General features: G+C 47.6%; 4 protein-coding genes across 8 annotated transcripts in view; 3 read left to right on the top strand and 1 right to left on the bottom strand.

The window, feature by feature from the left end:
* The first annotated feature begins 2776 nt into the window (after positions 1–2776).
* LOC309400819 (tumor necrosis factor ligand superfamily member 13-like) lies at positions 2777–21732 on the top strand. The gene is made up of 6 exons (XM_081969510.1): positions 2777–3459; positions 6134–6227; positions 13224–13271; positions 15215–15333; positions 17700–17841; positions 20423–21732. Exons 1-6 carry the CDS (start codon positions 2938–2940, stop codon positions 20530–20532), a joined length of 1035 nt encoding a protein of 344 aa, XP_081825636.1. The 5' UTR covers positions 2777–2937; the 3' UTR covers positions 20533–21732.
* A 3301-nt stretch (positions 21733–25033) lies between these two features.
* LOC309400545 (thialysine N-epsilon-acetyltransferase-like) lies at positions 25034–37593 on the bottom strand. 2 transcript variants are annotated; one of them, XR_014176679.1, is made up of 7 exons: positions 37245–37593; positions 35835–35886; positions 34465–34548; positions 28139–28240; positions 26934–26974; positions 26392–26830; positions 25034–26337 (listed from the first exon to the last, which is right to left on the bottom strand). XR_014176679.1 is itself a non-coding variant. In XM_081969114.1 (6 exons), exons 1-6 carry the CDS (start codon positions 37374–37376, stop codon positions 26627–26629), a joined length of 615 nt encoding a protein of 204 aa, XP_081825240.1. In that variant the 5' UTR covers positions 37377–37593; the 3' UTR covers positions 25034–26626. The 2 variants fall into 2 exon arrangements, 1 of the variants encoding a protein (XP_081825240.1); XM_081969114.1 differs by having other exon boundaries at positions 25034–26830.
* A 1482-nt stretch (positions 37594–39075) lies between these two features.
* Positions 39076–54542, top strand: LOC309400362 (telomerase Cajal body protein 1-like). 4 transcript variants are annotated; one of them, XM_081968795.1, is made up of 11 exons: positions 39076–39342; positions 42060–42406; positions 44329–44427; positions 45533–45719; positions 47590–47678; positions 48709–48799; positions 49696–49828; positions 50772–50980; positions 51426–51529; positions 52574–52717; positions 53777–54542. In XM_081968795.1, the coding sequence occupies exons 2-11, from the start codon at positions 42126–42128 to the stop codon at positions 53976–53978; spliced, it is 1539 nt and encodes a 512-aa protein (XP_081824921.1). In that variant the 5' UTR covers positions 39076–39342; positions 42060–42125; the 3' UTR covers positions 53979–54542. The 4 variants fall into 4 exon arrangements, with proteins under 4 accessions (XP_081824921.1, XP_081824920.1, XP_081824922.1 ...); XM_081968794.1 differs by having other exon boundaries at positions 41971–42406; XM_081968796.1 differs by having other exon boundaries at positions 39076–39364.
* A 14028-nt stretch (positions 54543–68570) lies between these two features.
* Positions 68571–68825, top strand: part of LOC309400846 (ephrin-B3-like) — a 54831-nt gene continuing 54576 nt past the window's right edge. Inside the window, exon 1 of the mRNA XM_081969544.1 lies at positions 68571–68825. This exon is cut by the window's right edge and continues 1012 nt beyond it. The gene's annotated coding sequence lies outside the window, so the exon portion shown is untranslated.

Here is a 68825-nt window from a genome sequence, read left to right as displayed (position 1 = left end):
GAAAATCACCCAGCAAAATAATTTCCCTTTTCAGCAAAACGGGGGACTTTTTCAGCCTGGTCCCCAAACTTCTCCTTTTGCATGCCGGATCTTTATTTCTGGCTATAAATATAATATCTACAAAATATATATAAATATATCAACAACAACCTTCCCAACAACGTCTTCAAAACAAATAAAACTCACCATTTTTCCTGGCCCTGCAGCCAAGAATATTTCAAATTTCACAAATGGCTTTTCTCCAATTAGTAAAAACAGACCACAAGAATAGAGAATTTCACTAAGCATCTGCTTCCCTTTGGAAATGGAACACGGGCCGTCCTCAATTTACGACAATTTGCTTAGTGACCGTTCAAAGATGACAGCGGCGCTCAAAGCACTGTTTTTTTCACGCTTACGTCCAGCACCGACTCGTCTTGACGACGGTCGCAGCCTCCACGTGTCCCTATTTGCGACCTTCCGAAGAGCCAAGGAAGCTGGAGTCGCTTAACGACCGTGTGATTGACTTAACAACCGCAGGGATTCACTTAACCACCGTGGCAAGAATGGTCGTAAACTGGAGCAAAACTCCTCAAGGACCGCCTTGCTTAGCAACAAAACGTTTACGCTTCCCTTGTGGCTGTCAGTCGAAATGAAAAAGGAGTCATTTGGGTGGGATCGCAACGCCCATCGTTCCCAACTCGGGACTTGAACCCAGGGCCCTGTCTAACAAAATGAAATTCAGTGGAGAGAAAAGTAACGTTTTTACACTTAGGCTAGGAAAACCCAAAGTATATATACAGATCAGGTGAAACGTAGCTCAATAGTAGTAACGGGGAGAGGGATCTTGGGAGTCCTAGTAGACAACCACTTAAGTGTAAGTCAGGAGTGACAGCCAAAAAAGCCAACCCAATCCTAGCCTGCATTAACAGAGGGATAGAATCAAGATCACGCGAAGTGTTAGTACCACTTTACAAGGCCTTAGTAAGAATTCCCCAGTCAGCCATGCCTGGGTTTTTCCTCTCTTCTACCTCCTAAAGTGGAGAGATTGCAGAGGAAGGGATTAGAAGAGAGTAAGTGAATCACAATAAGGGTACGTATCAAGTCAAGTGTTTTAATACCACTTTATAAAGCCTTGATAAGGCCCCAGAATTCCCCATGTCTGTATTATTTTCCTCCAATCCCCTAGAATGGAGAGATCAAAGAGAGAGGGATTAGAAGAGAGTAAGTGAACCACAATAGGAATACATATCACATGAAATGTTTTAATACCACTTTATAAAGCCTTGATAAGGCCCCAGAATTCCCCATGTCTGTTTTTTTCCCCTCCGATCCTCTAGAATGGAGAGATCGCAGAGGGAGGGATTAGAAGAGAGTAAGTGAATCACAATGGGGAAACGTATCACGTGAAGTGTTTTAATACCACTTTATAAAGTCTTGATAAGGCCCCAGAATTCCCCAGATCTGTTTTTCTTCCCTTCTATCCCCTAGAATGGAAAGATCACAGAGAGGGGGATTAGAAGAGAGTAAGCGAACCACAATAGGGATAGGTATCACCTGAAATGTTTTAATACCACTTTAGATAAGGCCCCCAAATTCCCCATGTCTGTATTTTTTCCCTCCAATCCCCTAGAATGGAGAGATCTCAGAGGGAGGGATTAGAAGAGAGTAAGCGAACCACAATGGGGATACATATCAAGTGTTAATACCACTTTATAACATCTTAGGAACATTATACACATTTGGAAGATTGGGATCCAGTTTTGGTCACTACGATATTTTTTAAAAAGGATGTGGAGACTCTAGAAAGAGTGCAGAGAAGAGCAACAAAGAGGATTAAGGGACCAGAGGATAAAACATACGAACAACGGTTGTAGGAATTGGGGATGTCTAGTTTAACGAAAAGCTGGACAAGGGGGGATCTGATAGCAGCCTTCCGATATCTCAGGGGCTGCCACAAAGAAGAGGGAGTCAAGCTATTCTCCAAGGCACCAGAAGGCAGGACAACAGACTAAAAATAAGACTTGGAAGGGACCTTGTAGGTCATCTAGTCCAACCCCGCACAGGAAGCGACGCTTATCGAGAAACAACCTAGAATTAAAGAGAAATTTCCTAACAGTGAGGACGATTAACCCGCGGAACTGCTTGCCACCAGAAGCGCCAACCCTGGAGGCTTTTAAGAAGAGACTGGGCAGCTGCTTGTCTGAAAGGCTACAGGGTCTCTTGCTTGCACCGGGGGTTGGACTAGACGACCTCCAAGGTCCCTTCCAACTCTGTTAGTCTGTTATTCCACCTCCGCTGCTGCTCCATTGCAGTGACCGCCGTTGGCTTCCCAACCATCCCCTTGGGACGTGCCCACGGGGCAGCGCTCAGAGCGCTCCCCCCTCTCCCCCCCCCCGGCCGAGGGCCTTCTTGGAACCCAAGACCGTTGGGAAATGGCTCGAAAGGGCCGCCAAGGGAAGCGATTCAAGACTTCCTTGGCAGAAGTCCTGGGAATCTGGATTTCCTGAGGTCTGGGTGCCGGGAAGCGGCCACGCCTGGGGCTGCCAACTAGGCCCTTGCCAAGCCTGGAAAGGGGCATGCCAGGATGCGGTGGCCAACTGCCACTCTCGGCGTTTGGCGGCTCGCCAGGCCAAGGGCGGGCATATGCCTGCCCCTCCACTTCACGTCTCCTGCCCAGCTTCCTCAATCCCTTGCACAAGCTAACTTTGGCAACTCGTCCACCGCTGCTCCCCGCAGGAGGGGGGGGGAAAAGCCTAGCCAGGAAGCTTGAGGAGGGGGAAAGTCCTTCAGGGGTGGGCCGGCGAGTGAGGCCCCTTCCCCTTGGAAGCCGCTGCAGTGGGCACAGAGACCCACGCGGGGCAATAACCAGAGCTCTCCAGCCTGCAGCCCGGAAAGTCCCGATGCTTTCAGTTCCTCTTGCAAGGCGGGTGACTTTGGGGTGGGGGGTGAGCGGTCATGTCTGGGGGTCCGGTGCCCTCGGGTGACCCTTGCCATGCAAAGCTTTCTGGCTCGGCGGCAGAGCGTAGCCACAAACTGGGCACCCCCGTTGGCACAGGCTGCGGTAGCAAGACTGGAATGATTTGGGGGAGCAAGTTTGAGGGGACAAGGATCCCCGGGCCTATCCCCCCACTTTGGGGGACTGCGGGGGTCTCGGATTTGGGCTCTGTGGGGCAGGAAGCCCCCAAGGAGATGCCTAGATCTGGGAAGAAACTGGAACGGATGATGCCTCTCAAGGTTCGGAGGGGGGCGTTAAGCCCCTTCCCGGGGCTGGATCCCTGGGGGCTCAGGCAGTGCCCCCCAACCCCCTGGGCTGTCGTGGGGGTCCTGGCAGTGGGTCTTGTGGGCTGCATCTTTGTGCTTTTCAACATCCAAACCAGTCTGGAAAGCTTGAGAGAGGATCTGGCCGCGCTGCGGAGAGAAGGAGTATGCCAGGCCCCCAGGACGGACGACAACCAGGACGCCCCCGACTCACAGCAGGTAGGAGAGGAGGATGGGGGGTCTCTGCGGAAGGCAGGTCGGGCCCCTCGGCCCTTGGGGGGCTCCAGAGGGGCCCCTGACACCTCCCCCCAAACTCCATTTGTGCCATTCTGGATCGGCCTCGAACGCACCTCCGTTTTTTTGCCCCCGAAGGGTGGATTTGCAGAGCTGGGGGTCCATAAGGCACTCCCCGAGAAGAGGATGGCCAACCCGCCCATCATCCCCAGCCGGCTTGGGGAGGTGGGGGTGGTGGGGAAACATGGGTGTTGGAATCTGCTTGGAGGAGTAATAAAAACAAAACAAGATTTCCTCTTTTCGGTCTTTTTGCAGCCAAGCGAACTTGGCTGAGCTGAAAATGAAATTAAAATTTCCCAGAAATTTGGGATGGAGAGATGGGGGCCAAGTGGGGTTGGGGAGGGAAGGGGAGGGGGGGGCTTTTTCTGGATGGGAGGGGGAAAGATCTTAAAGTGAAAAAAAACCACACTTGGGGACTTTGCTTGTTCTCCTGCCGTTTCGCGCACTCTGCAAACCTTTGAAGGAGTTTTTTCCCCCCCTCCGAGGGTTTTATTTCCCGTTCATTTTTTTTCCCCCTTCAAAGAAAAAGGAATTACGATTATTTTTTGCACCATTTATCTCTCCGTTTCTTGACTTGGGGAATGGGTAGATTTTCCATCCCCTTTCTGCATCGTCTCCTGCTTGAGCAGGGGGTTGGACTAGAAGACCTTCAAGGTCCCTTCCCACTCTATTATTCTATGTTCTAAATTCAGCTTCTGAATAAAACCAATTATTTCCTTAGCCCTCTGAGATATATATATATATATCTTTGCTGGGACCGGGCTGGGCCAAATGCCACCATCAGAATGCAGAGCAGGGGTGGGTGGGTGTCTGCCGACGGGCAGAGTAGGGAGGAAAGAAGGATCTCTGAGCATGTGCAAAGTGCAAAGTTGTGGGGAAATGGTGAGGGGGGAGAAAAACCCACTCTGCACATGGGCAGAGGGAAGCTACTGCCTGAGATTCAAGGCTTGGCTCTGTTTTGAGTGTGTGCCAGCCCGGAAGCCTGTGGCACGCTGGCACATGGCCAGGAGAAAATCCAGGAGCTTCTCAAAGCCAACCCGTTCTCTCCTTTCTTATCTCCTTCCGGCTTTTTTCTTTTTCTTTTTCTTTTTGAACGTTCTCCTCTTTGGGGAGAAACAGAATAAAATAAAACAAAAAAACAGATTTCAATCGTGCAACTTCTCTAATTGTCCCCAGGTGCAAAATTTCCCCTTTTTTCCTTCTCCTCTCAAGGGCCAGAAATTAGACACTTCCGCAAAAGAACGGCCAACTTTTCTTGACCTCTTCTGCTCCTCTGTTGTTGTTTATTTCAAAGTTATTTTTTTTTATTAGATAAACATTGGAAACATTCTGGCCTTAACCTTTCCATAGAGTGTTTGGATCTTACAACGATTACATTTTATAGCATTTACGTCGGTATGTGTAGTCGGTCAGATTACCTATCCGTTGATCCTTTCTTTTATATAATTACTAACCCTACAGATACATCTCCAATTCCTTTGTGATGCCAAGTAGAACTAATCCTGGCCTCAACTCCCTCCTTTTTGATTTAGCATCTCTTCCGAATACTTTCTCAGCCGGTGCCAAAAAGCCTGAACTTTCGGGCACTCCCACCACATATGGTAGAAGGTCCCTAGTGCAGCATTGCATTTTCTAACATCCTGGCAATATGTTTTTGTTCGTTTTAAGCTAAATTTGTGGGTGGGATGTGCCACTTGTAGGACACCACAAGGACACACCCACACCCACGTTGGAACTTCGGCTCTGGGTTGTTAAGTCTCTTTTTGTGAAGTCGGTCAAGCTTTCGGGCACTCCCACCACACATGGTAGAAGGTCCCTAGTGCAGCATTGCATTTTCCAACATTGTGGGGATACGTTTTTGTTCATTTTAGCTTGGTTTTTTTTAGCAGTGGTCCTGTAGATACAGCTAGCCCTCGACTTACGACCACAATCGAGGCAACCAACATTCCCGTGGCTAAGCGAGACAGCTGTTAAGTGAGTTCAGCCTCGTTTTGCCACCTTTTTTTGGCCATGGTCCTTAAGGGAATCGCTGCGGGCGTTGAACGTGTCACGCTGTCGTTAAGCAAATCTGGCTTCTCCGTGGACTGGGCTGGTCCGAAGTTCACCCTAGGGGATCACGTGACAACACCGCCCCTCCTGGGGACATTGCGACCGTCATAAATATGAGTCAAGCGGCTGAATTTTAATCAGGTGACCACGAAGATGCTGCAAGGGTCGGTCGTAAGGATGAAAAATGGTCCTAAGTCACTTTTCCCCCCAGTGCCGTTGTAACTCTGAAACGTCACTAAACGAACAGTTTGCACTGCACCAGTGTTTTTTTTTTCCAATGCTGCCTGGGGAATTCTGGGAGTTGAAGTCCGCAACACCGAATTCGCTAATCCACTCTCTTGAAATCCCCCCCCCAAGAGTCAATTAAGGGTTTTAATGCCCCCCCCTCGCCCTCTCTCTGCTTCCGATCCTGGCAATCCTCTTCCTCCCCAAAGCACAGCCAGGCTCCCAGAATGCTTTGCTCTCCCTACCCACAAAATCCCTGCTTTGGAGCTCACCTGGCCAAACAGGTGCGCAGGCGGGAGGACTGAGGTTGCTTTTCTGGTTTCAGAGGGATGTCGGCGGACCGGTGCCCCCTGCGCTGAGGACGAGATGGACGAGGGACGTGGGGAAGACATCCCAAGACCCTCTCGGACGTCCCCGCAGTGAGTAGACCATACTTTGAAGGAACAATGTAGAGAAAATATGGCTTAGCACTGTGTACTTCAAGGGTGTGTGTGTGTGTGCGTGCGTGCGCGCGCACTCCCTGAAGCTTCCTCCCCCCCCACCTTTGTCAATGAGCCATTAAAGCCTGAGCTAATCTACTCTACATAACAAAGGTGGGATTCGCCTTCCGCAGAAACCCGCCACAAGGCACCCGGGGAAAATTACATCAGCCAGCAAGACCACCAAACTTGGGACTCCAAACACAGGCCTAGAGAGTTGCCCCCACGTGGCCCCGTGGGAGTCTGACAACCAATCAGAATGCATTTCATGCACAGGAACAGGAAACAGAGAGGTGGGGTCGAACAGAGAGTATAAAAAAAACCCCCAGGAACTCTCAGCAAGCCCCCTTTTCCCCTCTTTTTCTTCTTCACCCAACATCTGGAAGCCTGTGATTCCCCCGTTTCTGCTCAGGGGCTCAAGCCATGGGATCCTGTCCACCATTAAACCATCTTTCCGAGCAGCCTCCATGTTTCCAGTCTCTTTTTCCCCACTTGGAGCTAAGCCCAGGAGGACGTTTCTTCCAACACCTTTAAGCCCACGCAGGGTCTTTCCCCATGCTAGCGCCCCCAAATCGATCAAATAACCAAACAACAGCGTTAGAAGTGACACTGGAGGTCTTCTAGTCTGACCCCCTGCTCAAGCAGGAGACCCTACACACCATTTCAGACAGATGGCTATCTAATCTCTCCTTCAAAACCTCCAGTGTCGGAGCGTTCACAACTTCTGCTCCACTGAGAAATTAATGGAATAAAAGAGTTGGGTGGGACCTGAGAGGTCATCTAGTCCAACCCCCTGCTCATTCAAAAGGGCTTACCCCATCCCCGATTAAATGGTTGTCCATTTAATCCATTTCTTAACAACTTCCAGTATTGGAGGGCCTACAACATCTGGTGGCAAGCTGGTTAATTGTCCTAAGGAGAAATTTCTCCTTAGTTCTAAGTTGCTTCTCTCCTGTGCGGGGTTGGACTAGATGACCTACAAGGTCCCTTCCAACTCTGTTCTTCTAATTCTGCTGTCCTGCCCTCAGGGGCTTCTTGGGGGCAGCGCCTCAAATATTATGAGATCATGTCGCTCCTGGTCCTTCTTTTCATTAATTATTTGAAGGTATATTATTTGATTCTATTATCAAACCACGGAGCTTGGGCAAATCTGGGCAGTTTATAATGTAATAAAAGCAAACAGATGTGCCCTTAAAAGTAGTCTGGGCAAAAGAACAAAAAACACAAGATTGGCACAAAAGAACCACAGACGACCTTCAAGGTCCCTCAACTCAAGAACTCAATTTCATCTCCAAAGAACCGGAAGGCAGGAGAAGAAGCAATGGGTGGAAACTAATCAAGGACAGAAGCAACCTAGAACTCAAGAGAAATTTCCAGAGAGTGAGAACAGTTCACCAGTGGAACAGCTGGCCACCAGAAGTTGTGGGTGCTTCAACATGGGAGGTTTTGAACAGGAGACTGGATAGCCATTTGTCTGAAATGCCATAGGGTCTCCTGCTGGAGCAAGGGGTTGGACTAGAAGACCTCCAAGGTCCCTTCCAATAAGAGAAGAATAACATATTCTTCTCTTATTCTGTTATTCTATTATTATTCTATTCTTCTGTTATCCTGTTATTCTTCCATTATTCTCTTCGGCTTTCTCCTTATTCTTTTATTCTGCTTTCTTAATCTTGTTATTCTTTTATTCTGTTATTTTCTGTTATTCTGTTATTTTCTTCTTCTTTTATTCTTTTATTCATCTATTAGTCTGTTATTCTTCTGTTATTTTCTTATTCTTTTATTGTTCTGCTTTCTCTTATTGTTCTGTTATTCTCTTATTGTTTTATTCTCTTATTCTTCTCTTGTTCTCATCTTATTCTCCTACTCTTCTCTTTCTGCTTTCTCTTATTGTTCTGTTATTCTGTTATTCTTCTGTTATTTTCTTATTCTTCTTTTATTCTGCTTTCTTATTCTTGTTATTCTTTTATTCCGCTATTCTTCTGTTATTCTTCTGTTATTTTCTTATTCTTTTATTCCTCTGCTTTCTCTTATTCTTCTTTCTTATATTCTGTTATTCTTCTGTTATTCCTCTTACTCTTCTGCTTTCTCTTATTCTTCTGTTATTCTTTTATTCTGTTATTCTCTTATTCTTCTGTTATTCTGCTCTCAACACTCTTGCAGAAGCAGGCTAGGGCAATGCCATGGGATGCCTGACCTCTGTGGGTCCGTCCGTCCCCCAAAACTCTTTTTTAACCAGGAACCCCAACCTCTACCCCCCCCCAACCAGAATCGCACGCTCTCTCCAAGCGACAATTTCATGAGCGTCGCGGTGCAGCGGAGCGGAGCTCAGGAGCCAAAACTCGCAGGGTGAAAAGGGGAAGTGAAAGCCATAGAAAAGGACATTGTGTCCTTTTGTGTGCCTCTAGAGTTGAGACAGAGGGAGACACACACACAGAGAGAGAGAGAGAGAGAGAGAGAGAGAGAGAGAGAGAGAGAGAGGAGAAAGAGACATACAAAGAGAGATAAGAGAGATAAGAGAGACACAGAGAGAGGAGAGAGACAGAGGAAGAGAGAGAAGAGAGAGAGATGAGAGAGAGACAGAGAGAGAAGAGAGAGAGATGAGAGAGGAATGAGAGAGACAGAGACACACACACACAGAGGAGAGACAGAGAGATAGATGAGCAGAGGAGTTTGGGAAATATCTACAGGACAAAGTCGCTCAAATCCGGATGGGATGGGCCCCTTTCAGTGGTCCAGTAGAGACGCCCGTGGCGAGTCTTGAGGGACCGCTTTGGGAGGAGTTTGACTCGGTTGCCATCGAGGATTTGGACAGGTTGCGTGGACGTCTGCGACCCACCACATGTTTATTGGACCCGTGTCCCTCCTGGCTTGTACTGGCATCCTGGGAGGTTACGCGCGACTGGCTCCTGGGCCTAGTGAACGCCTTGTTGGGTGAGGGGTCTCTACCGGCCGCCTTGAAAGAGGCGGTGGTGAGGCCCCTGCTCAAGAAGCCTTCCCTGGACCCAACGGACCTAGCCAATTATCGTCCTGTCTCCAACCTTCCTTTTTTAGCGAAGGTTGTAGAGTATGTGGTGGTACAGCAGTTCCCACGTCACCTGGAGGAAAATGATTATCTAGACCCGTGCCAGTCCGGCTTCCGACCCGGGCACAGCACGGAGACGGCCTTGGTCGCATTGGTTGATGATCTCTGGAGGGCCAGAGATAGGGGTTGTTCCTCTATCCTGGTTCTATTAGATCTCTCGGCGGCGTTCGATACCATCGACCATGGTATCCTGTTGCACCGGCTAGAGGGGTTGGGAGTCAGGGGCACCGTTTTACGGTGGTTTGGCTCCTACCTCTCTGACCGGATGCAACGTGTGTTGGCAGGGGAGCAGAGTTCGACCCGGAGGTCACTCACATGTGGAGTGCCACAGGGATCGGTGCTCTCGCCTCTCCTGTTCAACACATACATGAAACCGCTGGGCGAGATCATCCGTGGCTTTGGGGTGGGATATCATCTGTATGCTGATGATACTCAGCTATACATTTCCACCCCGAACCACCCCAATGAGGCCATCGAAATGATGTCCCGGTGTTTGGAGGCCGTACGGGTCTGGATGGATGGCAACCGACTAAAACTCAACCCTTCCAAGACGGAGTGGCTGTGGCTTCCGGCCCCCCGGTTCAACCAGGTGCTTCCATCTCTGGCCATTGGGGGCGTGCAACTAGCCCCCATGGAACGGGTGCGCAATTTGGGCGTCCTCCTAGATGCCCGGCTGTCCATGGATGACCATGTAACAGCCGTGGCAAGGGGGGCGTTCCATCAGGTCCGCCTGATGCGCCAATTGCGCCCCTTATTGGACCGGGATGCCCTACGCACAGTCACCCATGCGCTAGTGACGTCTCGCCTGGACTACTGCAATGCTCTCTACATGGGGCTTCCCTTGAGATGCACTCGGAGACTACAGTTGGTCCAGAACGCGGCCGCGCGGGTGATTATGGGGAGGTCTAGATACTCCCCTGTAACACCTCTCCTGCGCGAGCTGCACTGGCTTCCTGTAGTCTATCGAGTGCGTTTCAAGGTTTTGATTATGATCTTTAAAGCGCTCCATGGCACAGAACCTAGTTACATGCAGGATCGCATCCTGCCCCACACATCCCTACGACCAATTCGCTCACACAGAGAGGGACTTCTCCGGGTGCCGTCCGCCAAACAGTGTCGGGGGGCGACACCCAGGAGCAGAGCCTTCTCTGTGGTGGGCCCAGCCCTGTGGAATGACCTCCCCCGTGACATCAGGATTACTTCCGATCTCCGCTCCTTCCGTGTACAGCTGAAGACCCACCTCTTTCAATTATCTGGCCTGGCTCAACCGTAATTTTTTCATATTCCTCCTGACTGTCTTTTTTTAAATTTTAAAATTTTATTGTATATTGGGTTTTTATTAAACGGGGCATGTTAATGGTTTTAATTTGTCTAAATGTTTTAATCTATTACCTCCTCCGTGCATGTATGTCTGTGTATATATGTATGTTTATATATGTCTTAGTGTACGCCGCCCCGAGTCCTGCCCGGAAAGGGAGCGGCTAATAAATCCAAATTTATTATTATTATTATTATGAGAGAGAGAGAGAAGAGAGAGAGACCGAGACATGCACAGGGAGAGGAGAGAGACAGAGGGAGAGATGAGAGAGAGAGACAGAGAGAGAAAGAGAGAGAGATGAGAGAGACAGAGACACACACACAGATGAGAGACAGAGATGAGAAAGAGAGAGAGAGAGAAGAGAGAGAGAGAGACATGCACAGGGAGAGGAGAGAGAGAGATGAGAGAGAGAGACACACACAGAGAGAGAAGAGGTGAGAGAGAGAGACACACACACAGAGAGAGGAGAGAGACAGAGAAAGAGATGAGAAAGAGAGAGAGAGAGAAGAGAGAGATGAGAGAGAGACACACACACAGGAGAGAGACAGAGAGAGAGAAGAGAGAGAGACAGACACATGCACAGGGAGAGGAGAGAGACAGAGAAAGAGATGAGAAAGAGAGAGAGAGAGAAGAGAGAGACATGCACAGGGAGAGGAGAGGGAGACAGAGAGAGATGAGAGAGAGAGACAGAGAGAGAGAGAAGAGAGAGATGAGAGAGAGACACACACACAGGAGAGAGACAGAGAGAGAGAAGAGAGAGAGACAGACACATGCACAGGGAGAGGAGAGAGACAGAGAAAGAGATGAGAAAGAGAGAGAGAGAGAAGAGAGAGACATGCACAGGGAGAGGAGAGGGAGACAGAGAGAGATGAGAGAGAGAGACAGAGAGAGAGAGAAGAGAGAGATGAGAGAGAGACACACACACAGGAGAGAGACAGAGAGAGAGAAGAGAGAGAGACAGACACATGCACAGGGAGAGGAGAGAGAGAGAGGGAGAGATGAGAGAGAGAGGCAGAGAGAGAAAGAGAGAGTGACAGAGAGAGAGAAAGAGAGAGAAAGAGAGAGAGATGAGAGAGACAGAGACACACACACAGATGAGAGACAGAGATGAGAAAGAGAGAGAGAGAGAAGAGAGAGAGAGAGACATGCACAGGGAGAGGAGAGAGAGAGATGAGAGAGAGAGACACACACAGAGAGAGAAGAGGTGAGAGAGAGAGACACACACACAGAGAGAGGAGAGAGACAGAGAAAGAGATGAGAAAGAGAGAGAGAGAGAAGAGAGAGATGAGAGAGAGACACACACACAGGAGAGAGACAGAGAGAGAGAAGAGAGAGAGACAGACACATGCACAGGGAGAGGAGAGAGACAGAGAAAGAGATGAGAAAGAGAGAGAGAGAGAAGAGAGAGACATGCACAGGGAGAGGAGAGGGAGACAGAGAGAGATGAGAGAGAGAGACAGAGAGAGAGAGAAGAGAGAGATGAGAGAGAGACACACACACAGGAGAGAGACAGAGAGAGAGAAGAGAGAGAGACAGACACATGCACAGGGAGAGGAGAGAGACAGAGAAAGAGATGAGAAAGAGAGAGAGAGAGAAGAGAGAGACATGCACAGGGAGAGGAGAGGGAGACAGAGAGAGATGAGAGAGAGAGACAGAGAGAGAGAGAAGAGAGAGATGAGAGAGAGACACACACACAGGAGAGAGACAGAGAGAGAGAAGAGAGAGAGACAGACACATGCACAGGGAGAGGAGAGAGACAGAGAAAGAGATGAGAAAGAGAGAGAGAGAGAAGAGAGAGACATGCACAGGGAGAGGAGAGGGAGACAGAGAGAGATGAGAGAGAGAGACAGAGAGAGAGAGAAGAGAGAGATGAGAGAGAGACACACACACAGGAGAGAGACAGAGAGAGAGAAGAGAGAGAGACAGACACATGCACAGGGAGAGGAGAGAGAGAGAGGGAGAGATGAGAGAGAGAGGCAGAGAGAGAAAGAGAGAGTGACAGAGAGAGAGAAAGAGAGAGAGAGAGGAGAGAGAATGAGGAGAAAGAGAAAGAGAGAGAGAGAAAGGCAATCTAATGGCCACCTGTATAGATAGACAACTCCTTGCATCATCCCCATTGCATCAGCTTACAGCTTACAACCTAACATCAGGTGGCAGCTATTAAATCCTCATTACCTGACATTTTTTTTATTTTATTCCCCAAAAAATTAAGATACAAGACAGCATTTTTAAAAAACAAAAACATGACATTTAAAAGAGAAAGTTGTATTAAAAATGGAGTAGCACACATACCCATATTTCCTCCCCAGCTGAATGCTGATTAAATATATTACATCAATATTAATTTATCCCACCCATTGAAAAACACCCCCCCCCCCAAATTTTAAATGCTAAACGAGGACATCTATTTTACCAATTGTGAGCCTGTCATCCATATCACAGCTCCATTATTTACAATATTGTTTGATGTTTAATGTTTTTAATGTTGATTAATGATTAATGTTGATTTCTGTTGATTAATGTTTGCTCTCCATAGGAAAACACTCCGTCTTGCATTTGGTCCCTGCTCGTCGTTCTAACAACGGTGAGTAGCAGATTTTGTTCAATGAGGAGTAAAAGAGTATTGTTTATTAAATTTATGAAGGCACTCTCTTGGGCGTGACTGTGGGCGACACGCTCGGCTTAATGGACGTTTTGAAAAAATCATCATTTCCACCATGCCAGGCAATTAAGGTAGATTTAAATGCGAATAATCAAAAGAACAGAGGAGGCTGTCAGGATAATTACAATTAATTACAATTGCAATTGCCATTACAATTACAATTACAATTACAATTGCAATACACCTGTGTGGATTAGAAGTGTGGTTTTCGGCAGATAAACCCAAATTGAAAAAAGCATTTTTTCTGAAAAAAATGGCATTCATAAAGTGGGCACCTCCAGAGTGGCCGGCACAGATAAGTGTAAGTAAAATGCAAATCTTGCAAAATTCCAGGGAACTTCTCATTTTCGACACCGAAGGTCTTTCTCGCTTGAGCAATTCTGGATCTTCAATTGAGGGGGGGGGGACACGCGGCGGCAGGTCCCACGTCTGGCCCCCCTCCCCAGTAGACATGCAAGCTGTTGAAAGGCAAAACAAGGAAGCGGGTGGATAGTTTGGGGTGGATAATGGCGGCCTTGGGGGCTGCCTTGGGTTTAGGGGGGCTATGGGGATGTAGTTCAAAGGGAGGCTTGAAATCCCCCCCCCCTTGTGGGAGCCCTCTGGTCATCCCCCCCCCATCTCCTCCTCTCCTTCTTCCTCTTCTCCTTCCCCTCTCCACAAACCCCATCCTCTTCTAGTCCTGATGAGGTTCCCTAGTTGGGTCATGAAACGTTGGCAAGAAACCAATCAGAGAGCACCGACGGTCCCACAAGCCACGCCCCTGTTCTCCTCCTCCTCCTCCTCCTCCTCCTTCTTCTTTTTGCAAACTCCACTCCCTTCTAGCACTGATGATGTTCCTTAGTCAGGTCATGAAACGTCTGTAAGAAAACTTCTTCTTCTTCTTCTTCTTCTTCTTCTTCTTCTTCTTCTTCTTCTTCTTCTTCTTCTTCTTCTTCTTCTTCTTCTTCTTTTTTCTCTCATTCTCCTTCTCTTTTCTTCTTCTGCTCCTTTCTTCTTCTTCTCCCTTCTTCTTCTCCTCCTTCCCCTCCTCCCTTCCCTCCTCCTCCTCCTTTTTCTCCTCCTCCTCCTCCTCCTTCTCCTCCTCCCCCTCCTTCTCCTTCTTCTCCCTTCTCCTCCTCCTTCTCCTCCTTCTCCTCCTCCCCCTCCTTATCCTTCTTCTCCCTTCTCCTCCTCCTCCTTCCTCTCCTCCTCCTCTTTCTCCTCTTCCTCCTCCACCCCCCCTTCTAGCACTGATGACGTTCCCTAGTTATGTCATGAAACGTTTGCAAGAAAACCACCAAGTTCAGGGACAACCAAGGACCCCAGAGTCCTCCTCCTCCTCCTCCTCCTCCTCCTCCTCTCCTCTTCCTTTTCCATCCCTTCTCGTCCGCCTCCTCCTCCTCTTCCTCCTCCGATCTAGGCTGGGAAAACCCCTTATTGGCTCTTTCCTGGACCTGTTCCTTCCCTTCTGGCTGGCACGCTTGGCTGGCAAGGCCGGGGATGAGGGACTTTGTGTTCTTCTGCTTTCATTAAGGGAGGGGGAGGCTGACACACACACACACACCCACTCAGGAATGTCCTTTGAAAAGCTTCCTGGCTGGAGTGTTGCCCTTCCTTGTTGGCTCCTGGGGAGGGGAGGCCTGGGGGAGAAAGGGAGGGAGGGACTAACAGGGAAGGTTTTGGGTGGGTGGGGGGCAAGGGGGGCAGAGGGGAGGGAGGGGCCCAGTGAAGCTCTCTCTGGTGCCAGGGCCGAGCTTTACCCCTTGGACCCAGGACAAAGGCAGGCAGGCAGGGCTCGGGGGCGGGGGGGGGGAATGGCGATGGGGGGGGGCAAGGGGGGTGTTCCAATCTGACCCCAGCTTTCCTCCCTTTAACCCCCCCCCCAGAGGAGGGCGATGCCACGGAGATCTGGTGGTCCCCTTTCCTGCAACAGGGCCGAGCCCTGGAGCCCAGCGGTCAAGATGTGGTGGTCAAGCAGACGGGACTCTACTTTGTTTACAGCCAGGTGAGAGACGCCCCCCCCCCTGCCTGGAGAGGGGAGTGGGGGAGGACTCCTCCTGGGGAGGGAGGGAGGGAAGGAGGGAAGGAAGGAAGGAAGGAAGGAAGGAAGGAAGGAAAGGAGGGAGAATGGAGGTAGGAAGGAAAGAACGAAGGAAGAAAGTAGAATGGAGGTAGGAAGGAACGAAGGAAGGAGAGTGGAGGGAGGAAGGAAGGAAAGGAAATAAGGAAGGGAGGAAAAGAAGGAAGGAAAGAAGGAGAAGAAGGAAAGAGGGAGGGACAGAGGGAGGGAAGGAAGGAAGGAAGAAGAAATGGGAAGGGAGGGAGTGAGGAAGACTATGGGAATGTGATGAAGGAAGGAAGGAGAAGAAGAAGGAAAGTGGGAGGGACAGGGAGAGAAGGAAGGAAGAAGATGGGAAAAGGAAGGAAGGAGGGAGAAGAAGAAGAGGGAGGGACAGAGGGAGAGAAGGAAGGAAGAAGAGATGGGAAGGGGAAGAGAGGGAGGGGAGGAAGAATATGGGAATGTGATGGAGGAAGGAGAAGAAGGAAAGATGGAGGGAGGGAGAGAGAGGGGGAGGGAGGGAAGGAAGGAAGGAGGAGAAGAAAAAGGAAAGAGGGAGGGAAGAAGAGGGGGAGAAGAAAAGGAAGGAAGGAAAGAAGGAAGGAGAGATGGGAAGAAGAAAAGAAAGGAAGGAAAGAAGGAAAAGAAGGAGGGAAGGAGATGGGAAGGGGAAGGAAGGAAGAAGATGGGAAAGGGAAGGAAGGAAGGAGGGAGGGAGAAGAAGAAGGAAAGAGGGAGGGACAGAGGGGGAGAAGAAAGGAAGGAAGAAGAGATGGGAAGAGGAAGGGAGGGAGGGAGGGAGGAAGAATATGAGACTGTGAGGAGGGTGGGAAGGAAGGAAGGGGATGGGGATGAGAAGGGAAGGAAGAAGGGAAGAAGAGAAGGGGAGGAAGGCAAGGAAAGGATTTCTAAATTCTTTTTTTCCTGGGCTCAAAGGAGTCGATTCTTGGCCTCGTGGCTGGTTCTAGACCCCAGATCCCCAGAGATGCGACCGACATAAAACCGAACAGGGGAATGTCAGATGAGTCCCCGAGGGCTTCTCTCAGCAGGGATCTTAATTAGAGACCAATTAGCTTCCCCTGATTGCAAGGATTAATTTTGCCCCTGGGAAGCATTTGAAAAATAAAAAAAGACTGCTGGGAAGAGAGATTGTCCTTTCACTCTCTTTCATCCGTCGTTATTTTGCTCAGATGCATCTCGGGGGGGGGGGGGGGGGGCAAGGCTGAGAGGTTGGGCCAACTCTACCTTGGGAAGGTCGCTCGGTTGTTTGCCACAACAGCGGGGGGGGGGGGGAAAGGTTTTATAAGGCAGTCCTCGACTTATGGCTGAAATGACTTGTCCTCGCGTTTACGTCCATTTGGAGCACGCTAACAGTCACAAAGTTCTTGGCAACTGGCACATTAGGTTGCGAAGGTTGCAACCCCCCCCTTTTGGGACTTTCCTGGAGAGCTCCTAGCAAGAAAACCCCATGATTCACTTAATGACCTGGTGGTTCATTTAACAACGCTAAGGAGTCACAACGATGTTTGCATGATTGGATTTCACGTTAGGTTAGACTCGCTTAACGAGCCCAGCGAAAGTGTCTTAAAATCAGGAGCGACTCACTTAATGACCCCATCGCTTAGCAACAGCAGCTGCGATCCCAACTGTGGCCGTAAGGTCGAGGACTACGGATAGCAGGCAGCAGCAAAATCCAATCTGACTTTGGATAGTGTCAGAACGCTAAGCAGGGTCAGACCCGGTTATATTCTGGAGGGCCCCCCCGTACGACCATTCAGGTATTTCATATTTGATCGCACCACTTTTCGTTGTGTGCGACTTATGACCACAGCGGAGCCCAAAATTTCGCAATTGCTAAGCGAGACAGTCGTTAAGTGAATTTGGCTCCATGTTTACGACCTTTCTTGCCACCATCGTTAAGCAAATCACTGCTGTGGGTTAAGCGAGTCGCGCGGGTGTTCAGCGAATCCAGCTTCCTTATTGATTTGTCAATAAGGGATGTGTCTCTGTGTGTGTGTTCCAGTATAACTCTGGAATGCCTGGCCTGTTAAGGAGAGTGAGTGCTGCGTCCTAGACCGGCAATTGTTTGTGATGTCAGTTCCTTCGCAACCGTCGTAAGTACGAGTCAGTTGACAAGAGTCTGAACTTGGACCATGGGGATGCTGCAGTGGTTGTGTGAAAACTGCTCATGAGTTATTTTTTTCCGTGCCGTTGTAACTTTGGTCGCTAAACGAACTGTTGTAAGTCGAGGACTTCTCGTAAACGGGTTCCGATAAAGTCGTACCTACCCCTCTTTCTCCCTTCCTTCCCAGGTGCTGTTCCATGACCCCACTTTTACCATGGGGCAGGTCTTACGGCGAGTGGCCATAGGCCGGCCGGATCAAATCCTCTTCCGTTGCATCCAGAGTATGCCCCCCAAGATGGAGAAGGCTTACAACAGCTGCTACAGCGGAGGTGAGCCGCCATGCACCTTCCCGGAATGTTCCGGCCCCTTTAAGAGGTCTGGACTTCAACTCCCAGAATTCCCCAGCCAGCCAAAGTTTAAGAACAAGGGTGACTCCCTTCATTGCATTTTTTAAAAAAATGGATAACTTTGTTAGTAGATAGTGGGAATGCAATCGACGCAATTTACTTCTTCTTATTTTATTATTTTATTCATTATTCATTATTCATTATTCATTATTCGTTTATTCGTTTATTCGTTTATTCGTTTATTCGCTTATCGCTTATCGCTTATCGTTTATCGATTATCGATTATCGATTATTATTATTATTATTATTATTATTATTATTTATATTTATATTTATATTTATATTTATATTTATATTTATATTTATATTTATATTTATATTTATATTTATATTTATATTTATATTTATATTTATATTTATATTTATATTTATATTTATATTTATATTTATATTATTTATATTATTTATATTATTTATATTTATATTTATATTTATATTATTTATATTTATATTATTTATATTTATATTATTTATATTTATATTATTTATATTTATATTTATATTTATATTTATATTTATATTTATATTTATATTTATATTTATATTTATATTTATATTTATATTTATATTTATATTTATATTTATATTTATATTTATATTTATATTTATATTTATATTATTTATATTTATATCTATATTTATATTTATATTTATATTTATATTTATATTTATATTTATATTTATATTTATATTTATATTTATATTTATATTTATATTTATATTTATATTTATATTTATATTTATATTATTTATATTTATATTTATATTATTTATATTTATATTTTTATTATTTATATTTATATTTATATTTATATTTATATTTATATTTATATTTATATTTATATTTATATTTATATTTATATTTATATTTATATTTATATTTATATTATTTATATTTATATTTATATTTATATTATTTATATTTATATTTATATTTATATTTATATTTATATTTATATTTATATTTATATTTATATTTATATTTATATTTATATTTATATTTATATTTATATTATTTATATTTATATTTATATTATTTATATTTATATTTATATTTATATTTATATTTATATTTATATTTATATTTATATTTATATTTATATTTATATTTATATTTATATTTATATTTATATTTATATTTATATTTATATTTATATTTATATTTATATTTATATTTATATTTATATTTATATTTATATTTATATTTATATTTATATTTATATTTATATTATTTATATTTATATTTATATTTATTTACTTTTGTTTGTTTGTTTGTTTGTTTTTATTTATATTAAAAAAAGCTGTATGTATGTATGTATGTATGTTCCAGCATAACTCTGGAGCTCCTTGAGCAATTGCAACCAAACTTGGTACATAGATGATTTACTCTCTGGAAACAAATACTGGGGTGAGGTGGGGGTAAGACACCCTTGGGATGTGTCTCTGTGTGTGTGTGTGTGTGTGTGTGTGTGTGTGTGTGTGTGTGTGTTCCAGCATAACTCTGGAATGCCTGGCCCGTTAAGGAGAGGAGAGCACCTGACCTCCAAAAAATGGCTGAATAGGATGGCATAGCGCAGGGGGGAGATGGCGGATGGAGGGCCCACCTGCGATCTTCGCCAGAACCGGCTGAATACTGCCTCTGAGAATAACAGAGTTGGAAGGGACCTTGGAGGTCTTCTAGTCCAACCCCCTGCTCAGGCAGGAAGCCCTCGACATTTTCAGACAAATGGCTGTCTGATGTCTCCTTAAAAACTTCCAGTAATGTAACACCCACTACTTCTGGAGACACGTCGTTTGGGATAACACAATAACCGAGTTCAGAGGGACCATAGAGGCCTTCTAGTCCAACCCTCTGCTCAAGTAGAAAACCCTATACCATTTCCACGTGTGTCTTTCTCCTTCTTCCGTGGCTCAGAAAGTGAATTGAGCTTAGCCAGAGTGTTGAGGGAAGAAACTCACATTTAGATGGGCAGTACAGGGGAACCCCGTTTTCTCCAAACGTGGCATGTGTCCAGTGGTGGGATTCAAATAGTTAACAACCAGTTCTCTGCCTTAATGACCCTCCTCCCGAGCCCCAGAATAAAAGTACCAGCAAAGGAAAAATAACTCCAGAGAACCTGTATATAGAAAGTCTGGGCATACTGCCAAGAAACATTAACAGCTGTTACAATGTAACAAGGCTTAACCCAGAGGCAGTTTCCTAAAATATTTAAACAAATTAGAAACAACACACACACAGGCACACCAAAATGCCTACTTCCTGCCTTCCTGACAGGATTAACCCCGTAAGGTGGGAAAAGCAAAAGACTGTTGGAAGATTTCTTCCAACAGATGCTTCGCCGAACTTCTCAGAAACTTAACTACTGGTTCGTGTGAACCGATGTGAATCCCACCACTGCATGTGTCCCCAGCCCACAGGGGCCATTGGTATGACCTGTAGCTGGGCTGGCGGTTCTCTTAAATGTGGGTCCCTGTGTCTGAACCCCTTTTTTCCTATTTCTAGGGGTCTTCCACCTGCAGCAAGGAGACCGTCTGAGTTTGCGCATCCCCCGTTTCAACGCCTCCTTCGACATCTCCACACACGGGACTTTCCTGGGCGTGCTCCGTTTGTAGACGTCCAAGCATCTTTGCAGGCCCACCTCCGTCCCGTCTCCAAGAAGGATCCCCAGAAATCTTAGGGTTCTAACTCCAGAAGCGACTCCTTCCTCGTGGATCGTGGTTTGGGGCGAGGTAGACTTGACGCAGCCGGGATGCTCGGATGCAAGAAAGAGACCGATTCATGATGACGGCGGCTGAGATTTCCCACAGAAAAGCGGGGCGGACAGACGGAGCCCACCCTGGCTTAGGTTTCCGGGACCCCTTTGGAGATCCTTCAGCTGGGAGTTCCCGAGAATCTGCTCTTTGAGTTTGGATCAAGCAAGATGGAAGTCACAGTCAATGTTTTCTTGCTTTTTGGAATGACGTTTTGCAAATGTCCAGGAATCGAGAGATCTAGCCCAGTGTTTCTGAAGGTTGGTCACTTTAAGACATGTGGACTTCAACTCCCAGAATTCCCTAGTTCTTTTTTCACTTTCCTGACTAACGATATATTATATTTACCGCATTCCCACCATCTATTAAGAAAGTTACCCTTATCAAAAAATGCAATAAAGGTAATCGAGCCGCCTTGATTCTTTTCCTATCTGTGCCGAATTCTGGGAAACCGTTCCCTGTTGGGGAATTCTGGGAGTTGAAGTCCACGTGTCTTAAAGCAGGCAAGTTTGAGAAACATTGGGATATCTCCAATTTCCTGAATCCCTCCTTTTTTCTGAAATGTCCCACACAAGGTGGATGGAATTCAGATAGTCCTCAACTTATGATTGTTCATTTAGTGACCCAAGTTACAACAGCACTGGAAAAAGGATCTTATGACCACTCCTCACACTTATAACGATCACAGAATCCTCTGAGATCCAAATTCGGGCACTTGGCAACTGGCCTGTGTTTATGACGGTTGCAACGTCCCGGGGGGGGGTCATGTGATCCCCCTTTTACGACCTTCCCATGCTGCCTTCTGACAATGTGGGAAGCCGGATTCGTTTAAGGACTCCAATTGTATTGTATTATTGTATTGTATTATAATTCACTTAACCACCATGGTATCAAATCAGATGCGACTCACTGAAGAACCGCCCGGCTTAACAATGGAAATGTTGGTCCCAATTGCCATCGTAAGGTGAGGACTATCTAGGAAGCAGCAGAGGCATTTTGTTCTGACCGAGGCTTCCCAAGAGCCCGAAGCAAACTCCTTGTCCTGCCAAAAAAAAAACCTTTTTATGAATTGACTCTGAATTCTGCTCCTTCCCATCCAGCAAAGTCTTTCAAGGGAGGATTTACGGTCACAGACCTTCTCTGGCTTGGAGAGCTGCCAGGCCGAGATCTGCAGAACTTGGCAAGGAGTCTCGGAGAGTCACGAAGCAATGAAGCGAACTCCTGCAAACTCCACTCCCCTGGCGCTCCTCTTATTTCCTCTGGGAGAGGCTATTCATTGTCCACCTGTGGCCTTACTCCCAAATCGACTCTTGTTCCTTAGCTGTTCCCTTCGTCTGGCCACTCTGCACATGCGCAAACTGGGAACAGGCTCCAGCTGTTCTTCTGCCTCACTGATGTCTGACTCCGAAGGCAGCTGATAACTGTCAGACAGCCCTGGCCCCACTCTCTGCCTCCGACACAGAGCCCTCATCAGAGCCTTCCCCAGACTCCAGGACTGGCCCATCTTTCTCCCCAACCTCCTCACTGGCCGAATCTGCTGCCAGCTCCACTGGTGGGCCACAACACATGGTTACCCCCTGGTTTAAACCTTTCTTCCAACTGCAGTTCTGGTTTGATGTCACCTTCGCCGGAAAAATCAAATATTTGGTGTTATGTTTTACTATCACAATTGCACAAAATCTTGCAAAGATTCTGTAGTAAGGTGTTCTGACCTCCCTCCCCCCCCCACACACCTGTGAATAAACCAGGACACAGGCTTGGCTGTTTGCCACTATTTAATTACTGAGATAACGAATCCTTTGACTGAGGGCCCAGACAACTCCCGTTCAATAGAGTAGCTCTGCAGCAACCCAGATAAGTCAAATGAAGCCACGCAGATAGTCCAAACGAGCAGACACGGCTAGAATACATAGATTTTCTTAACTACTAATTCGAACTAATTCGGTTGTTTCCTGCAAATGTCCCCTCCCAACGCCTCACCTATAATCTCTCTTGGGAGGGCCAATCCACAACCATCTGTGCTTAACCATCTTCTGTGAGCCTGCCTACGGAGTTGCTGCTTCCGTTTCTCAGCCCTTCTCAATCTGGCATCAGGGACAAACTGCCTTTGATCCTCCCCACTGCTCCATGCCTCAGGCGTCTCCTGGTAGCCAACCAGCCTCTCCGGTCCCTGCTCTGAGTCTGAACCCTGCACAGGGTCCTCCACCTCGTCCGGGGCAGACTCATATGGTCCCTAGCTCTCCGAGTCCGTCAGCCGCTCAACCGGATCCTGCTGGGCCACAACAGTAAGGTAACAGAAATAACCCGGAAAGCGTGTACAGAAAAAATTAATAAACACACAGGCAGGAGCCATAGCCAGAGAAAACCACACACGTAGCCAGGAAGAGGTTATACTCGGTCACAAAAGAAACATGGGATAATAGGATTAGGAAAAGGGTAACAAAGTTGAGGGAAACCCCGAATCTAGCAATGACCGGTCAGAATAACAAAAACACAAAATCCAATTCTAAGGTAACACAAACATCATATAGAACAGACACCTTTGTATAAGCGTCCGAACTCCTCGTGTTCTATGATAGGATTAGTCCAAGAACAAGACACCGGACGAGCGAAATCCAAAGACAAGAGAATCAAGATCAGAGCAATCGTCCAGAATAAAAGAACTTTTGTAAAATCCAAATTTACACAATAGCCTGAAGCCAGAAAAACTGTATAAAAGGGAAAACCAAACTATAGACGGGGGGGGGGGGGCTGCAGACCCAGGAACGACGGAGCTGCGTCTCGTCCTTCCCGTTTTTCTTTCCTCAATAAAAACTCATAACTCATCTGCATTGACTGTACACCGCCCCGAGTCCCTTTTTGGGAGAGGGGGCGGTCTAGAAATCCAAGAAAATAAAATAAATAAATAAATAAGTTCCAGGCAGCTGTCTCCACGAAACTTTCTTTTAGCGTCGGTGGTGACTCCCGGCTGGGAACGGACCGGAAACCTTTGCCTTCCAACCAGTGATGGGTTTCAAATTTTTTAAGAACCTCTTCTGTAGGTGTGGCCTGCTTTGTGGGAGTGGCTTGCCGGCCATGTGACCGGGTGGGAGTGGCTTGCCAGCCATGTGACTGGGTGGGCGTGGCCAACCTGTAAAATGTGGTGAAACTCACTTAACAACACTCTTGCTTAGCAACCAAAATGTTGGGTCAGAAACCCTGGCATTTGAAGCACGCAAGTCTTAAAGCTGTCAAGTTACAAGACCCTTCCACCCCTAACGCTTTAGAAAAAAACAACAACCCAGAGGTGTTCAAACTTGACAGCTTTAAGACTTGTGGACTTCAACTCCCAGAATTCCTCCTCCAGTCATGTTGACTCAGGAACTCTGGCATTGAAGTGCGCAAGTCTTAAAGCTGTCAAGTTAAAAGGCCCTTGCACCCCTAACCCTTTAGAAAAAAAAACCCAGGGGTGTTCAAAGTTGACAGCTTTAAGACTTGTGGACTTCAACACCCAGAATTCCTCCTCTCGCTCTTCATCTTGATGATGTGCGGACGGGCGGGGGGAGGGAGCTGGAACCGGTTCTAAACGGCACTGTAGATTTGTGGACTTCAACTGTGGAACTTCTTCTATAGAAGAGCTTAGAACTGGCAGGAACCCACCCCAGCTTCCAACAATTCCAAGGGCATCCTATTTGCTGTTTGCAACAAATGCATTTTAATTAGAAGTTGTGCTTGCTCCAAACACTGGAAGTTTTGAAAAAGGGATTGGAAATGCTGTAGAGTCTCCTGCTTTTGGACCAAATGACCTCTAAGCTCCCTTCCAACTCCGCTCATCTGTTAAATCACCCCAAAGAAGCCCCCAAGTGAAAGCCCCACTGATTTCCGTGGGTGCAATTTGCATGGGTATTCACCCTCTATGCCCAAAACGTGCAAATTCTATTTTTTTTTAAAAAAATATTTTTTTTAAAAGTGCTTTTAAAAAAAAAAAGCAAAATTGCACCACAATCTTTTGCCCAGGGCTAAAATACATGTTCTAGTGGCAGGCTGTTCCACTGGTTAATTAATTTGAAGAGGAAATGGCAGGATTCAACCCACAAAATTAGTGGAAGCAATTCAGAAAAATCCGAATTTTGAAGCTTGGCTGAACACTGCCAGAAGCAGAAGACACGTCTGCTTTATTAGCTCTTTGTATCCTCCTGAAACTACCTGCGGAGACATTAGATCTCGCGAGATTCAAAGGGGAAGGCATATCAATAACATAGAGGTAGAAATAGGATAGATAGGCTCTTTCTCTATCACTAGGTGGAGCTTTCGGGTTCAGTTTCTCTAGTTTGTTTCCCCACCCCACCCCACCCCACCCCAGGGAAAATGTGTCAGCCACAACACAAACCCACAATTTTGTCTTGGCTGTAATGAAGGGGGAGAGCATTGCAATGCAGGCAGCAATCTCCTTTCTTAAATCGTCTTCCGTCTGGCCTTAAATTTCCCAGAAAATGAAATTTGAGATATATATATATATTTTTTAAAAAAGAAAATTGTTTCACAAGTTCTTTTTTCTTTTTTTAATACTCTCCCACGTCAAGCACGAATCAGAAGCCAAAAGCAGATTGGAGAGTTGCAACCATCGGGCCACTAGAGGGCGCCAAAGAAAACAAAAATAAAGATATATCTGTGGGCAGCCCCCTAGTGGTGACCCTGGGGTTTTGCAACCCTGGTTTGGTAGATTCTAAATCCAGATTAAACCTGGAGGCCAAGAGATTTGTGTGTGTGTGTTTGTTTGTTTGTTCAGATTTGCATTCCCAGCCCCTAAATCTCTAGCCTGTTTCTTCCTGGCTTAATCCCAGTTTAATCTTCTTTTAATCCCAAACTTTAAACTCTCTTGATTGCAAATTCGGGGAGTTATTCCATCCCATTGTGGTGGAAAGAGAATTTAGCCAATGGAAACGGTTGCAATTCCGCGGAAATCCAGTCCCCGGTGCGCACAGCTGCCCCCTAGGGCTCCCCAGAAGCCCCCTGACCCTCCCAGAAAACCCATCCCTTTCCATGCCAGGCACCCCAAAATCTCCCATCCCCTTTGCCTTCCTAGGGGCAACTTTAAGTCCTCGTGCGTGGCTTCCTCTCCGGCTGAGAATTTGCACTCGGGTTTTTTAAGCCGCCAAAGTGCCCAAGACTTCCCTTCTTTTCCTTTTCCAGAGAGAGAGAGAGAGAGAAAGAGAGTTTTTTAACAGTAACAGAGTTGGAAGGGACCTTGGAGGTCATCTAGTCCAACCCCCTCCTCACGCAGGAGGCCCATACCAGGGATTCGAACCGCCAAACTGCCGACCTTGCTGATCGACATGCTCGGCGTTTTACCCACTGAGCCAGAATGGCTATAAAAGAGCCCCTCCCCCCTTAGCTTTTATTTTGTCCTCGAGCACGGGGTTGGACTAGAAGACCTCCAAGGTCCCTTTCAACCCTGTTGCAATTCTACATTCTGCATTCTTCATTCTGTATTTGCATTCTGCATTCTATATTCTGCATTCTATATTCTGCATTCTATATTCTGCATTCTATATTCTGCATTCTGCACCCTCAATCCTGCATTCCGCATTCTTCATTCCGCATTCTTCATTCTATATTCTGCATTCTATATTCTGCATTCTATATTCTACATTCTGTATTCTGCATTCTGTATTTGCATTCCGCATTCTGTATTCCGCATTCTGTATTTGCATTCCGCATTCTATATTCTGCATTCTGCACCCTCAATCCTGCATTCGGCATTCTTCATTCTGTATTTTGAGTTCTGCATTCTGTATTCTTTTCGAAGGCAATGGGGGAGGGTCAAACTTCGGCCTTCCAGAAAGAACAAGAGGGGGGGAATATCACCCCCAAAACCCCGGTGCATAGGTAGGGGATGGGTGGAGGGCTCTGAGTCACCCCTTTGGAATTGCACTGGCTAATCTGGGACGGAATTGGAGGTGGGGTGTGGGGGTGTCTAAAGCTGCAAAGGAACGGGGTTCGGCTTGGCTGCCCCTTCTTCCACCAGCTTCACCAGGGCCCCCCTGTCAATCCGGAAGACGTGCCAGTTATCCCGGAGGGTGACATCGATGGCACCTCTCTTGTGGTAGAAATCGTTTGTGGCCGGATGCTTCTGGGCCGAGATGAACCGGAACTGGGAGCACCCTTTTTCCAGGGCAATCTGAGGATAGGAGGTTAAAAACCAGGTTTGTTTGATTCGGGAGGGGCCCCTGGACTGGATCAGGGGAAGACTTGCTGGCTAGACTGCTCCCCGTGGGTCTTACCTTGGCTGCTCGGTTCAGCAAGGTGGTGCCAAGTCCTCTCCCTGGCCAAGAAGGAGAAGAGAGAGGAGAGGAGAAGAGATGGAGGGAGAGAGGGGGGTAGGAAGGAGGGACGGAGGGAGAGGAAAAGGAGGGAGGGAGAGAGGATGGGGAGGGAGGGAGAGAGAGAGAGAGAAAGAGGAGAGGAGAAGGAGCAGGAGAGGGTGGGGAGGGAGGCAGAAAGAGAAGAGAAGAGGAGGGGGAGAGAGAGAGGAGAGGAGGAGGAGAGGAGGAGGGAGAGAAAGAGGAGCAGAGGAGAGGTGAAGAGAAGGAGGGAAGGAGAGGAGGGTGGGGAGGGAGGGAGAGAGAGGAGAAGAGGCAGAGAAAGAAAGAGGAGAGGAGAAGAGAAGAAGGGAAGGAGAGAAGAGGAGAAGACAAGAGAAAACGGGGGGGGAAAGGGGTGGGGATGGGAAGTGAGAGAGGGAGAGAAAGAGGAGAGGAGGAGAGAAGGAGGGAGAGAGAGAAGGAGAGAAAGGAAAGGTGAAGAGAAGGAGAGAGAGAGAGGAGAAGAGAAGAGAAAAGAAGGAGAGAAAGGGGATGGGGATGGGAAGGGAGAGAGAGAGAGAGAGAAATTTAATATATACATATATATTTTTTAGAAGAAGAATTCTGGACATTGAGCGGCACCTGACAACGGACTTTTTAATTTGTTAAGTTAACACAATCATTTTGTATTTTCATTTGACTTAGCTTCTCTCTTTTAAAATAACATGTTGAGATTCCTTACAGCTTGGAACGCAGGAAGACTTTTCATCCCGTGGTTGTAAGGATGGATTAGACGGCATTTAACCATTCCTAAACTGAAAAGATAATTTACAGGAGGATGTGCGGAGAATTTAAAAGTTTCTTCGTCTACGCTGGCATCTGGTTAACTAATACAATACAATACAATACAATAGTAGAGTTGGAAGGGACCTTGGAGGTCTTCTAGTCCAACCCCCTGCCTAGGCAGGAAACCCTATACCGTTTCTAACTAACTTCAAACCAAGTTTGGGGATGATTCCCTGTGCAAAGGAAGGGCTAACTCTCATCTTGTCCCATCAGCTTTCCCTTTTCTTCTCTCCACTGTGTGTTAACTATCAAAAAGGAACGTATGGTGGATCTTAAGGGTCTCCCCTTACCTAGAGAGATCCCGCTTTATTAGGGCTAGCCCCGAATTTCTCCCCTACCTCTGAATTCCGGCATCACGTAGAGATCTTCGCCAAAGAGGACTGGGCCGTCCCAGGTACAGTAAGTCAGATAGTGGAACTGGTAGCCAACAATGGTGTGTCCTGCAGAGGGAAAGGAGCAGCAAACGGAGGGGGACGGAAAGGAAGGATAGACCTGAATTCCGCAGAGGGGATGAAGAATGCGATGGCTTTGCAATTCACGGGGCGGGGGGTGGATTGAATGCAGCTTTCTCGCTGGGGCTCATTGCGAGACTTTTCTTGGGTCTTCACGGTGATGTGTTAAGGCAGGGGTGTCCAAACTTGGGAACTTTAAGACTTGTGGACTTCAACTCCCAGAATTCCCCAGCCAGCAGAGCTGGCTGGGGAATTCTAGGAGTTGAAGTCCACAAGTCTTAAAGTTCCCAAGTTTGGACACCCCTGTGTTAAGGTCTCTCTCTCTCTCTCTCTCTCTCTTCATTAATTCATTCATATCCCACCTTTTGGGGGTTTTTACAAGTAAGTTGAGGCAGTGAATATCTCTATGACTCTTTTCCTATTTTCTTCACAACAGCCCTGTGAGGTGGGTTGGTATGAGAGAGAGAAGGACTGGCCCAAAGTCACTGATCTAGCTTTCATGCCTAAAGTGGGACTAGAACTCCCACTCTCCTGGTGATTGGCCCAGAGTCACTGATCTAGCTTTCATGCCTAAAGTGGGACTAGAACTCACAGTCCCCTGGTGATTGGCTCAGAGTCACCCAGCTGGCTTTTGTGGCTAAGGCGGGATCTAGAACTCCCACTCTCCTGGTGATTGGCCCAGAGTCACTGATCTAGCTTTCATGCCTAAAGTGGGACTAGAACTCCCAGTCTCCTGGTGATTGGCCCAAAGTCACCCAGTCAGCTTTCATGCTTAAGGCGGGACTAGAACTCCCAGTCTCCAGGTGATTGGCTCAGAGTCACTGATCTAGCTTTCATGCCTAAAGTGGGACTAGAACTCCCAGTCTCCTGGTGATTGGCCCAGAGTCACTGATCTAGCTTTCATGCCTAAAGTGGGACTAGAACTCACAGTCCCCTGGTGATTGGCTCAGAGTCACCCAGCTGGCTTTTGTGGCTAAGGCGGGATCTAGAACTCCCAGTCTCCTGGTGATTGGCCCAAAGTCGCTGATCTAACTTTCATGCCTAAGGTGGGACTAGAACTCCCAGTCTCCTGGTGATTGGCTCAGAGTCACTGATCTAGCTTTCATGCCTAAGGTGGGACTAGAACTCCCAGTCTCCTGGTGATTGGCCCAAAGTCACTGATCCAGCTTTCATGCCTAAAGTGGGACTAGAACTCCCAGCCTCCTGGTGATTGGCTCAGAGTCACTGATCTAGCTTTCATGCCTAAGGTGGGACTAGAACTCCCAGTCTCCTGGTGATTGGCTCAGAGTCACTGATCTAGCTTTCATGCCTAAAGTGGGACTAGAACTCCCAGTCTCCTGGTGATTGGCCCAGAGTCACTGATCTAGCTTTCATGCCTAAAGTGGGACTAGAACTCACAGTCCCCTGGTGATTGGCTCAGAGTCACCCAGCTGGCTTTTGTGGCTAAGGCGGGATCTAGAACTCCCAGTCTCCTGGTGATTGGCCCAAAGTCGCTGATCTAACTTTCATGCCTAAGGTGGGACTAGAACTCCCAGTCTCCTGGTGATTGGCTCAGAGTCACTGATCTAGCTTTCATGCCTAAGGTGGGACTAGAACTCCCAGTCTCCTGGTGATTGGCCCAAAGTCACTGATCTAGCTTTCATGCCTAAAGTGGGACTAGAACTCCCAGTCTCCTGGTGATTGGCTCAAAGTCACTGATCTAGCTTTCATGCCTAAAGTGGGACTAGAACTCCCAGTCTCCTGGTGATTGGCCCAAAGTCACTGATCTAGCTTTCATGCCTAAAGTGGGACTAGAACTCCCAGTCTCCTGGTGATTGGCCCAGAGTCACTGATCTAGCTTTCATGCCTAAAGTGGGACTAGAACTCCCAGTCTCCAGGTGATTGGCTCAGAGTCACTGATCTAGCTTTCATGCCTAAAGTGGGACTAGAACTCCCAGTCTCCTGGTGATTGGCCCAGAGTCACTGATCTAGCTTTCATGCCTAAAGTGGGACTAGAACTCCCAGTCTCCAGGTGATTGGCTCAGAGTCACTGATCTAGCTTTCATGCCTAAAGTGGGACTAGAACTCCCAGTCTCCTGGTGATTGGCCCAAAGTCACCCAGTCAGCTTTCATGCTTAAGGCGGGACTAGAACTCCCAGTCTCCAGGTGATTGGCTCAGAGTCACTGATCTAGCTTTCATGCCTAAAGTGGGACTAGAACTCCCAGTCTCCTGGTGATTGGCCCAGAGTCACTGATCTAGCTTTCATGCCTAAAGTGGGACTAGAACTCACAGTCCCCTGGTGATTGGCTCAGAGTCACCCAGCTGGCTTTTGTGGCTAAGGCGGGATCTAGAACTCCCAGTCTCCTGGTGATTGGCCCAAAGTCGCTGATCTAACTTTCATGCCTAAGGTGGGACTAGAACTCCCAGTCTCCTGGTGATTGGCCCAAAGTCACTGATCCAGCTTTCATGCCTAAAGTGGGACTAGAACTCCCAGCCTCCTGGTGATTGGCTCAGAGTCACTGATCTAGCTTTCATGCCTAAGGTGGGACTAGAACTCCCAGTCTCCTGGTGATTGGCTCAGAGTCACTGATCTAGCTTTCATGCCTAAGGTGGGACTAGAACTCCCAGTCTCCTGGTGATTGGCCCAGAGTCACTGATCTAGCTTTCATGCCTAAAGTGGGACTAGAACTCCCAGTCTCCTGGTGATTGGCCCAAAGTCACTGATCCAGCTTTCATGCCTAAAGTGGGACTAGAACTCCCAGCCTCCTGGTGATTGGCTCAGAGTCACTGATCTAGCTTTCATGCCTAAGGTGGGACTAGAACTCCCAGTCTCCTGGTGATTGGCTCAGAGTCACTGATCTAGCTTTCATGCCTAAGGTGGGACTAGAACTCCCAGTCTCCTGGTGATTGGCTCAGAGTCACTGATCTAGCTTTCATGCCTAAGGTGGGACTAGAACTCCCAGTCTCCTGGTGATTGGCTCAGAGTCACTGATCTAGCTTTCATGCCTAAGGTGGGACTAGAACTCCCAGTCTCCTGGTGATTGGCCCAAAGTCACTGATCCAGCTTTCATGCCTAAAGTGGGACTAGAACTCCCAGCCTCCTGGTGATTGGCTCAGAGTCACTGATCTAGCTTTCATGCCTAAGGTGGGACTAGAACTCCCAGTCTCCTGGTGATTGGCCCAGAGTCACTGATCTAGCTTTCATGCCTAAAGTGGGACTAGAACTCACAGTCCCCTGGTGATTGGCTCAGAGTCACCCAGCTGGCTTTTGTGGCTAAGGCGGGATCTAGAACTCCCAGTCTCCTGGTGATTGGCCCAAAGTCGCTGATCTAACTTTCATGCCTAAGGTGGGACTAGAACTCCCAGTCTCCTGGTGATTGGCTCAGAGTCACTGATCTAGCTTTCATGCCTAAGGTGGGACTAGAACTCCCAGTCTCCTGGTGATTGGCCCAAAGTCACTGATCTAGCTTTCATGCCTAAAGTGGGACTAGAACTCCCAGTCTCCTGGTGATTGGCCCAGAGTCACTGATCTAGCTTTCATGCCTAAAGTGGGACTAGAACTCCCAGTCTCCTGGTGATTGGCTCAAAGTCACTGATCTAGCTTTCATGCCTAAAGTGGGACTAGAACTCCCAGTCTCCTGGTGATTGGCCCAGAGTCACTGATCTAGCTTTCATGCCTAAAGTGGGACTAGAACTCCCAGTCTCCTGGTGATTGGCCCAGAGTCACTGATCTAGCTTTCATGCCTAAAGTGGGACTAGAACTCCCAGTCTCCAGGTGATTGGCTCAGAGTCACTGATCTAGCTTTCATGCCTAAAGTGGGACTAGAACTCCCAGTCTCCTGGTGATTGGCCCAAAGTCACCCAGTCAGCTTTCATGCTTAAGGCGGGACTAGAACTCCCAGTCTCCTGGTGATTGGCCCAAAGTCGCTGATCTAACTTTCATGCCTAAGGTGGGACTAGAACTCCCAGTCTCCTGGTGATTGGCTCAGAGTCACTGATCTAGCTTTCATGCCTAAGGTGGGACTAGAACTCCCAGTCTCCTGGTGATTGGCCCAAAGTCACTGATCTAGCTTTCATGCCTAAAGTGGGACTAGAACTCCCAGTCTCCTGGTGATTGGCCCAGAGTCACTGATCTAGCTTTCATGCCTAAAGTGGGACTAGAACTCCCAGTCTCCTGGTGATTGGCTCAAAGTCACTGATCTAGCTTTCATGCCTAAAGTGGGACTAGAACTCCCAGTCTCCTGGTGATTGGCCCAGAGTCACTGATCTAGCTTTCATGCCTAAAGTGGGACTAGAACTCCCAGTCTCCTGGTGATTGGCCCAGAGTCACTGATCTAGCTTTCATGCCTAAAGTGGGACTAGAACTCCCAGTCTCCAGGTGATTGGCTCAGAGTCACTGATCTAGCTTTCATGCCTAAAGTGGGACTAGAACTCCCAGTCTCCTGGTGATTGGCCCAAAGTCACCCAGTCAGCTTTCATGCTTAAGGCGGGACTAGAACTCCCAGTCTCCAGGTGATTGGCTCAGAGTCACTGATCTAGCTTTCATGCCTAAAGTGGGACTAGAACTCCCAGTCTCCTGGTGATTGGCCCAGAGTCACTGATCTAGCTTTCATGCCTAAAGTGGGACTAGAACTCACAGTCCCCTGGTGATTGGCTCAGAGTCACCCAGCTGGCTTTTGTGGCTAAGGCGGGATCTAGAACTCCCAGTCTCCTGGTGATTGGCCCAAAGTCGCTGATCTAACTTTCATGCCTAAGGTGGGACTAGAACTCCCAGTCTCCTGGTGATTGGCTCAGAGTCACTGATCTAGCTTTCATGCCTAAGGTGGGACTAGAACTCCCAGTCTCCTGGTGATTGGCCCAAAGTCACTGATCTAGCTTTCATGCCTAAGGTGGGACTAGAACTCCCAGTCTCCTGGTGATTGGCCCAAAGTCACTGATCCAGCTTTCATGCCTAAAGTGGGACTAGAACTCCCAGCCTCCTGGTGATTGGCTCAGAGTCACTGATCTAGCTTTCATGCCTAAGGTGGGACTAGAACTCCCAGTCTCCTGGTGATTGGCTCAGAGTCACTGATCTAGCTTTCATGCCTAAAGTGGGACTAGAACTCCCAGTCTCCTGGTGATTGGCCCAGAGTCACTGATCTAGCTTTCATGCCTAAAGTGGGACTAGAACTCACAGTCCCCTGGTGATTGGCTCAGAGTCACCCAGCTGGCTTTTGTGGCTAAGGCGGGATCTAGAACTCCCAGTCTCCTGGTGATTGGCCCAAAGTCGCTGATCTAACTTTCATGCCTAAGGTGGGACTAGAACTCCCAGTCTCCTGGTGATTGGCTCAGAGTCACTGATCTAGCTTTCATGCCTAAGGTGGGACTAGAACTCCCAGTCTCCTGGTGATTGGCCCAAAGTCACTGATCTAGCTTTCATGCCTAAAGTGGGACTAGAACTCCCAGTCTCCTGGTGATTGGCTCAAAGTCACTGATCTAGCTTTCATGCCTAAAGTGGGACTAGAACTCCCAGTCTCCTGGTGATTGGCCCAGAGTCACTGATCTAGCTTTCATGCCTAAAGTGGGACTAGAACTCCCAGTCTCCTGGTGATTGGCCCAAAGTCACTGATCTAGCTTTCATGCCTAAAGTGGGACTAGAACTCCCAGTCTCCTGGTGATTGGCCCAGAGTCACTGATCTAGCTTTCATGCCTAAAGTGGGACTAGAACTCCCAGTCTCCAGGTGATTGGCTCAGAGTCACTGATCTAGCTTTCATGCCTAAAGTGGGACTAGAACTCCCAGTCTCCAGGTGATTGGCCCAAAGTCACCCAGTCAGCTTTCATGCTTAAGGCGGGACTAGAACTCCCAGTCTCCTGGTGATTGGTCTGAAGTCACCCATCCGTCTTCCATGCCTAAGGCGGGACTAGAACTCACCGTCTCCTGGTGATTGGCCCAAAGTCACCCAGTCAGCTTTCGTGCTTAAGGCGGGACTAGAACTCCCAGTCTCCTGGTGATTGGCCCAAAGTCACCCAGCCATCATTCCTATGGTGAACTAGAACTCACAATCTCCTGGTTCTTTAGCCTGGCACCTTCACCACTAGACCAAATTGGCACCTCTTCCATTTGTTCGGGCAACGCAACCAACACATATTTTGGGGAGCGTTGCCTTCACCTTCAACCCCCAATTCCCATGGTCCATCTCTGGCCTGGGCTCCCCCCTCTCCATCCCGGGGACCCCTGGTCTCTCGCCGTACCCTCTCTGCTTTTTCGTGCGGGGGGCACCTCGGCCACCAGGAACCCAAAGATGGCGTCTTTTTCGAACCCATCCTTCTCGAGAGCTGCAGAAAATTCAGACAAGTTCATCAAGTTTAAAAGAAGGTTAAAGTTTAAACCGTTTGTTGGGCGATTACGGTAAGCAAAGTGTCCCGTTTGATCTCTCCGAGAATGGAACGGAAGGTGGGGGGGAAAAATTGCAGCATTGACACACAAAAGGCACACACACCATTTTTAAAAAGCTCGGAATTGCCAATGGTGGGTATTATTTTTTTTACGAATTAAGAGAGAGAATCTTTGCATTTTATACTTCGATAAACTAATAAAAAAGTTTTCATTGAAAGAGAGAGAAAATCCAAGGATCGCTGGCACCCGTTCTGGAGATTACAATTTAACAGTTTGTTCTAACAGAATAACAGAGTCGGAAGGGACCTTGTCGGTCATCTAGTCCAACCCCTCCCCTTTCTGACAGATGGCAGTCCAGTCCCTTCTCGAAAGCTTCCAGGGATGAAGCTCCCACAACTTCCTCCATTTAGAAAGGAGGCTCCAATTTCAATTTCCTAATCCCCTTTCAAAAAATCTGCACAGCTAGTCCTCGACTTAACGACCACAACGGAGACCTAAATGTCTTCTGCCGAGAGAGACAAGTCGTTAAGCGAGTTTGGTTTCATTTTACGACCTTTCTGGCCACCGCTTTTCAGCGAATTGCCGCAGTTCGCAACACGGTTGTTAAGTGAAGCTGAGGTTGCTCCTCCGAGGGTCGCCAAAGGGGGGCTCACGTGACACCCCCCAGGACGCTGCAACCGTCATAAATAGGAGTCGGTTTCCCCTATTGTTTGAATTGTGATCACGTGGCAAACTGGTTCGTCCCACGATCAGCTGGGGAGGAACCAGTTTGCTCCGACGATCAGGGTTGGCCCATAAAGCTAGACTTATAACCACTCATTTAACGACCGTTCAAAGTTAGAATGACGTTAAAAAAAGGTGACTTCCGATAAAGTTTAACATTTATGACCGTTGCTGCATCACATGATCAAAAGCCGGACGCTTGGCCCATGACTCGTATTTACGACGGTCGCAGCATCTCCGGGATCGCGCGATCCCCCTGTGCGGCTCTTTGGACCCAGCAAAGTCCACGGGGAAGCCCGATTCGCTTAGCAACCGTGCGGCTCGCTTAGCCACTGCAGTGGTTCCCTTTAACAACGGGGGCAAGAGGGGTGGTAAGAAGGGGAAAAAACTCACTTCGCTGCCTCGCCTAGCAACGGAGGTTACGGTCGCAAGAAGAGGACCTTGGTTCCGTTAAGCACGTTTGTGGAGTTGCCTCATAAAGATGGTAGAACGTGTGTCTTACCTTCTGGAGAAATTGTCACCTGGCGGAGATCTTTGTGAGACGATGCCAATTCCTGAAAAAGATGGAAACACTTGTGAGTGGACCAGAACTTTCTGGGGCCTTCTCCCCGGTCTCCCTCCGGTGGGGAGATTCGAAAGCATAGTCCGTATCTCTGTCCTCTCCATCTGTCCTCAACTTTGGACAACCGCTTCTCTGCGTAAGAAAGTCTTCAACAATAGTGAAAGACCAAGTCAGTTCTTCTCTCTCCATATCCCACCCAACTCCATCCATCCACCCAGCGGTGGGTTTCACATTTTGTTGCCACTGGTTTGCCCCGCGCGACCCCCACTTGCTTCGCAGTTCCACGCATGCGCCCAGAAAGGTGGAGGATCTCAAGTCCTACTGGAGTTGGGGTCGTCATTGGAAGAGTCGAAGGACCAGGGTGGAGACAGGTCTTCATGGAGAACATCTAGGAGGTTGTTAAAGAGTTGACACCTGCCTTGATGAATATCCATCAATCAATCTCTTATTGACGTAAGCCATCCAACCTCCAGAGAAGTCCATAGTGATGGGACAGGGGGAAGGGAAGAGAAGAGGACACCCAGAAGAACGGTGGATGGACTGAATGGTGTAGTGGTGATGGAGACACCATTAGAAGACCTGAAGGATCAGGTTGGAGGCAGATCTTCATGGAGAACATCTCTATGGGATCAATCAGAAATGATCAGATGACAGAACATCAATCCATGGGAAGACCCAGCTGTCTTGAGAAGTCCATGAAGTTGGAAGGCAGGAGAAGATTAGGAGGACCAACAGCAAGGGGGAAGGACTCAGTTACAGTGGTGATGGAGGCACTGTTAAAAGAGCTGAAGGACCAGGGGTGGAGCCAGATCTTCATCTGGGAGGTTGTTAAGATTGACACTTCCTTGATGGTCCTCATCAATCAATCAATTTCTATTAAGGCAACCCATACAATCTCCAGAGAAGTCCATAAGCGTGGGAAAGTTGGAAGAGAAGAGGAGGACAATCAGCAGGAAGGTGGATGGACTGAGGCGGAGTGGTGATGGAGACACCATTAGAAGACCCAGACTGGAGAGAGATCTCCATTAAGAACATCCAAGTAGGTCAGTATTTTTCAACCTCGGAGACATTCAGTTGGGTGGACTTCAACTATCAGAAACTACCTTGCTGGCTGGGGAATTCTGGGAGTTGAAGTTCACCCAACTTAAAGCCTCCAAGGTTCAGAAGATCCCTTTAGATGGTCACATTGGATTAATGCAGAAGTGGGATCCAGCCGTTTCGGACCGGTTCGCCCGAATTGGTAGTGGAAATTGCGGGTCGGCCCAACCTCTCCACCCCACCGCCTTCCTCCTGACCCCTTGAGACCCCCCCTTTCTACCCTTCCCAGCCCCCCACCGTCCCGCTTCTTACCCTAACCAGCCGCACCACATCCCGGACGTCCCTTTTGGCCCAAGGACGGACGAGGAAGCTCATGGTGGCCAGGAGACGCCTTGAAGGACCTGCCGCCGTTCCTCCGTTGGACGCTGGTCCTTTAAAGCCCATGCCTGACCTTGGACCCGTTGCCGGCCGGTCTTCTCCGCTCGGTTGCCTGCCCCCGATGACCACGGGGGAGATCAGAAGTCACATCTTGATCTTTAACACCGATCTTCACGCCATGGGCTTGATTTTTTTGTCCCCCGCCTTGCGGATGACCTGTTCCCTGTAGCAAATTAACATTCTTGGGCACTCATCTCTTTCGGACTCGGCTCCGTTTCGGACTTTGTCATTTTTGGATGGCTGCCAAGCATCCCTCGTGGGCCCTGGACTTGAGAGGCCACTGACCTTCTGGGGACTGGTGTCATCCTTGCCACGTGAATCCGGCACGTGGCCTCAAGGGGGTCAGTTAAAGGCACAAGATCGGCATTTCCATGGCATGGAAAACTAGTTTGTGGTAACCCCAGATAGATAGAAGAGTTGTGCCTTACCCATAAAATCCGGCTGGGTGACTTTGGGCCAATCACCAGGAGACTGGGAGTTCTAGTCCCGCCTTAGGCATGGAAGATGGCTGCATGACTTTGGGCCAATCACCAGGAGGCTGGGAGTTCTAGTCCCGCCTTAGGCATGAAAGCCGGCTGGGTGACTTTGGGCCAATCACCAAGAGACTGGGAGTTCTAGTCTCACCTTAGGAATGGAAGATGGCTGGGTGACTTTGGGCCAATCACCAGGAGATGGGGAGTTCTAGTACCGCCTTAGGCATGGAAGATGGCTGGGTGACTTTAGGCCAATCACCAGGAGACTGGGAGTTCTAGTCCCGCCTTAGGCATGGAAGATGGCTGGGTGACTTTGGGCCAATCACCAGGAGACTGGGAGTTCTAGTCCCGCCTTAGGCATGGAAGATGGCTGGGTGACTTTGGGCCAATCACCAGGAGACTGGGAGTTCTAGTCTCACCTTAGGCATGGAAGATGGCTGGGTGACTTTGGGCCAATCACCAGGAGATGGGGAGTTCTAGTCCTGCCTTAGGCATGAAAGCCGGCTGGGTGACTTTGGGCCAATCACCAGGAGACTGGGAGTTCTAGTCCCACCTTAGGCATGAAAACCGGCTGGGTGACTTTGGGCCAATCACCAGGAGACTGGGAGTTCTAGTCCCACTTTAGGCATGAAAACCGGCTGTGTGACTTTGGGCCAATCACCAGGAGACTGGGAGTTCTAGTCTCACCTTAGGCATGGAAGATGGCTGGGTGACTTTGGGCCAATCACCAGGAGATGGGGAGTTCTAGTACCGCCTTAGGCAGGGAAGATGGCTGGGTGACTTTGGGCCAATCACCAGGAGATGGGGAGTTGTAGCCCTGCCTTAGGCATGAAAGCCAGCTGGGTGACTTTAGGCCAATCACCAGGAGACTGGGAGTTGTAGTCCTGCCTTAGGCATGAAAGCCGGCTGGGTGACTTTGGGCCAATCACCAGGAGACTGGGAGTTCTAGTCCCACCTTAGGCATGAAAACCGGCTGTGTGACTTTGGGCCAATCACCAGGAGACTGGGAGTTCTAGTCCCGCCTTAGGCATGAAAACCGGCTGGGTGACTTTGGGCCAATCACCGGGAGACTGGGAGGAATTTAAAGACAATACTGTACCCGGAAGTTTCAATTTAAACCTCCGGGGTGTCTATTCTTCAGTTTCGTATCTCTATGCGCAAAAAAAGATGGCGCGGCGCCCGAAACATCCTCCAACTCTCGCGAGACGCGGTGTGGTTCCAGAGGGCGGGGCCCGAACTGTCATGGTGGCCCCCTTTCGCCGCCCATCGCCTCAACGCCGGGAAGAAGCTTCTGGCAGAGAAGGAGAAGGCGGGCCGCCTTTCGCCTCCTCCTCCCGGAGAAAGCTGCCGCGGGGAGGCCCGGAGCTCGCCCCTGATGGCGCTCCTTAACCCTACACGCATCGTATCATTCGCACCGTTACGACGTTGAACACGTGTCGACCTCCCTCCCCGCACAGCCAGACGCGTGTCAATGCTTTCCCGTTACGCCGCAACGCCGGGTCAGGAAGCTCAATTTGAAGGGTGGCCGATTTTCATGTGTTATTTCATCAAATGGATTTAATAATTCCTTGTTATAAATCGATTTATGGATCTCCATCTATTTATCTGAGCTATTTATTATTATGCATTAAGTTAATTGATGTAACGGTGGTCTCCCTTAATTTATTAATCATGAATGAAGGATAGTTTAATTGAATTGGGCAATAATTTACCATAGATGATAGATAGAGATATATAACATAGATATAGATATAATGGATACCCCTTTATTATTTATTAAATTAATCATAAATGAAGGAACGACATTCTTTAGTTTACTTGGGCAATAATTTACTATAAATGATAGATAGATAGATAAATGGATAGATGGATGGACAGACAGAGAGAAAGATGATAGATGGATGGATGGATGATAGATAGATATATAGATATAGATATAATGGATACCCCTTTATTGTTTATTAAATTAATCATAAATGAAGGAAGGACATTCTTTAGTTTAATTGAATTGGACAATAATTTACTATAGATGATATATATATATATATATATAGATAGATAGATAGATAGATAGATAGATAGATAGATAGATAGATGATAGATGATTGATAGATAGATAGATAGATAGATAGATGATAGATAGATAGATAGATAGATGATAGATAGATAGATAGATAGATAGATAGATAGATAGATAGATAGATAGATAGATGATAGATAGATAGATGATAGAGAGAGAGAGAGATAGATAGATTTACTATACTAGATATATATAGATAGATAGATAGATAGATAGATAGATAGATAGATAGATAGATAGATAGATAGATGATAGATAGATAGAGATGATAGATAAGATAGATAGATAGATAGATAGATAGATGATAGATAGATAGATAGATAGATAGATAGATAGATAGATAGATGATGGATGGATGATAGATAGATAGATAGATGATAGATAGATAGATAGATAGATAGATGATAGATAGATGATAGAGAGAGAGAGAGATAGATAGATTTACTATACTAGATATATATATATAGATAGATGATAGATAGATAGATAGATAGATAGATAGATAGATAGATGATAGATAGATAGAGATGATAGATAAGATAGATAGATAGATAGATAGATAGATGATAGATAGATAGATAGATAGATAGATAGATAGATAGATAGATGATGGATGGATGATAGATAGATAGATAGATGATAGATAGATAGATGATAGATAGATAGATAGATAGATAGATAGATAGATAGATAGATAGATAGATGATAGATAGAGATGGATGGATGGATGGATGGATGGATGGATGGATGGATGGATAGATGATTAATGGATGATAGATAGAAGATAGATAGATAGATAGATAGATGATAGATAGATAGATAGATAGATAGATAGATAGATAGATAGATAGATGATAGATAGATGATGGATGGATGGATAGATAGATGATAGATATATAGATATATAACATAGATATAGATATAATGGATACCCCTTTATTATTTATTAAATTAATCATAAATGAAGGAAGGACATTCTTTAATTCGTTATTTCATTGAATTGGGTAATAATGTATGCTTATATATAAAATTATGGATGTAATGAACGTCACTCCTTTAATTTATTGTGTATTAAATTAATCATTATAAAAAAAGGACACCCCTTAGATTGCTGTTTCACTGAATTGTGTAATAATTTTCTATTACACATAAAGTTATTGATGTAATGGACACCCCTTAATTTAGTATTAATCAAATTAATCATTCTAAATAATAAATGACACCCCTTAGTTTGTTGTTTCACTGAATTGTGTAATAATTTTCTATTATACATACTTATTGATGGAATGGGACACCTCTTAATTTCGTATCTATTAAATTAATCATAAATGAATGAAAGACATTTTTGTTGTTTCATTGAATTGTGTAATAATTCACTATTATATGCAAAGTTGTTGATGTAATGAAGGACACCTCAATGTATTGATTAAATTAATATTATTAATTCATAGTTTATTATAAATGAATTTGATGACAGTGGGGGCAGTCCTTTGACTTACGACCACGGTTGTGCCCCAAATTTCTGTTGCTAAGTGAGACGTTGGTTAAGTGAATGTCACCCCCGTTTTACGACCTTTCCTGCCACCGTTGCTAAGTGAATCGCTGCGGTTCTTTAGTTAGTCAGACGGTTGTTAAGTGACTCTGGCTCTCCCCATTGACTTGGCTTGTTAGATGGTCTCCAAAGAAGATCACGCGACACAGTGGCCGTCGTAAATATGAGTCGTTGTCACGTGTCTGAATTTTGATCGTATGCCCGCGTGTGAAGTGTGAAAAACGCTCATCCATCCCATTTATTTCAGTCCCGTTGTAACGTTCAGCGGTCCCAAAACGAACAGTTGTAAGTCAAGGACTGCCTGTATTCCAAAGGACTAGTATCTTGGTTTTAAAATGTCCATTTCCTCACTTTGTCCAATACAAGGAAAACCTTCATCAGGCTACTAAATTAATTTTGTTTTTGGGGTGCAGAATATTAACTTGCTTAATATTCAACATAATTAACAGCACTGATATTTGGGGGGGGGGGTTGTTTTGTTTTTCAAATCTGCAGAAATCTCCCTCTTGGTCTCCTTTCCCTTCCTAAGCTGGGATGAATAAATCCGATTTCTCCCCAAGCTGAACTGGGAATTTTGCCTCCAGCCAGGAATAAAGGCTTCTGGAAGTAGAGTCTCGCTTAGTGCCCTAAGCCTTGGCACGAGGATCCTGATGGATGTCGAACTCCCTGCGGAGGGTGCGGTTATGCCGGCCTTGCCCCAGTTGGCCGACGACAGCGGTGGGGATGCTGGAGAAACATCTGGACCAGCTTCTAAGGTCCCGGGGCGAAACGGGGCTGAAGAAGACGAAGGAAGCCCAGCTGTCCGGCCACTTTCTCCAGAGGGGGAAGAGTTAGAGGACGCTGTGCGGGACTCCGAGGAAAAGCCGCCCCCTGAGAAGGAGGAGGAAGCGGCGGAGGAAAGGGGAGCGTGGACCGACGGAGGGGAATATTAGTGAGTCGGGTTCCCGGCCTGTCTTCTGAATGGAACACAGCTGGGTTTAGGGGTATGAATGTGGGCGTAGAAGAGGAGGGGGGGCGAAGCAGTGGGGAAGTCTTTTTTTTTTTATTACCGGTTCCGTGGGCGTGGCTTGGTGGGCGTGGCTTGCTAGGGGTGGTGGTCACGTGACTGGGTGGGCGTGACTGCAGAGTCATGTGACCGGGGGAATCAAAAGACCGAAAGTCGCTTTAACAATGTCGTGCTGGAGCGGGGTTGGACTAGATGACCTCTGGGTCCCTTCCAGCCCTGGGTTATCCTCTGAAACTGCGTCTAATGCCAGGTTTGTAGTCCTTCCTTCCTCTCCTTTTTCCCTCCCTCCTTCCCTTTCTCTTTCTTTCTCCTTTTTCTTTCCGTTCTTTCTCTCTTTTCCTTCCTTCCTCCCTTCTTTCTTTCTCTTTCTCTTTTTCCCTTTTCTTTCCTTCCTTCCTTCCTCTCCTTTTCCCCTCCCTCCCTTTTTCTTTCTTTCTCTTTCTCCATTTTCTTTCTTTCTTTCTCCCTTTTCTTTCCTTCCTTCTTTCTTTCTCTTTCTCTCCCTTTTCTTTCTTTCCTTCATTCCGTTCCTTTTTCCCTCCCTCCCTCTTTTCTTTTTCTTTCTCTTTCTTCCTCCCTTTTCTTTCCTTCCTTCCTTCTTTCTCTTTCTCCCTTTCCTTTCCTTCCTTCCTTCTTTCCTTTCCTTTTTCCCTCCCTCCCTTTCTTTTTCTTTCTTTCTCTTTCTCTCTCCCTTTTCTTTCCTTCCTTCTTTCTTTCTCTTTCTCCCTTTCCTTCCCTTCCTTCCTTCCCCTCCTTTTTCCCTTCCTCCTTCCCTTTCTTTCTCTTTCTCCCTTTCCTTTCCTTCCTTCCTTTCCTTTTTCCCTCCCTCCCTTTCTTTTTCTTTCTTTCTCTTTCTCCCTTTTCTTTCTTTCCTTCTTTCTTTCTCTTTCTCACTTCCCTTCCCTTCCTTCCTTCCCCTCCTTTTTCCCTCCCTCCCTTTCTTTCTCTTTTTCTTTCTCCATTTTCTTTCTTTCTCTTTCGTTCCCTTTCTTCCTCCCTTTTTCCCCCTTCTTTCTTTCTTTCTTTCTTTCTTTCTTTCTTTCTTTCTTTCTTTCTTTCTTTCTTTCTTTCTTTCTCAGCATCCCCCCCCCCCTTCATTTTTGGCCTAGCAGGCTTCAGGGAAGGGAAGTCTGCTGGGAGCAAAAATGGACCCCACCCCTACATTTCAGGAGAATCTGTAGTAAAAAAAAAATGCTTAAAAAGTTTTTTAAAAAAAGTTCTGAAGATCAGCTGTGTCGGAACTTTTTTTTAAAAAAAAACTTTTTTTTTAGTGTTTTTTACTACCGGTTCGGGCCCGAACCAGTAGCATTTCACCCCTGCTGGGAAGGGACCTTGGAGGCCTCCGGGCCCTTGTTTTTGAGGCATGGGTGGTTGGGGGAAGGCAGCTTAGTGAGGGGGTCTCTGAGCTTGGGCGGGGGGGGGTCTTGTTGGGTTTCTTGCAGACATTTCATGACCCAACTAGGGAACGTCATCAGTGCTAGAAGGGAGTGGGGTTTGCAGAGAAAGGGACGAGGAGAACGGGAGGAGGAGAGAAAGGACGGAGGAGGAGGAGGAGGACAACTCTGGGGTCTTGGATGCTCCTCTGAGCTTAGTGGTTTCCTTGCAGACGTTTCATGACCCAACTAGGTAACGCCATCAGTGCTAGAAGGGAGTGGGGTTTTGCAGGGAGGAGGAGGAGGAGGACTGTGGGGTCCTTGGTTATTTCCTTGCAGCTTCTTTTCCTGTCCCAAACTCGGCGGTAGCGGAAGGCAGGTTAGTTAGCAGCCTTGATAGGGGCAGTTAGGAGCAGTGAGTAGATTAATTCGCCAGATGCGACCGACCGGCGCGTTTCTCCTCTTGTCTCCCAGCTTCCCAGCGTACGACTTCGCCGAGGCCCCCCGGCTTTTGACAGGCTCCTGGGCCGAGTACAGCCGCGCCCCAGAAAACTTCTTGAAGGGCTGCAAGTGGTGAGTAGCCGCGCGGGGAGCTTTTCCGGTGGCCCCCTTCCCACTGCCCTCCATCAGCTGGAAGGGGCCTTGGAGGTCTTCTAGTCCAACCCCCTGCTTGAGCAGGAGAGCCCCTAGGCCAGGCTGTCCAGTCTCTTCTTCAAAGCCTCCAGTGTGGGAGCACTCACAACTTCTGGTGGCAAGCAGTTCCGCGGGTGAATTATCCTCCCTGTCAGGAAGTTCCTTCATTCCAGGTTGCTTCTTCTCCAGCCTTCTTTGGAGAATGGGTGCCCCGCCCTCTTCTTTGGGGCAGCCCCCCCCAATACTGGAATTCTGTTATTATGTCACCCCTAATCAGTGGGCGTGGCTTGGTGGGCGTGGCTTGCTTGGGGGGGTCATGTGACTGGGTGGGCGTGACTACATAGTCATGTGACCGGGGGAATCAAAAGACGGAAAGTCGCTTTAACAATGTGCTGGAGCGGGGTTGGACTAGATGACCTTCGGGTCCCTTCTAGGCCTGGATTATCCTCTGAAGCTGCGTCTAATGCCAAGTTTGTAGTCCTTCCTTCTTCTCCTTCTTCCCTCCCTCCTTCCCTTTCTTTTTCTTTCTTTCTTTCTTTTCTTTCCATCCTTCCTTCCTTTCCATTTCTTTTTCTTTCTTTCATTCACCCTTTTCTTTCCTTCCTCCTTTCTTTCTCTTTCTCTCCCTTTTCCTTCCTTCCGTCTTTCTTTCTATTTCTATTTCTTTCTCTCTTTTCTTTCCTTCCTTCCTTTCCATTTCTCTTTCCCTTTCCCTTTTCTTTCCTTCCTTTCTTTCTTTCTCCTTCTTTCTCCCCTTTCCTTCCTTCTTTTTTTCCCATTTCTCTTTCTTTCTGCCTTTTCTTTCCTTCCTTCCTTCTTCCTTTCCTTCTCGTTCTTTCTTTCTCCCCTTTCTTTCGTTCCTTCCTTCTTTTTTCTCTTTCTTTCTCCCTTTTCTTTCCTTCCCTCCCTTCTTTTTTCTCTTTCTTTCTCCCTTTTCTTTCCTTCTTTCTTCCTTTCCTTCTCGTTCTCTTTCTTTCTCCCTTTTTGTGTGATCGTCCTCCCCCTGTTTGTGGCTGAAACAAACCCGACTCGCTTCGCGTGATAGGCCGGGGACGGAAGCCCTCCTGAATGGGGGAGACCCTCTTTTGGGGGGGGGTTCTGACCCCCTCCCCTCCTTCTTCAGGGCCCCCGATGGAAGCTGCCTGGTTACCAACAGTGCCGACAACGTATTGCGGATATACAACCTTCCCCTGGAGTTCTACGCGGAGGAGAGGGGAGACCTGGCTGAAATGGTAGGTGGGTTTGTTGCTCCGTTTGGGCTCCCCGGCAGTCCTCGACTTACAACGGCTTCGTTTCAAAGTTACAGCGGTGCTGAAAACAGGGACGTTTTCCCCACACTTACGACCGTTGCCGCTTGCGCCGATATTCAGAGGCTTGGCAACTGACTCACAATTACGACGGCCTCAGTGTGCCAGAAAGGTCGTGAAGCAGGGCGACGCTCGCTTAACGAACGTCTCACTTAGCAACTGAAAAGTTGGGCTCTCTTGTGGTCATAAGTCGAGGACTTGCCTGTGAATGAATCAATGTATAAATCAGCAAATCTACTTAATAGAGGCCAGTCCTTGATTTACAACTCCAGTTGGGGACTGAATTTCTGTTGCTAAGTCAGGCAGTTCTTAAGGGAGTCACGCCCATTTTTTTGGGGGGGGGCACTGTTGTTTAGTGAATCACGCCGTCGTTAAGCAAATCTGGCTTCTTCCATTTCCTTTATTTGTCGGAAGCCGGCTGAGGAGGTCCCTCACCTTTGTAAAAAATGCAAGTTGCCAAGTGCCTAAATTTTAAAGATGTGACAATGGCCACAAGTGTGAGAATGGTTTTTTCAGTGCTGTTCTCACTTCAGTTTCTAAAGGGACGGTCGTAAGTCGAGGACTGGCTGTACTCCTTTTTTCTTCTACTGTTTTCTCCCAAACAACGCTAACTGCAGCGTGGAACTCCCTCCGGAAAGAGCCTGAGTTGTGACTGCGGAGTTGTGGGCATGTCGGACAAACAGGCCACACTCTGGAAGGGAGGGAGGAGATTAAAAAAGGAAGGAAGGAAGAAAAATGAAAGAAGAAAGGAGGGAGGGAGGGAGAGAGAGAGAAAGGAAACAGAAAAGGAAGGAAAGAGATGGGGAGAGAGAGAGGAAGGAAGGAAGAAAATAGAAAAGAAAGAAGGAAGGAGGGAGGAAGAAATGAAAGAAAAGGAAGGCGATGGGGAGGGACAGAGAGAGTGGGAAAGAGTTAGAAAAGGAAGGAAGGAAGAGTAAAGGAAGGGAGAAAAGGAGAAATGAAATAGAAAAGGAAGATGGAGATGGGGAGGGACAGGGAGAGGTAGGAAGGAGATAGAAAAGGAAGAGAGAGGAAGGAAGGAGATAGAGAAAGAAAGGAGAGGAAGAAAGGAGATAGAAAAGGAAGGGAAAAGAAGGGAGGAGAAAAAAGGAAGGGAGAGGAAGGAAGGAGATAGAAAAGGAAGGAGATGGGAGGGAGAGAGGAAGGAGGAAAACAGAACAGGAAAAAGGAAGGAAGGAGGGAGAAGTGAAAGGAAAAAGGAGATGGGGAGGGAGAGAGAGGTAGGCAGGAGATAGAAAAGGAAGGAAGCAAGAAAGAACAGAAGGGAGGAGGAAGGAAGGAGGAAAAGAGACATGGACGGAGGGAGGGAAGAGACAGATGGAGGAAGGAAAAGGAAGGAAAGAGACAGGAAGGAAGGGAGGAAGAAAAAAGGAAGGAAGGAGATGAGAAAAGAAAAGGAAAGGAAGAGGAGAAATGAAATAGAAAAGGAAGAAGGAGGCCGGGAAGGACAGAGAGAGAGAGAGAGAGAAAAGGAAGCAGGAAAAGGAGAGAAGGAGGGAGGGAGAAATGAAATAGAAAAGGAAGAAGGAGGCCGGGAGGGACAGAGAGTTAGGAAGGAGATAGAAAAGGAAGGAAGGAAGGAGAGCCAAGCGGAAGGAAGGTGAATTCACACCTCTTTGGTCTTGGGGGGAATTCTGGGACTTGAAGTCCCCCCCTCCCATCTTTTTTGAGGTCGAGAAAGAAGGGCCCTGGAGCCTTTTTGGGGGGGGGTGTCCCATCGACCTTCCGGGGTCCCCTCCCCGGAGCCCACGTCTCCCCCTCTTTCCCTCCACAGAGCCCCGTGCTGCGCATGGCGGAAGGAGACACCCTGTATGACTACTGCTGGTTCCCGCTGATGAATTCCTCCCAGCCGGAAACTTGCTTGTAAGTTGCTCCCTTCCGTTCTTCTTCCTCCCTTCGGTCACCTAATGGCCAGGTGGGTCAAGGAAGTCAATTGAATGGACCAACAGAAAACGGAACAGAGAATAGAATAGAATAGGGAATAGAATAGAGAATAGAATAGAGAATAGAATAGGGAATAGAATAGAGAATAGAATAGAGAATAGAATAGAATAGAGAATAGAATAGAGAATAGAATAGAGAATAGAATAGAGAATAGAATAGAATAGAGAATAGAATAGAGAATAGAATAGAGAATAGAATAGAGAATAGAATAGAGAATAGAATAGAATAGAGAATAGAATAGAGAATAGAATAGAGAATAGAATAGAATAGGGAATAGAATAGAGAATAGAATAGAGAATAGAATAGAGAATAGAATAGAGAATAGAATAGAGAATAGAATAGAATAGAGAATAGAATAGAGAATAGAATAGAGAATAGAATAGAGAATAGAATAGAGAATAGAATAGAATTTAGAGAATAGAATAGAAAATAGAAAAGAATAAAATAGAATAGAAAATAGAATAGAATAGAGAATAGAATTAATAGAGAATAGAATAGAATATAGAATATAATAGAATAGAGAATAGAATAGAGAATAGAATAGAATAGAATAGAAAATAGAATAGAATAGAATTAAGAGTCCAATAGAACAGAGAAGAGAATAGAATAGAATTCATAGTAGAATAGAATAGACAGTGGAATAGAGAATAGAATAGAATAAAATTAGAATTATAACTTTATTGTCACTTTGGGTGGCCACTGCTCGGCCTGCATTAAAATGACATTTCGTTGCCTGGAGCTCTCCGAGGGGTCCCCACCTCCCATCTCCCCTGCCTCAAGCAGGCCTCAAAGAGACCCAAGCCTTACGCCCGCACCCACCTCTCGGCCCCCCTGGGGTGCCCATGGCATACCCTTCGCGTTCCCGGCCTCCTCTTGCTCAGCCCGGCTGGCTGGGGGTCCCTGGCAGCCTTCCTCAGCCCCCCCTTCCCCGCCTTCTCTGCCCGCACAGCCTGGCCAGCAGCAGCCGAGACAACCCCATCCACATCTGGGATGCCTTCGGAGGACAACTCCGGGCCTCTTTTCGCCCCTACAACCACTTGGTGAGTAAGTCTGAATGTCTCTCTCTCTCTCTCTCTCTCTCTCTGTCTGTCTCTCTCTCTCTCACACACACAGACTTCTCTCCATCCCTCCCCATCTCCTTTTTCCTTTCCTATTTCGTTTCTCCTTTCTTTCTTTCTTTCTTCCTTTCCTTTTCTCTCTCTCTCCTTCCTTCCTTCCTTTTTCTTCCTCCCTCCCTTCCTGTCTCTTTCCCTCCTTCCTTTTTTATTCCTCCTTCCGTCTCTTTCCTCCCTCCCTCCCTCACTCCATCTCTTTTCCTCCTTCCTTCCGCCTCCCTTCTGTACTTTCTTGCTTCCTTCTTTTCTCTCCTTCCTTCCTTCCTTTTCTCTCTCCTGCCTACTTCTCTCTCTATCCCTTCCCATCTCCGTCTTCCTTTCCTATTTAATTTCTCCCTCTTTCCTTCCTTTTTCCTTTTCTGTTTCCCTCCTTCCTCTCTCCCTCCCCATCTCCTTTCTTTTCTATTTCCTTCCTCCCTCCCTTCCTTTTCTATCTCCTTCCTACCTCTCCCTGTGCCTCCCCATCTCCTTCTTCCTTTCCTATTTCGTTTCTCCTTTTCATCCTTCCTTTTCTATCTCTTTCCCACTCTCTCTGTCCCTTCCCATCTCCTTCCTTTTCTTTTCTTTCTCCCATTTCTCTTTTCGCCCCTACAACCACTTGGTGAGTAAGTCTGAAGGTCTCTCTCTCTCTCTCTCCCTCTCTCTCTCTCTCCCTCTCTCTCTCTCTCTCTCTCTCTCACACACACACACACACACACACACACACACACACACCGGCCTGTCACCGATCAGAAACAGTATAGGGTCTTCTACTTGGGTGGAGTTGGACTAGATGACCTCCAAGGTCCCTTCCAACTCTTCTGTTATTCCTTTCGATCCAGGATGAGCTGACGGCCGCCCACTCGCTCTGCTTCACTCCGGACGGCACCCAGCTCTTCTGCGGCTTTGACAAGACAGTGCGTGTGTTTGACACGTCGCGGCCCGGACGGTCGTGTGAAAACAGACCTACGTTCGGTGAGGGTTTGGGGGAGGGGTGAGTTCGGGTCCGAGGTCCCCAGGCGGCTGAAATCTGGGGCCAAATCGAACGTTTAGCTCACTTTGCAACGGAGGTTTGGGGCTCCATTGTGGTCGTACGTTCGAGGACTACCTGTGGCCATCTCTGCCCAGAATGGACCCCCTTCAGAATGGGTTTAAGATTGGGTGGGAAGAGAAGAGGTGGTGTTATGGGTTTTGTAGTCCCGAGCGGTTGAGGGACTGGTGACAATTTCCCTTTTAAAAGTTCCTCCTCTCTAAAAGGATCCACATAGAAAAGAATCTGCCAGAATTAAAGCAGTGGCCCCTTTAAGAGACGTGGACTTCAACTCCCATAAGTCCTTGTCCTCCCATAAGACTTGCTGGCTGTGGAATTCTGAGAGTTGAAGTCCACGCCTCTTAAAGGGGCCACGATTGAAAAAAAGCACTGAAATTAGAATACAGGTTCTCTAGATTGAATTCCAACTGCCATGAAGCCCAAATTTCTCATTTTGCTAATCGAGACAGTTCTTAAGTGAATTTTGCTCCCTTTTGTGACCGTCGTTAAGCAAATCCCTGCAGTTAAGTGACTCACACGGTCGTTAAGTAAATCCAGCTCCCTGCTGACTTCGCTTGTTGGACGGTCGCAAAAGCCAGGATTGCGTCTCTCTCTCACACACACACACACACGGGACGCTGCGTCCGTCGTAAATGCGAGCCAGTTGCCGAGCGTCCGAATTTTTGATCTCGCGACCGCGGGGATGCCGCAACGGTTGTAAGCGTGGGTCAAACTTATTCCAGGGCTGTCGTATCTGCGAACGGTCACTAAACCCACGCCCCCCCCTCTTGAAAGCCCCCATTTCGTAGCTTGATAGGTTTTAATAGTGGATTATTAAATAGTGGGTGGAGAGTTCAAATCCTGCTGTTTCCTCTTTTTTCCCCCCAGTGAAGAAGCAAGGGCAAAGCGGGATTATCTCCTGCATTGCCTTCAGCCCGACGCAGCCGCTCTACGCCTGCGCGTCGTACGCCAAGACCGTCGGCCTCTACTCCTGCGCCGAGGGAGATCCCTTGGCAATGCTCGTCGGGCACCACGGGGGTGTCACCCACGCCGTCTTCTCCCCGGATGGTTTTTACCTCTTCACCGGCGGTCGTAAGGTAGGAGGCCCCAGGCTGGGTGGGATGGAGGGACCGAGCAGGGCACGGCGGCTGTCCATCTCTCGAACCCGATTCCGGGGTGTCTGGTGTCAGGGTTCCAAATAGCATCCAACATTAAATCAGAGTCCGAGTCAAAGGATTGCTCAAAATTCCCATTGATGAAAAGAGCCATGTTGGCACATCTGGGAAAGCCCGAATCTGAAAGGATGACCTTGACTTTCTAGAAAGAATGTTGTTATGGCTGCCTTATCATCTAACTCCGGACAATCCCATTTTCCCACCATAGAAAACGCATCGTAGAACAATAGAAAGTGTGGCAGGCCTAATGTCCGAAAGAAAAGATGGCTGCAGGCCTGACGGTCTGGCTGGTTGGAGGATGGGAGAAGGGAGCTCGGTTCGTTCCTTCTCCTTTTTTTGTTTTTAAGCCATCTCAATTTCCCGCCAGGACGCCGAGATTCTCTGCTGGGACCTGAGACAGCCGGGCGACATCATCTTCTCGCTCTCCCGCACGGTGGCCACGAACCAGAGGATGTATTTTGACCTGGATCCGTAAGTGATCCTCGGGAGGAGATCCCCCCTCCTGTCCCCCATCTCTGGTGGAGATGGTTTTCTTCTGCGTTGGGGGTTCTTGGGGGGGGGGAGGGTTGGGGGGAGGTCTCTGAGCTGGGTGGGTTTTCTGGCAGACATTTTGTGACCCAACTGGGGAATGTCATCAGTGCTAGAAGGGAGGGGGTCTGTGGAGGAGGGGAGCAGAATGGGGGGGGGAGGAGAACAATGAGGACGGGAGGAGAGGAGGAAGAGGAAGGGCAGAAGGAGGGGAAGAGCAGGAAGAGGAAGAAGGAGATGAGGAAGGGGAGAAGGAGGGGAAGAGCAGGAAGAGGAAGAAGGAGATGAGGAAGGGGAGAAGGAGGGGAAGAGCAGGAAGAGGAAGGGGAGAAGGAGGGGAAGAAGAAGGAGAGGAGGAAGGGGAAGGGGAGAAGGAGGAGGGGAAGAGGAGGAAGAAGGATAGGAGAAAGAGGAAGGGGGAAAGGAGGAGAATAGGAAGAGGAAGGAGAGGAGGAAGGGGAAGGGGAGAAGGAGGAGGGGAAGAGGAGGAAGAAGAAGGATAGGAGAAAGAGGAAGGGGGAAAGGAGGGGAAGAGGAAGAGGAAGAGGAAGGAGAGGAGGAAGGGGAAGGGGAGAAGGAGGAGGGGAAGAGGAGGAAGAAGGATAGGAGAAAGAGGAAGGGGGAAAGGAGGGGAATAGGAAGAGGAAGGAGAGGAGGAAGAGGAAGGGGAGAAGGAGGAGGGGAAGAGGAGGAAGAGGGAGAAGGAGGACGGGGATAGCAAGAGGAGCGGGTGGAGGAGGAGGAGGAGGAAGGGAGTGCGATGAGAATAGGAAGGGGAGGAGGAGGGGGGTCCACCCCTCCCACCCCCGACTAACTTAACCACGGCAGTGATTCACTTAACCACCGAGAAAGGTTGTAAAACGAGGACCAGACTCACTGAACAACTGTCTCGTTTAGCGATGGTTTGGGGGGGGGCTTCCATTTTGGCCACAAGTCGAGGACTCGCTGTATTTCAAGCAGGTTTCTTGTGCTTTTCCCCCCAAACAGGAGCGGACGGTACTTGCTGAGTGGGGACACCGGTGGCCGGATTACGGCCTGGGACACCACCCAGCCTCCCCCCACTGACCCCCCGGCTGTGCTCCAGCCCACCCTGCAGTTCCAGGCCGTGGGAGACTGTGTGAACGGGATCAGGTGCAAATTCTGCTCGGGTGCCATTGGGAGGGAGGGAGTGGGGGGGTTGTCTGCCTTTTTATGTTCGAATCCCACAGGGCTTTGCGGGTTGGGGGTGAGGAATGACCCCGGAGCCTTTAGGATGGGTATCGGGAGGTATTGGAGGGCCTCTGCTTCCCCCCAGCCCCAGGAGGGCCCTGACCCCCAAGGAAGCAGAGAGAGGCCCTGCTTGAACCCGCTTCCTCTACTACTCTATGGTTTCCTAGCAGGTTGGACTTCGACTCCCAGAATCCCTTTCAAGCACATTAGAATTTGAATGAATAATAAAATATAGAATTAGAATAGAATAGAATGAATGATAAAATATAGAATTAGAATAGAATGAATAATAAAATAGTAATTAGAATGATTAATAAAATATAGAATAGAATAGAATGAATAATGTATAGAATAGAATGAATAATAAAATAGGAATCAGAATGAATAATAAAATGTAGAATTAGAATAGAATAGAATGAATAATAAAATAGGAATTAGAATGAATAATAACATACAGAATCGAATATAGAATAGAATAAGAAATAGTAGAAAAGAATAGAATGAATAATAAAATATAGAACTAGAATAGAATGAATAATAAAATATAGAATACAATATAGAATAGAACATAGGATAGAATAAGAAATAGTAGAAAAGAAAAAAAGAATGAATAATAAAATATAGAATAGAATATAGAACACAAGAGAATAGTAATAACAGAATAGAATAAGAAATAGTAGAATGGAACAGAATTAACAAAATATAGAATTAGAACAGAATCGAATTAATTAGGAAGAAGAATATAATAGAAATAGAAAATAAAATAAGTAAAATGAAAGTCTTCAAGGCTATGGATCTGTAGCAGAGCCCACCCCCCCACCCCCACCCCCACAATCCCTGGGTGATGTTAATGCTGCTTCCGGTGCTCCAGATGTGAGCTCCACCCTTAGCCCGGAAGAGCCGGCCCAACCTTCCAGATGTGGCTTCTCGGGGCATGAGCTGGGCCCAGTCCTTCCTAATCCTCCCTCCTCTTCCTTTCAGCCTCCACCCGAGTCTCCCTCTGTTGGCCACAACCTCTGGCCAGCGCCAGTTTCCCGACCTGCCAGACAGCGAAGAGGACGAGGCGGAAGGAGGAGAAGGAGGAGGGGACCGCCTGCCCTCCCCTCCTCGGGCGCGGGGCGACAACGCTCTCCGGCTGTGGTGGTGCTCCTCGCCATCAGGCGTCGAGAGGGCCTTTTTCTAGCCCGGAAGACCTGACTCGGACTGTGGAGTCTTCCGCGTCAAGTGGAACCGCGAGGAGCTGAACAAGAATTACGGCAAACGTGGGGCAGTGTTGCACAAAACCCGGGAGCCTAACAACGACTCCCGGACGTGGTGCGAATCCTTCCGCACGGAGGTCGAGAACTTGAGGACGGGAGTTTATGAGAAGACACAAACCCAAAGGAGTATTTCAGGGAGCAGAAACCTCCAAGCTGGTCTCAGGAGAGTCCCGAATCTTTCTTCTTGGTCTCCTTTCCTTTTTCAACCAAATTCCCCAGAATTCTTCCCTTCTCTGATATATAGGAGTGTTTTTTTCCCGGCTTTGCCCAATCGATGAATTTGGGACCTTGACTCTGTTGTCCCCTGAAGGCTTTCTCCAAATGTAGGCCAAAATTCCTTTTTTTCCAAGACTGATTTTCTCCCGGAAAACTATGTATTTTTCATCGTCCAGTGAAAGATTCAGCAAAAAGGATCTGTATTGTGTGAAGTCTTTCTCCCCAGGTCATTCTCAACAAGTCTGAATAAATTGAGAAGTATTTTTAATTTTTTATGAAGTTATTCGTATCCTGCTTTTATTATTTTTACAAATGAGATGTCGAACATATCCAAAGTTCCTTCCTCCTCCTGTTTTATCCATAGTAACCCTGAACTAGAACTCCCAGTCTCCTGGTGATTGGCCCAAAGTCACCCAGCTGACTTTCATGCCTAAGGCGGGACTAGAACTCACCGTCTCCTGGTGATTGGCCCAATGCCTAAGGCGGGACTAGAACTCACCGTCTCCTGGTGATTGGCCCAAAGTCATTCAGTTGGCTTTGATGCCGAAAGCGAGACTGGAACCAATCACCTGGAGAGGAAGAGAAAAAAGGAGGCCGTGCTAGGAGGAGACTCTATGGTGGGGGAACCGGACTTCCGGTCGGCTCCAGAATTGAAGGGGGGGGGGCTTCTGGTGGGGACATTTGTGGCTCATTGAGTGTTTAAGGTTGCCGACCTCTAATAAAGAGCCTCATTAGTTCAACCCTGCCCGAAGAATAGAATGTAATGCTCTCTGGCTACCACAAGGGGGCAGACTCCAGGATCCCTTATCCCCTGTTTAGATCTCAGAAACCGAATGGATTACCCTGAAAGGAATCCTTTTTGCATGCTTCCTTCTCCGACCCCCTCAACCCCCATTCCTCCCCCCCCCGCACTCCCTTTTATTCTGGATCACTCCCAAGAAAAGGAAGTAAGGGATAAATTAGCATTGACTCATATTTAGGACGGTTGCAGCCAGAGGTGGTATTCATTTACCTTCCCTAAAGTTAAAGTTCCCCTTGCGCATCTGTGCTAGTCATTCCCAACTCCAGGGGGTGCTGCTCCTCTCCATTTCGAAGCCGAAGAGCCAGCACTGTCCAAAGACGTCTCTGTGGTCATGTGACCGGCATGACTCAATGCCGAATGCGCACAGAACGCCGTTCCCTTCCCACCAAAGGTGGTCCCTATTTTTCTACTTGCATTTTTTAACGTGCTTTCGAACGGCTAGCTTGGCAGAAGCTGGGACAAGGAACGGGAGCTCCCTCTGTTACGCGGCACTCAGGATTCGAACCACCGAACAGCCGACCTTTCCGATCGACAAGCTCAGCGTCTTAGCCCCTGAGCCATCGCGTCCCTTTACCTTCCCTACCAGTTCGCAAATGAGAGCGCCTCGTCTGCGCGCGATCTCCTTTTTGCGACCTTCACGTAGGTCAAAGTGGATTCACTTAGCGACCGGGTCACTTAACAATTCGGTTAACAACTCTTCTCAAGAAAGTTGGTAACAGGGGACGACATTCACTTCACCAGCTTGGGGGCTCAATTGTCGTTAAACCGAGGGCTATGTTTAATCGGAGAAGAATCTGGTGGTGCGCCTTTTCCGACGCACAGATCAAAAGTTTATGGTGAGCTGCCTCTACGACAGCTGGCTGGGGAATTCTGGGAGTTGAAGTCCACAAGTCTTAAAGTTGCCAAGATTGGACACCCCTGCTCTACGGGAAACTTCGTCCTTTGCATCAAATGTTTCCTTCCAAATGTTTTAACATTGACGACGTTTCTCTTTCTCCTCCTCTTTTAATCTGGTATTTCGGTAGTTTTCCAAACAAGGCAGAAAGTTTGAAATGAACCACAGAACGAGTCTACCGACCAGAGGTGAAATTTTACCGGTTTGGATCAGGTCGCCCGAACCGGTAGTGGAATCCACCCACCCGCTCCCGACCCTACGGCATCCCATTTAAACCATTTTTTTCACCAAAAGCGCACGCGCAGAAGGATCTGTGCTCATATTTGCGAGCCGGTAGGGTCAGTGTATACCACCCCTGCTACGGACCTGCAAAGGAGTGGGGGGTTTAGGAATGGAGTAGACTTAAGAGGCAGTCCTCGACTTGTGACCACCACGGAGGCCAACATGTTGCTAAGTGAGACAGTTGTCAAAGTCAACATTGCCCCATCGTACGAACTTTCTCGCCACCGCTGTGAAGCGAATCCCCGCAGTGGTTAGGGGCACGGTCGTTAAGTGAATCCGGCTTCCCCGTGGACTTTGCAGGTCAGACGTCCGCAAAACGAGTGACCCCGCATAATGACGGTCGCAAAATGCTACAACCGTCATTAATACGCGCCCGTTGTCCGAATTTTGATCTCGCGACTGTCAGGATGTTGCAGTGTGAGAGACGGTCCCAAGTCCCATTTTTCGGTGCCGTTGTAACCTCGAACCATCACTAAATGAACTGTCGTAAGTCGAGGACTGCCTGTATTTTTCCTTTCGGAGAAACGGAAATCGAAGCAGGGGGGGCATCACGGAGAGCATCCCCGAAACGGTTGTGCAAACCGGTACCCCAGGTTTGTGCCACCGACAAGCAGGGAGCGCCAAGCTCCAGGTTTTATGGTGAGAATTGGGGAGGGGGGGTCTCCCAAAGCTAAGGACCCCTCCCTTTTCAAAATGTCTGCTACAAGTTGTGATGTACGCAAATGTCCGCTTCTTTTCTCCCGCAAACACGACCCCCCCCTCCCGAAGAACACCTGGCAGCTTTCAAATTTGCTGCTTGCCCCCCAAATTTAATCCGCCCAAGCAGAATTATTGGGGCTGGGTCTCCCTCGCCCGAAGCCCCCTTAGCTGATAGCCCCCGATGAGTGCCTGCTTGGAGAGACGGTTGCCTGGCAACCGGGTAAACTGAGAATGAGGGTCTGGCATGTTGAGGGATCGGAAAAGGGGCCGTTTTGTTTCTCCCCTCATGGAGGAAGCCCAACCCTGGGGAGAGAACGGCCTGGCTGGGGGGATCCTCTTCCCCACCTCCCCAAGGAGGATTTCTCTGGCCCCTTTTGGGGTTTTGGGGCAGCCAGAGCCTTGGGTACCGCCTTGGGGGGGGGTTTCCTGGTTTGGAGGGGGGTTTGGGGAGGGGGGCTCAACTGCAGGAGAATTTGCAGGAACCTGGACTGGAGGGTTGTGTGAACGGAGACGAGGGATGAGTTCCAGGAAGGGGGTTTAGGTTCGTTGTGGAAATCGTCAACCCAGTTTGGAGATCAACAAGGACCTCACAGTCCTCCTCCTCCTCCTTCCACTTCATGAGCCCCCTCCCTTCTAGCACTGATGATGTTGCTTAGCTGGGTCACGAAACGTCTGCAAGAAAAGAACCAAGCTGAGAGAGCACCAAGGGCCCCACTGTTGTTCTTCTCCTCCTCCTCCTCTTCCTCCTTCTCCTTCTTCCTTTTCTTTTCTCTTTCTCCTATTCATTCTCCCTTTTCTCCTCCTCCTCCTCCTCCTTTTCCTTCTTCCTTTTCTTTTCTCCTTCTCTTTCCTTTTCTTTTCTCCTTCTCCTCCTTCTCCTTCTCCTTCCTTTTCTTGTTCTTATTCGCCTCCTTCTTCTCTTCCTCCTCTTCTTCTCTTTCTCCTTCCTTTTCTTTTCTCCTCTTCCTTTTCCTTCTTCCTCTTCTTTTCTCCTCCTCCTCCTCCTCCTCCTCCTCCTTTTCCTTCCTTTTCTTTTCTCCTTCTTCTCCTCCTCCTTCTTCTTGTTCTTGTTCTCCTCCTCCTCCTTCCTTTTCTTTTTTCCTTCTTCTTCCTCCTCCTCCTCTCCTTCTTCTCTTTCTCCTTCTTTTTCTTTTCTTGTTCTTGTTCTCCTCCTGTCCTCCTCTTCCTGTTCTTCTCCTTCTTCTCCTCCTCCTCTTCTTCTTCTCCTTTTTTCTTGTTCTTGTTCTCCTCTCCTCCTCCTCTTCCTGTTCTTCTTCCCCTCTTCCTCCTCTTCCTCCTCTTCTTCTCCTTCTTCTTTTTCTTTTCTTGTTCCTGTTCTCCTCGACTTGTTCGCCCCTTCCCGTCACAATTTCACACTTCCCTTCCAGCCCAGCTGGTCTCTGCGTTGTGCACATGTGTCTTCCGTTGTGGCCAGGACTCCTCGGACCTACCTAACGGAAGAGAGTCTGCAAGGGGAATGGGTCAAGCAAGATCACGATAGTGGCCACAAGTGTGGGGATGGCCCCCTCTTTTTTTGGACTGGGTCAACGTTTCCCCCAGGGTTGTGCAGCCTAATGGTTAAACAACTTGCAAAGTTCTACATATTGTTGGTCCAGAAACTAGCAACCAGCAGGCCTGATCCCGATTAACTGCTCAGCCTGTGTTTGCAAATTGTGCAAACAACACAACCGACGGATGCAGGTGGGTAAGCGAGCAAGCGGTGACCAGGGGACTGGTTCGGGGGCATGGCCAGCCTGTCGGTCCTACCCATTCAGGGGCATGGTCAGCCTATCAATCCTACTGGTTCAAGGGCGTGGCCAGCCTGTTGGTCCTTCTGGTTTGGGGGTGGCCAGCCTGTCGGTCCTACCCATTCGGGGGCATGGCCAGCCTGTCGGTCCTACTGGTTCGGGCGGGGAGGCGGCAGCCTGCCGGTTCTACCCATTCAGGGGCATGGTCAGCCTATCAGTCCTACCGGTTCAAGGGCGTGGCCAGCCTGTTGGTCCTTCTGGTTTGGGGGTGGCCAGCCTGTCGGTCCTACCCATTCGGGGGCATGGCCAGCCTGTCGGTCCTACTGGTTCAGGGGGGGGGGCGGCCAGCCTGCCGGTTCTACCCATTCGGGGGCATGGTCAGCCTATCAGTCCTACCGGTTCAAGGGCGTGGCCAGCCTGTTGGTCCTTCTGGTTTGGGGGTGGCCAGCCTGTTGATCCTACCCATTCGGGAGCATGGTCAGCCTGTCGGTCCTATCAGTTCGGGGGCATGGCCAGCCGGCCAGTCCTACCAGTTGGGGGGCGTGGCCAGCCTGCCGGTCCTACGGGTTTGGCCGAACCGTTCCAAAACGGTAGGAACCTACCTCTGAACCGAACTCTGGGATTTCACAAAGGCCGAAGTCGCTGCGTTGCATTTTCAGACCGAGATGAAAGGGTGGGGTCTCGCATCCTTTGAAGATCCCTTCTTGGGACCCTTCCCCTAAATTATGGGGTCTCTCCACACTTAACCACTTTAAGATTTGTGGACTTCAATTCCCAGAATTCCCCAGCCGGTGTTTATTCCCGCCCTCCAGGTCGTTGTAACATCGAGCGGTCACTAAACGAACGGCTGTAAGGATGCAGAACGAGGCCTTCTGTGTTCCTCTCCCAGCTCCAGAGTTCATTCTGAGCAATGCGAAACAAACCAGCATTTGTGGTTAGTTGGCTGAAGGTTTGGCCCCCCAGAAAAATTGTGGTTTTTTTTCTTTGTTCCTGCAAACCCTGCTGTCTTTCCCCCTCGTGGCCTCTAGGTGGCTCCCTTTCCTCTCTCTCGTTCAGCTCGCTGGTTTAGATTAGATTAACAGAGTTGGAAGGGACCTTGTAGGTCATCTAGTCCAACCCCACCCACCCCGCCCCCCCAAAAGCAGGAGACCTTACGCCATTTCTGACAGATGGCAGTCCAGCCTCTTCTTGAAAGCCTCCAGGGATGAAGCTCCCACAATTTCTGAATAACAGAATAGCAGCAGCGCTGGAAGGGACCTTGGAGGTCATCTAGTCCAACCCCAAAATGCCTTAATGCAGAAGACAACACCCTCCCCTCCCCCTGAAAATCCCATCAAGCGAAACTTAAAAAAAAAAATCCACCTTCAAGCTCCTGCAACAGTTTCCGGAGCTTGGAACTTCTTGGGAAAATCCATGAGGACTAGAAACTTGAGGAGGGCAAGCGCTTCGAAAGGGGATCATTCCTAGGATCCCGTACACTGGGAGGGGGGAAGTGCCCCTCCCCCACTTCCACCCTCCCCCCACATACTGCGGGCTCTTGTTTTCTAAGTCATCAATTGTGGTTTTCCTGACCTACGTCGCCCATTTTTTTTTCAGACGTTTAACTCTTGGGGGACATTTTGAACCTTGATTGGTTTACCAGGCTCAACAAACGGTGTTTACTCTGAGGTTTAGCCTCGCTGGTGTTATCAAGACGAGTCTCGAACCGTTGCAAGAAATGCTGTTTACGCTAAGATTCAGCCTTGCAGGCATTTTTTGCAAAAATCTTATGTTAGATCTTATGCTGTTCTCCTTCCACCCCACCCTCCAACCACCCTGGGTAGGAGGAACCCCCAATTCCCAAATGCCCTCATCAAGAAATGCCAGTCCCGTCCCAACAATTTCACCCTGGGTACCAGGGCCTCTATTAATTGGCTCTTAATTAATTTAATCTCCATGCAAAGTTGAATTAAATGAAGCGCTATTAATTCCCTGCCCTCTTTGGAAATCCCACACGGGAAGGCGAGATACCGATCGGAGTTTCCCATGTTTGTAGCTCACTAAATTTCCAAAAAATTATTCCTTCGCTTTTGCAGTTCCAGAGCTGTAAAAAACCCGGCCGGGATTAAGATTGGCAAAATTCAACATTGATTGTTTGTTACAAGCTATAGCATGTCGCTAGTCCTCATTGATTTGAATTCTCACGCAGCTTTACCGGTTGGATGAAAGGTTCCTGATCGGCATGGTGAAGCATTTCTTCCTCAAACCCAGAGCGTCCATCAGATTTTTAGTCCTCGACTTTACGCTCCTTCGTTTAGCCACTGTTCATAGTTACGACGATGCCGAAAAGTGTGACTTACGACCGTCGCAGGATCCAACCAACTCAGCGTGGTTGAAGCGTCCCGTGATTGCCATTTGTGACCGTCCCAACCGACTTCCAACGACGGGAGAAGCTGGATTTGCTTAATGACTGCATGATTCACTTTACAACGGTAGTGATTCACTTAATAACCGTGGCCAAAAGGTTGTGAAATGTGGCAAAACTCACCATAGAAGAGTGCCGAGGAAGTAAAGCAGGCCGAGGCCCTTGAGCAGGGGGTTGGACTAGAAGACCTCCCAGGTCCCTTCCAACTCTGTAACAGGTGGTCCTCGACTTACGACCGGCCTTGAGCATCGAACAAAATTTCTCATGTTAAGTGAGACAGTGGTTGGGGAATTCTGCTCCATGTTTGCAACTTTTCTTGCCCCCGTTGTTAAGTGAATTGCTGCAATTGTTAATCACACGGGGATTAAATGAATCTGGCTCCCCCCACGGTCGCAAACCATGACTCCGGGGCTAGGCCACCGTCATAAACACGAGTCCGTTGCAAAGGGTCCGAATTTTGATCGCTGACCACAGAGGTGGTTGGAACGGTCACAAGTGTGAAAAACGTTCATAAGTCTCTTTTTTTTTCAGTGCCGTCACTAAATGAACCGTTGTAGGTCGAGGACTACCTGTATTGAATTATCAGGCTGTTTATCCCACACTTAACCGGCTTATTCATTTAGCTTGTCGTGGGTTATCCCCCCCCCCCCTTTGCTGAAATCAAGATAAATTACGTCGACCGCATTCCCACCGTCTATTAAGCAAGTTACCCGATCAAAAGAAATAACAGGTTTTTTTTTCTTGTCCTATCCGTGCTGAACTCCTGACAGCTGGGGGATTCTGGGAATTCAGACCTGGGGTCAAAAAACATCTCAATTAAGAACAATCGGTACCGTCGTAACTTTGCACGGTCCCCAAACGAGCCATCGTAAGTCGGGGACTAACGGGATTCCGTTACTCCGTCATTTTCTTCTTCGGTTAGGATTTTCCTACGTTTTCAGCTTGCAAAAAAACTCCCTTGACTTCAAATCCTGGGAGACCCCCATCCGTCCTTAAACGTATCCCCTCCTGCCCCCGCCCCCCCAAAAACCCCGTCACTCTGTGGAAAAAGCCGGAATGTATACAGAACCTGGCGGAGAAGCTGAGTCCAGAAGGGTTGCAAGAAAATATTTAGATTTGGAGGGCACTTCGTGGAGATCCCGTTTCCAAAAATGTAAACATGGAGCAAAGCAGTTCTGAACAGAGAGGGAGTTGGGGGAGGGGAAGGGGGGTGTTTAGAAATCCTAAATTTCCATCCCTCTGTGCGTGCTCAGAGGCTTCGGATTTTGGCCTCGATTCGCACTCGCGGCCTTGGGGCAGCTGAGCTGGGCTTCGGTTTGTCTGGGGTTGCCAATGCATCCCAAATATGGATGGATGGATGGATGGCCTTGGTGGATTTTCACCTATTTGCATGACCAGGTATTTCATATAGGTAGTCCTCGACTTACGGCCTCAAATAGAGCTCCGGTTGCTAAGCGAGACGTTTGTGAAGGGAGTTTTGCTCCGTTTTACGACCTTTCTCGCCACAGTTAAGCGAATCGGTGCAGTCCTTAAGTAAGTAACACGATTCTTAAGTGAACTTTGTCCCATTTTACGACCTTTCTCGGCACAATTATGCAAATTGGTGCAGTCCTTAAGTGAGTAACACGGTTGTTAAGTGAATTTTATTCCATTTTACGACCTTTCTCGGCACAGTTAAGCGAATCGGTACAGTCCTTAAGTGAGTAACAGTTGTTAAGTGAACTTTGCCCCATTTTACAACTTTTCTTGTTGCTGTTGTTAAGTGAATCACTGCAGTCCTTAAGTGAGTAACACGGTTGTTAAGTGAGTTTTGCCCTGTTTATCACCTTTCTCATCACAGTTAAGTGAACGAGGGTAGTCTGTAAGTGAGTAACATGGTTGTTAAGTGAATGCTGCCTCATTTTATGACCTTTCTTGCCACAGTTGTGAAGTGAATCACTGCAGTCGTTAAGCTAGTCACACGGTTGTTAAGTGAATCCGGCCTCCCCATTGACTTTGCTTCTCAGAAGGTCGCAAAAGGGGACACAGCGAATGTCATAAATATGAGTCAATTGCCAAGCCCCTGAATTTTGACCACCTGAGCAGGGGAATCCTGCAACGGTCGTAAGTGTGAAAAACGGTCATAAGTCACTTTTTTCAGTGCCGTTCTAACTTGGGTCACTAAACAACTTGTACTGCAGCTTATTTGCACACTTAAGGTTTCAGGGTTGTTATATTCTGGCAGAAAATTGATCCCGCACTTTCACACTGAGGACTAGCCGCCTCGTGTATTGTTTTAAAGGTTCCGAATTTTACCAAGCTGCTGTTTTTTGCTGGCTTCTCTCTCTCTCTCTCCCTCCCTCCCTCCCTCCCTCCCTCTCTTAATTTTGCAAGATATGTATTTATATATTTTCGAAAGCGAGGAAACGCAGATTGCGCTTGGTTACAATATGCTTATTTACTCAATTGCTACGTTTTCTGGACCAGCACAAGGCAGCAAAATAGGAATTAAGTGGGCTGCGTTTAAATAACACATTAAGTGGCCAAAAAAAGAAAGGAAGGAAGAAAGAAAGAAACGAGAAAGAAAAATAGGATGCAAATTTACAGCTAGCCCAGCATTTCCCAGCTGCAAATCACAAAACCTGGCATCCTTTTCTTTCTTTCTTTTCTTTCTTTCTTTCTTTCTTTCTTTCTTTCTTTCTTTCTTTCTTTCTATTTATCCTTCCTTCCTTTCTTTTTCTTTATCCTTCTTTCCTTCCTCTCTCTTTCTTATTCTCCTTCCTTCTTTTTCTTCTCCTTCCTGTCTTTCTTTCCTTCCTTCCTTTCTTTTTTCTCTTTCTTTTTCTCCTTCCTCCCTTCTCTTCTCCTTCCCATTCTCTATCTCTCTTTCCTTCTCTCTCTCTCTCTCTCTTATTCTCCTTCCTTCCTTTTCTTCACCTTCCCATCTCTCTCTTTCTTTCTTTCCTTCCTTTTTCTCTTTCTTTTTCTCCTTCCTTCCTTCCTTCCTTTCTTCCTTTTCTTCTCCTTCCCATCTTTCTTTCCTTCCTTCCTTTTTCTCTCTTTCTTATTCTCCTTCCTACCTTCTCTTCTCCTTCCCATCTCTCTCTCTCTTTATCCTTCCTTCTTTCCTTCTCCTTCCCATCTTTCTTTCCTTCCTTCCTCTTTCTCTCTTTCTTATTCTCCTTCCTTCCTTCTCTTCTCCTTCCCATCTCTCTCTCTTTCTTTCTCTTTATCCTTCCTTCTTTCCTTCTCCTTCCCATCTTTCTTTCCTTCCTTCCTTCCTTTTTCTCTTTCTTATTCTCCTTCCTTCCTTCTCTTCTCCTTCCCATCTCTCTCTTTCTTTCTCTATCCTTCCTTCTTTCCTTCTCCTTCCCATCTTTCTTTCCTTCCTTCCTTTTTCTCTCTTTCTTCTTCTCCTTCCTCCCTTCTCTTCTCCTTCCCATCTCTCTCTCTCTTTCTTTCTCTTTATCCTTCCTTCTTTCCTTCTCCTTCCCATCTTTCTTTCCTTCCTTCCTTTTTCTCTTTCTTCTTCTCCTTCCTTCCTTCTCTTCTCCTTCCCAACTCTCTCTCTCTCTTTCTTTCTCTTTATCCTTCCTTCTTTCCTTCTCCTTCCCATCTTTCCTTCCTTCCTTCCTTTTTCTCTCTTTCTTATTCTCCTTCCTCCCTTCTCTTCTCCTTCCCATCTCTCTCTCTCTCTTTCTTTCTCTTTATCCTTCCTTCTTTCCTTCTCCTTCCCATCTTTCTTTCCTTCCTTCCTTTTTCTCTCTTTCTTCTTCTCCTTCCTTCCTTCTCTTCTCCTTCCCAACTCTCTCTCTCTCTTTCTTTCTCTTTATCCTTCCTTCTTTCCTTCTCCTTCCCATCTTTCCTTCCTTCCTTCCTTTTTCTCTCTTTCTTATTCTCCTTCCTCCCTTCTCCTTCCCATCTCTCTCTCTCTCTCTCTCTCTCTTTCTTTCGCAGTTTTTCGCCCAGAATCCCTGCTCCGATTCAGCCTGGCAAAACCCGCGAACACAAAATGGCACCTTTGCCCTCGTGAAATGTGCCCAGTCAGGCCGGGTGCAGGTTTAAAGGCTGCCCCGGAAGGCCTGAGGTTTTGGGAGGCCTGCAAAATGAAAGGTTTGCTGTAAGCCAAGATAATTATAGAGCCAAAGAGCCGCTTTCTCTCCACAGACCCCGGGGGCTGGCAAAAAACACGGGGTTTTTAACTCTATGAAAGGGCCGGGGGCTTTGCAAATTAACCCCCCTGACCCCCAAGGCCTGCGGTGGTCAGGAATCGGCAGCTCCCAGAATCCCCTGCTCTCCCCCCACTAGGAATTCTGGGAGCTGTAGTGCCGGGCCCTGCTAATTAGAACGACCGGCTGTTGATTTAGCTTGAGGGGTTCCCAGAATCCCCTGTTGGGAGGGGTGTTAACAAGGCTAGGGGTTCTGGGAGTTGTAGTTATAGCACAGCTAGTGGTGAGGGACCAGGTGTAGTGCTAGCTTGACAGTTCCCAGAATCCCCTGCATGGGTGGATGTTCCACCGCTAGGGATTCTGGGAGCTGTAGTTCCGGCCCTGCCGGTTAGAGCGACCCAGAATCCCCAGCCAGCCTGAATGTTCTGCTGGCTAAGAATTCTGGGAGTTGTACTTCCAGCACAGCTGGAAGTTGAGTGAGAGTTCTGGCTTGCTTGGCAGTTCCCAGAACTTCCTGCCAGCATGGCTGTTCCACTGCTAGGGATTGTGGGAGTTGTAGTTCTTAGCACAGCCGGTTAGAGCCACACTACCTCTAGCTCAGCGGTGCCCAGAATTCCCCTGCCAGCATGGACATTCTGCTGGCTAGGGGGATTTTGGGAGCGGGTCTAGCCGTTCCCAGAATCCCCTGCTGTCCCATTCCCTTCCCCCCTGCTAGGAATTCTGGGAGCTGTAGCTCTGGGCTCTGCCAGTTAGAGCTACCAGCCGTGGATTTGGCTTGAGGTTTCCCAGAATCCCCTGTGAGCATGGCTGTTCCGCCGCTAGGAATTCTGGGGGGTTGTAGTTTTAGCACGGCTGACTGAGGTTTTGGCCGAGTTTTTTGCAACTCCATTGTTCCCCCTTTTAGGGGTGGGGAGAGCTTTTGGGGGGGGGGGCACACGGCCATGCCCTGCCTTCTTTGGGGGGCGGCCTCTAACCACAATCTCCCCAAGGGCATCCTAGTCCCAAGCCCATCCTGGTTTGTGGCTCTAACCTGCTTTTTCAGCCCCGCCCAAGATCAGGCTACTGAAAAGCAGAGATAGATAGATAGATGATAGATAGATAGATAGATAGATAGATAGATAGATAGATAGATAGATAGATAGATAGAGATAGATAGATGATAGATAGATAGATAGATAGATAGATAGATAGATAGATAGATAGATAGATAGATAGATAGATGATAGATGGATGGATGGATGGATGGATGGATGGATGGATGGATGGATAGATGGATGTAGAGATAGGTAGATATAGATAGATAGATATTAGCCTTTCTGCAGACCCCTTCATGCCCTCATGCCCCTCCCTTCTCTTTCTCGACAAGCCGGAAATTCAACAGGTACGGCTTCTGGAAGGACCCCCAAAGAACAGCTCCAGAAAAGTTGAAGGAGCAAAAATAAGTGAATTATTATTATGATGTACTTTATTCATTAAGCATGAAACTCAGCCAACTGAACATTCAAAAATGCATCACAAATACCATTGACTGGTGCTAATGGTTGATACGGTTTACTGCCAGCGTCCTAGGGATCAACCAAGGACCTTCTTAAAATATAAGATGCTCCGAGTAGCGCAGTTTTTTGCAGTTCCGCTGGTGTTATTGCAGGAAGCTGCAATTTGTGAATGTATCTTGCAAAATTCTTGGACATGGTGCCAAGTGCCCCGATGACAGTGGGTACCACTGTGACATGCTTCATCCATATAACTCATTATTATTATTATTATTATTGTTATTGTTGTTGTTGTTATTATGTTAATCTTTGGTGAGATTCACAGCCTTTGGGGCTGGTTGGTAGCTCAACAGCTCAAGGACCTAGGAACTGTTAAGGTAACGTTGGAGGACATTATTATTATTATTATTATTATTATTATTATTATTATTATTATTATTATTTTGTTAATCTTTGGTGAGATTCACAGCCTTTGGGGCTGGTTGGTAGCTGAACAGCTCAAGGACCTAGGAACTGTTAAGGTAACGTTGGAGGACATTATTATTATTATTATTATTATTATTATTATTATTATTATTATTATTATTATTATTTTGTTAATCTTTGGTGAGATTCACAGCCTTTGGGGCTGGTTGGTAGCTGAACAGCTCAAGGACCTAGGAACTGTTAAGGTAACGTTGGAGGACATTATTATTATTATTATTATTATTATTATTATTATTATTATTATTATTTTGTTAATCTTTGGTGAGATTCACAGCCTTTGGGGCTGGTTGGTAGCGCAACAGCTCGAGTCCTAACCAAAGACCTAGGAACTGTTAAGGTAACGTTGGAGGATATAAATTGTTGTTGTTGTTATTATTATTATTATACAATTGTATCACAGCGGCCAGTTGTTTCGCTGGATTTAGCATTGATTACTAGTCGGGCCCCACTATTATTATTATTATTATTATTATTATTATTATTATTATTATTATTATTATTATTTCCCCCCTTCCCAAATCTTCCAAGGTGGAAAACACACACGCTTGGAAACATCCAGACACAATGCCTTAATTTGTGCAGAGGGAGAGAGGAAGGGGCACACACCCCCCTCTTTTCCTCCTGCGTGTCCCCACCCCACCCCGTTTTCCTCCTCCTCCTCCCCCCCTCCTCTCACCTGTCCTTCCTCCCCCCTCCCCTTTCCCTGACAATTCCAGCTATATTTAAAATATGCTGACGCCTTTTACAAAAAAACAGCCCTGCCATTAATCTAACCCCCTTCCATTCACCTGGAGGGGAAGACCAAAAAGAAAGAAGGAAAAAGGATTTGGGATGGAGGAGAGAGAGAGAGAGAAGGCCGCAAACACACACACACACCCATTCTTATTTTTTGTGTGCATGCTTTAAAAATGTCCTTTTGCTTTGGAAATTGCAATTGTCTTCCAAAGGCATCACCTCTCTCTTCCAATCTCTCTCTGGATTTGACATCCTTCCGAAGGGAGCTGTGTCTCATTTTTTCTTTTCTTTTTTCTCCTCCTTCGGGGCTGCTGTTCCCTTCCTCCTTTCCTTTCCTTTTGGACTGAAGTTCTTTCTTTCTTTTCCCCCCCTCCCTCTTTTACCTCCCTTTTTTTCTTCCTCCTCCTCTGAAAAGAGAGAGAGAGAAGAAAAAAGCATCCGCGCTCCGTATCTTCTTTCATCTTCAGACTCCGGTCCTTGCGTTTGGGCAAACTGTGTCTCTTCATTCCGCTTTTTCGCGCTCACCAATTTTTCTCTCCTCCCTCTCTCTCTCTCTGCCTCTTCCACCTCCCCTCCCCAAAGAGAGAGAGAGAGAGACAGACAGAGAGAGAGAAAGAAAGAAAGAACAAGGAGGGAGAGGGGCGAGGGGAAAAAATTCTGCCTGATTCCTGATTCTCATATTATTATTATTTTCGCTCTGTCTGCCTGTCTGTCTGTCTCTCTGTCTGTCTCTCTGTCTCTTTTTCTCTTTCTGCATCATCCATCGTTGGAGTTGGAGTTGCTGGGGAAGGAGGGAGGAAAAAAGGAGGAGGAGGAGGAGGAGGTCGCCGAGCCCCCCAAATCAGCGCTGCGGAGGGATGGAA

Source organism: Natrix helvetica (genome assembly GCF_964273705.1).
Source record: "Natrix helvetica genome assembly, chromosome: W".
Taxonomy (NCBI): Eukaryota; Metazoa; Chordata; class Lepidosauria; order Squamata; family Natricidae; genus Natrix; species Natrix helvetica.
Note: the sequence above shows the minus strand (reverse complement) of the source record. Positions and strands in the feature narration are given on the sequence as shown.

What these genes read in the sequence shown, in the direction of transcription:
- LOC309400819 (XM_081969510.1), top strand. Translation starts at nt 2,938, where the DNA reads ATGTCTGGGGGTCCGGTGCCCTCGGGTGACCCTTGCCATGCAAAGCTT. An exon ending in TGCTCGTCGTTCTAACAACG is followed by an intron (nt 13,272 to 15,214) that starts GTGAGTAGCAGA and finishes CCCCCCCCCCAG; the next exon opens with AGGAGGGCGATGCCACGGAG. An exon ending in CAACAGCTGCTACAGCGGAG is followed by an intron (nt 17,842 to 20,422) that starts GTGAGCCGCCAT and finishes TCCTATTTCTAG; the next exon opens with GGGTCTTCCACCTGCAGCAA.
- LOC309400545 (XM_081969114.1), bottom strand. Translation starts at nt 37,376, where the DNA reads ATGGGCTTTAAAGGACCAGCGTCCAACGGAGGAACGGCGGCAGGTCCT. An exon ending in ATGTGGTGCGGCTGGTTAGG is followed by an intron (nt 35,887 to 37,244) that starts GTAAGAAGCGGG and finishes CATCTTTTTCAG; the next exon opens with GAATTGGCATCGTCTCACAA. An exon ending in CGTGATGCCGGAATTCAGAG is followed by an intron (nt 26,975 to 28,138) that starts GTAGGGGAGAAA and finishes CTTCTTGGCCAG; the next exon opens with GGAGAGGACTTGGCACCACC.
- LOC309400362 (XM_081968795.1), top strand. Translation starts at nt 42,126, where the DNA reads ATGGATGTCGAACTCCCTGCGGAGGGTGCGGTTATGCCGGCCTTGCCC. An exon ending in TGAAAACAGACCTACGTTCG is followed by an intron (nt 49,829 to 50,771) that starts GTGAGGGTTTGG and finishes TTTTCCCCCCAG; the next exon opens with TGAAGAAGCAAGGGCAAAGC. An exon ending in TCTTCACCGGCGGTCGTAAG is followed by an intron (nt 50,981 to 51,425) that starts GTAGGAGGCCCC and finishes ATTTCCCGCCAG; the next exon opens with GACGCCGAGATTCTCTGCTG.